Below are 72,089 nucleotides of genomic sequence, written 5' to 3' on the forward strand. Positions count from 1 at the left end.
AGACTAATAGGGAGTGGATTGCAACCTTGCAAGGCCTTACTAGGGATTGTGCTTTTGAGTGTCAATGTGGACTCCCTTATTCAGATACTATATTACGTGATGCAATTGCACAGAACGTTTCTGGTGTTCGTATAAGGGAACAGATTTTGAAACTAGTCAATCCCTCCCTTCAACAAGTGATGGACATATTGGATCGGCAGGACACACTTGACTTTGCTCAGGAATCATCTGAAACTTTGCCACCCGTGTGTCAGATTAACCGGCCCGCCAGGCGAGCTGCACGGAACAGTAAACAGTCCTCACGTCCGGCCGCGCCGCTGCCGCCAGGCTCTCAGCCACGTGTACTGCGCCGGCAAGCAAATGCAGTGCTAAAATCATGCCCGCGGTGTGCTACTCGACATTCGCGTGAGAATTGCCCGTAAAGCCAAGCTATTTGCTTTTACTGTAATAAAAAAGGACATGTTCAAAGTGTTTGCCAGGAAAAGCTCAGATCGGAAACTCAAAATCATTCCAGGCCCTTTGCTTCACTCCGGAATCGGAATCGAACCAAGGATACTCAGGCTCGCGAAACTATGCCCATGGAAATTTATATAGTTCATTCCACTCCGCCCAGTGCCACTCTCTCTAACAATGACTGTGTTCGTCCCACAAATAGTGTGCGTCGACATCACAGGAACTCCCGTCAAGTCGCAAGTGATTTTGTACCAGAGTCAGTTCACGTTGCACGAGACAGTCACTCTTGTTGTCACCAGGGCAATAAACTTTTTGTGGACTTGGACATTAATGGGAAAGTGACACCATTCCAGCTCGATACCGGGGCTGCAGTTTCACTGATCAATCAAGACACTTACAAACTGCTGAGCACACCTCCGTTGAGTGCCACAACTGTTAAGTTAACTACCTATTCAGCTCACAAGATCCCTGTGTTAGGACAGTGCAGCCTTCTTGCAACATACAAGGGACAAACAAAACTTATGTCATTTTACGTCCTTCGTTCTTCTTCTGTAGTGAACTTGTTTGGTTTCGATTTATTTCAGTTGTTTAACTTGTCTATAGTAAATCAGGTCCTGTCAGTGAACCAGACTGTGCCTTCAGACAGTGTTCCTTGTCTATGTGAAGAATTTGCAGACATTTTTGCACCAGGCCTCAGTTGCGCTAAGAACTACAAAGCACATTTGGAACTGAAAGTAAACGTGCAACCGAAATTTTTCAGAGCACGCAATGTTCCCCACACATTGCGTGATGAGGTCGTAAAAACATTACACGATTTGGAATCACAAGGTGTAATTGAACATGTGCAGGCTTCTCTCTGGGCATCACCCTTTGTAATTTTGCCAAAACCTTCTGGAAAATTGAGACTTTCTGTGGACTTCAAGGCAACAGTGAATCCTCAACTAGTGACTGCAACTTTTCCTTAACCCCGCCCGGAAGATATTTTTGACAAACTGTGCCCGGGTAAACATTTTTCGAAGTTGGACCTAGCAGATGCGTACTTGCAAATACCGGTGGACGAAGAATCCCAGCGCGTTTTGGTGGTTAACATGCATCTTGGTTTGTATCGATTCAAACAACTGCCATTCGGGTGTGCATCCGCCCCTGCACTGTTTCAGCAATATCTACAAACTGTTTGTGCGTCCGTCCCTAATGCAGCCAACTATCTGGACGATATTGTGATCTCCGGAAAGACGGAAGAAGAACATTTAGCCAATCTCAGAACACTATTTCAGGTCTTGCGACAAAATGGTCTTCGCTTGCGGAAGGACAAATGTGTGTTTTTTGCTCATGACTTACCCTACCTGGGACATGTACTCAGTGCCCAAGGCTTACATCCCAGTCCCGAGCACCTCCGTGCCATACAAGACTTGCCTTCGCCGCAGAATTTGAAGCAGCTCCAGAGTGTGTGCTGGGAAAAATTAACTATTATCATCGCTATGTTCCACAGGCCTCTTCCATTTCAGCTCCGCTTCATCGCTTACGCCGTAAAGGTGTTCCGTTCGTCTGGACACGCCTTTCGCCAGTTGAAATCGGCGTTGCTTTCCAATACTTGCCTTACGCCATTCGATCCCCAGAAGCCCCTTTTGTTGATGGTGGATGCATCGGATTTCGGGATCGGTGCTGTGGTTTGCGCACAAAGATGGTTCGCACGATCGCCCTATTGCCCTATTGCCTTTGCGTCCAAATTGCTCTCGTCTGTGCAAAGAAATTATTCACAGATCGAGAAAGAAGCATTGGCTCTCGTATTTGGTGTTACTAAGTTTCATGATTTCTTGTATGGTTGTCACTTTACCATCATCACAGACCACAAACCTTTGACATCGCTTTTTCATCCGACCAAGCCTGTACCTCCACGTACAGAGCAGAAATTCATTCGCTGATCTATTTTCCTCCTGCAGTACCGCTACGATATCTTGTATCGGTCCACTGCTAAGCACGGAAACGCCAATGCGTTGTCCCGTTTGCCTGTTGCTGAGGATAGAGCATTCGATTCCTCCGAACTTGCTTGCATGTTCATTGATTCGGAAACCGATGACGTGGTCGAATCGTTTCCGATTGATTTTCGTCGTGTAGCTACAGCCACAGCTGCCGACCCTGTCCTTACTACCGTTCTGCGTTTTGTTGCTACGCAATGGCTCTTGTGAAAGTCACGGATCGGGGATCAGTTGGTTCGCCGATTTTTTGCTCACAAGGAGAGACTTTTTGTACGATGTGGTGTTTTGCTGTTGCGTTCTGGTAATGATCAGTCCAGGGTTGTGGTCCCACGTTCGTTACAGTCCTCTGTATTACAGCTTCTCCACCAAGGACATTGGGTTATAGTGCGAACGAAACAACTTGCTCGTCAGCACTGTACTTGGTTCGGAATCGATGCCGCGATTACGAATATGTGCTCTTCTTGCATGGTGTATGCCGAACAACAATCAGCACCCCCGCGGAAATTCTTTGCATGGCCAAAAGCCACTTCCCCTTGGCAACGCTTACACATCGATTTTGCTGGTCCATTCTGGAATGCTCGATGGTTGGTTGTGGTAGAATCGTTCAGTAATTTTCCTTTTGTTGTCCGGATGTCTTCCACGACGTCATCTGCCACTATCCAAGTGTTATCTTCTATCTTTTGCATTGAAGGTCTTCCACAGACTATTGTTTCCGACAATGGCCCACAATTCATGTCCGCAGAATTTCAGTCATTCTGCAAGGCCAATGGTATTCAACATCTGACGTCCGCGCCGTTTTCGCCACAGTCAAACGGTGCCGCTGAACGTTTGGTCAGGACTTTCAAGTCACAGATGTTGAAGTTGAAACAGTCGCATTCTCGGGAGGACGCGTTATTGCTCTTTTTGTCCTCGTATTGCTCTCAGCCCCGAGATGGTCGCTCGCCGGCTGAGTTACTCCACGGTCGCCCTCATCGAACCTTGATGTCTTTGCTACATCCGCCGCATCAGGTTCCTGTGCAGCGGCATACACCTGATTTTGCCCCAGGCGACGTTGTCTACTACCGTCACTATCGAGGTTCACAGCGTTGGCTCGAAGGGCGCATTCTTCGCTGCCTCGGCCGCGCTATGTATCTGGTTTTGGGGGCCTCTGGTGAGGTGCGTCGGCATCTCAATCAGCTGCGCCTCTGTCGTCGCACGGGATCTGCCGCTCCCCGTCTGCTTTCAGCGACAGTCAGTCCGGTCAGCGCCCTGGGGACCCATCTACTGGCTCGCCTCAGCCCCAGGTGTTACCGACGCTGCCTTCCATTTTGAACCATGGCGACGCGCCGCCGCCGCCGCCGCCGCCGCCGCCTGTTCTCCCGCCGGCGACGCCCGCAGTGGACGCGTCGCTGCAACCGCCGGGCGCCTCCCAGGGTCACGCGCCGCCGATCGCTTCCCGTGACCAGTTGTTCTCCAACATGGAACTCTTGCCCGCTCCGGACCATATAACGTCTTCGCCCGTCGGGTGCCCCAGCCCGATGGAGGTCGATTCTTCGGCCCCTCCTGTCTCTCTGCGGGCGCATACACCGCATGTTGGCGTGCACCCTGGAGCAGGTTTTCAGGCGTTTCCTAGCTCCCCGCGGTCCGAATGGCAGGGTGCGGGTGACACAGCCTCGCCTGTTGTTAGGCTCCCCACCTCGTCGCATACGTCAACATGGGGTCCTCCCCACGGCGGGCGGAAGCCTTATGCCACAACCGTGCGCCGATTTGCGGGGGAGGAATGTGGTGTCACCGCCAGACACCACACTTGCTAGGTGGTAGTCTTTAAATCGGCCGCGGTCCGTTAGTATACGTCGGACCCGCGTGTCGCCACTATCAGTGATTGCAGACCGAGCGCCGCCACACGGCAGGTCTAGAGAGACTTTCTAGCACTTGCCCAGTTGTACAACCGACTTTGCTAGCGATGGTTCACTGACAAAATACGCTCTCATTTGCCGAGACGATAGTTAGCATAGCCTTCAGCTACGTCATTTGCTACGACCTAGCAAGGCGCCATGTTCAGTTACTATTGATATTGCGAATATTGTACAGTCAAGAGCGACGTTCACCATTTATGGATTAAAGTTAAGTATTCCACCAGCTACGTCCGTTTTTTCTAAAGTCTAATTTCCTTGTCCTGTTCCAGACTTCACGCCAGCCAGCGTGAGCTAAAACGCGTGCCTTTCGGCTTCCTCTAGTAACCCGGTGTTGGCTCTCCTGTCAACCCACAACACATGGTGTAGTACATAGTGCATTGTGGGTTGAGCAACCATCATGTTGATACCAAAGGTTCCTCGTAGTTTGCAGAAGAAAGTCTTTTAGCATCTATGGAAGATGGTCTGTGAGGAGGTTGTGATACTTGTGCGCCTTCAGTGATCAGTCTACGAAAAACGGGCCTATGAGCTAATGGTTCATTATCCTACACCACACGTTTACACTCCATGGACGCTGACATTTCACCTGATGAAGTCAACCGAGATTGTCAACAGACAAACAGCGCATGTTTCGGTGGTTTACCTGGCCATGATTGGTAAACAAGATACATGATACATCTGGATTATTCTGTCTTCATGGTCATGTACAGAAGTTAACACGATTTTCATAATCGTTTCCATACTGCTCTTGATGGTGAGAGATGTGGTAGGGATGGAACCTATGTCGATGGAGAATGGGTAGGCCACTTGCCTCACTCAACCACTTTATTGTGCAACTGCGCGGCACCTAACGTACAGATCAACTGCAACAGCATAAGTACGTTAATTTCCCCCTCTTTTGTTGTCACTTTTTTCTTCTGTTACACTACCACTTTCATGTAACTGGTTGAAGAGATTGATAAATAACAGCCATACGCCATACAAGAACAAACTGCATTCTCCCTACACTCTCCATACACCATGAGCCTGTTGGCATTTGCTGCACTGGTAAACCCCATCGTTCACTCACGACGTACAGCTTGGACTGTCACACACTAACTGACTAGCAAGTTGCAATGCATTCAAGGAATACACAAACACACTAAGAAAACATCACAACATCGTACCTAGCAACGATGCATATTGAATGTCTCAAACAAGTGTCAGTTTGAAAACATTTCAGAATACGATATCTCGTAAATGACTTGCAATAGAATCATGCAATAAATACCAATGACATTCCGATTTACCCCACGTATAGTTTGTTAATGTCAATAGGAATTGTTCAATTTAAAAAAGTGTATGTTTGGACAAAAATACACTTTCTAATTATTATTACAATCTCTTTATTGGCTAACAATACGAGCCCCTGATTCCAAATCCGTTTTGTGAAAATCGTACATTGCAAGTTTTAGGTGATTCACCCTGTATACGTGCTGCTCGCCCAGGCCGTGAAGGCCCAAGCAGTGTCTACTGGCGGCTGTGTCATCGTCTGCCTTGCGGCGACATGTGGATGCAGTATGAAGGGGCATGTAGTCAGCACACCGCTCTCCTAGCAGTTTTGCAGACTTTCCAGACCGTGGAGCCGCTAGGTTAAGCTAGGTTAAGTAGCTCTTCAGTTGTCATCTCAAGGTTGAGTGCACACCATACCAGTCGTCCCACCAAGGAAAAATTCTTGACAATACCGAGAATCATACCCGACTCCTCCACATGTAAACCACCTACGGCGACCACCCAGTTACAGGGGCAGACACCACGTGAAATGCTTCTAGAAATATGGAATCTGTCTGCTGCCCTTCATCCATGGTTCGCAGTATGTCATGAGATAAAAGAGAATGCTGCGTTTCGCATGAACGTTGATTTCTAAAACCATGCTGATTTGCGAACATAAGCTTCTCTGCCTCAAGAAAATTTATTATATTCAAACTGAGAATACGTTCAAGGATTCTGCAGCAGACCGATGTTATTGATATTAGTCTGTAATTTTGTGGGTCTGTTCTTTTACGCTTCTTATATACATGAATTACCTTTGCAGTTTTCCATTCACTTGGGACTTTGCACTGGGCGAGAGATTCGTGATAAATGCAAGCTAGGTAAAACGCCAATAACTAGAGTACTCTTAATAAAACCGAAATGGGATGCCATCTGGACCTAGTGACTTATACGTTTTCAATACTCTCAGTTGATTCTCTATGCCAATTATGCTTATACTCTAGTGTTCGATGGTCACAAGATGGTATGTTTGTACGATACTCCAGTAGTACGGCAAACTGTGTTGTAGCACATTTTGTTAGTACAGGCTAGTTGCCTACATCACAGGCAGGTATGTGCTCAGGGGCAAACCTATCGTTCTCCTTTGACTGCCAAATCATAAACATATTGTTCTGTTAAAAGGCTCCTTCCTTTGACTGACAGGTCCTTAAGCTATCGCTACCCCACTGTCTCCCCCTCCCCCCAATCTCAGGAAACCTCCAACCCACCCCCACCCCATCGCTGATACAGGTACACTTTCAGGTGTGAGTTATTCTAATAGCCCCCCTCACTCTTATCAGTTTGATTGACTACTTAATTAAATTGATCAAGTAATTAACCCCTCCACTTTTGTACCCCCACCTCACCCTCTCCTTCATGCGGAGTGGCCGATGACATGTCACAAATCAGGTGGCCACTCCCACCGGAGGTTCAAGTCTGCCCTAGGGCATGGGCGTGTGTGTTGTCCTTAGTGTAAATTAGTTAAGTTAGTTTAAGTTGTGTGTAAGTCTAGGGACCGATGACCTCAGCAGTTTGGTCCCATAGGAATTCACACACATTTGAACATTTTTTCACCCTCTCCCCCCCCCCCCCCCCTCTCCCCTTCCTCTCCACCACCTGGTAACTGACGGCTCTTTGGTGGGAGGAAGCATCTCATGGCAGGAAATTCAAGGGTACATTGCTTATTTATAAAAAATTCAGTTTGCACCTGTTGGATTTCTGTTGTTCATTGTTCTCTGGTGTTTGGGAAAATGCAGGTCTTGTAAGAAGTAACTACATCAATGGCTTTTGTTTTTTTATTGCAATTGCGCAAGGAATACTGTCATGAAACACCTATCACACGTAATTACACTGGTAAAAAGCTTTCGATCTCTAAGCATGTGCCATCCACTGGACCACACAGAACGCCACCACACACGCTGCCAGCTGTTGGCATGCTCTGGCAGCCCCAAAAAACCACTACGCTGCTGTCAGCTGCTGAGCCAAGTGCAGGTGTCCGTTTGGGTCCTGCAAGTGCGAGGTGGCAGCATCCCTTTCATACTTGACACCCGAGAATTTCCTGTTGAAACACGTGTTTACCTAGGCACCGTTGCTGATGCGATAATGCGTAGCTTTTGTACCAGCACATCCAGCGAGATGTTTACCTAGCAACTGACCCTCGCAAGTGCAGCTGAAAGGTTGTCATTGTCATACTAACATCTTATGTCTATGTAAATAACAGCCAAGTCTCCCCCTGTATGCGCTATAGAAATCTTTTGCATTGCTTCTCAGAATAACTCAGTATGCATTCTTCCTAGCGATCCTAACAGAACAGCTCATCCATTACATATCAATTCTTGCTGGAATTCTTAAAGTGTTGCAGAAAAGTTAACAGTCACTTTTGTTGTTGTAGGAGCTTTCGTGATGACTCAGGTCATCTGCATGGAAGTTATTGACCTAACAAGACCTGTTTACAAAAATAGCCCAGAATAACACACATTGCATTCTCCCTGATGGTCCTAATGATGCACCCCATCCATTACTTGTTACCCTTCCTGGAAATCGTAAAGTCCTTGTTTCAACATACATCTCAGAAATGGAAAACGTTCACACAGCGAAAAGCCTTCATGACATGTTTGCATGCTTGCAAAAAACTGTTAATCATAAAAGCGTTCTTGTCATTTGGGAAGAGAGCACTGTCTAACCGCAGACGGGAAAATCAGGACAATTACGCAAACAGAATTCGAAGCACTGTCCTATTAAGAACGCCTTGTGAATGAATGGAGCGTTCTGATTAGCTCTTACTGAATTTACCCATCAAACTGCTGCTGCTGCCAGTGTGGGAGCACTATCCGCCATTTTTTTCTGCAGATGAGACTTTCAGTGGCAAAACTATTTTGTACAGATCGACATATTGCACTGTAAGTTATGCCCCGCAAAGGTGGTCTACAGATCGACAAATACATCTCACTGACTCACCGTGCCACAGTGCAGAGCTGACAGAGGAAACTGACCCCGTAAAAAAGGGCCATGACCGCAGCCGTGGAAGCGCTTGTCAGCCAGAGAGAGACCAGCCGGCCATGAACGACACTCCACCCCAGGAGGACCTGAGTGGCAGGAGTTCGGATGCTATCAATACCCCCCAGTGCAAACACTCGCCATTTTGAATCTTCTCAAATTTCCGCAGAGTACACATGCGACAAACGGTCCTGAATGTGACTCAACGCAATCTGCGTATCAGGTCACTTATCACCCACCCAGGGGAGCCACGAGCCAAATTGTCATAAGCCAGAAGCTTTCTCAGACTCTCTGAACCTGTGTACCATGGATGAGCAAGCTACAGCAAACAAAAAAAGGGTTCGCTGAGATGCTGTTTGCGGCCCTGACCTGCTTGGTTGCTGCTACATTTTCTACTCATTTTCTACTCACAATAATAATGGAACCAGGCACATATTTATCAGTGTAACTACAATTAAATAGGATTGCTGCTGCAGTCTGACACCGAGTGACATAACCGAATTGTGTCCTCTTGACGTCCTTGGTTCTGGAACGAATCTCAGTGTCTAGAGCGTACATAATTTTTCATGTAAAATCTCTTTGTTACACTTACGGCTACCGATGAGCTGAATCTATACCTCTCTCATGATAGGACACACAGTTATTTTCTCTGGACATAATGAAACATAAGCCACAGTAACTTTACACTGCAACATATACACATTTCAGACAAGCTATGCAGTTATCGTTTGTATGTGTGCATCACCCTGAAAAGAAATATGGTATGTCCACACTCACACCAGCTACGTGTCACGGTTCTTTTCACTTGCAGGAAATTATTTGCCGTTTAAGTTTTCCAGTCAGCGCTTCCAGAAGGTGCTGCATCCTGCCAAGTCTCTCTCAAACAAGTGTTATAAAGCACAGGCGTACGGCACTATGTGATAATCAACAACGCTCCCGCGGACGAAAGGCTTCAAAGACATCGCCGATATGGGTTGGTGTACTACAATCTAAGTCGGAGTCGATAGTGCAACAATAAAAAAGCGAGGATATGCTTAGTGCTGTTGATGAGGGGACGTTTTGTTACAGCCGTATTGCCTATCCTGTTTGTATGCTATAGCAAGTCCAGTTGAGCCCTTGCATTGCTATATTGTGCAGTTGTTTACGAAATGAATTTATCATCCCTTACGTCACCACGTCAAATTTATCCTTCGCTTACGACTAGACATACCTAACTTTTTTAACGTGATTAGTAGTTTGATTAGCTCACACAAACGTCTGGTGATATGTCGGAACATGAACCACAGTAACTTTACGTCCAAGCAGCAGCTTAGAATTTCTGACTATCAGTTATAGGTGTATAAAAAAATTATGATACCTATACACTCGCACGAACTGTGTGTCGTTTTCACACTGCAGAAAATCCTCCCGCCATCACATACTTGTCGATGAATAAAGGATGTCATTGCAATTTAATAAAGTCCTAACGTCTTTTCGGTTTATCGATTTTACCACTTCCAGGTAACTTTTCGTATATTCGATACATGTAAATCCAGCCCAGTCTTTTATGTATTCAGACCGCCAAGTCGAGATTTGTGTCAGTACGTTCCACGCATAGCGACCACCACCCAAATCGCACAAATTTCCCCTGACTAAGAAATCATTGTGAGTGCGACACATACTATAGTTCAATTCTTTTATCTTGGCGGCTCGCGCATGCCCGCCCAGACGCGGGAGATTGCTGCGTTGCCAGTTGCACACGACGCACACGCCAATAGATGCAGCGCCATAGTATAGCATAGTTCGCAAGCTTACGTGTAGGGGGGAGCGCGCAGTTCATGAAGTAAAGCCACCACGGCCGCATTAACTTTTTCGCTGCTACAAAGACATGCTCCCTGCATTCCGCGCTGTGCGCGATTTTGTCACTGCACTGCTCGCCTGTGCAGACACATCGTGTTCCGACTGCTTTGACACTCTTATCAATCGATTCCACAAAAACTATTTGGCCCAAAAATTAGATTTTTACACATCTTCTTGACTGATACCTTCCCCCCATAAATGACTTAATTTTGTTTCGATGTTCAACGCAGTTATTATGCAGCATTAAATATAGTAAAACCATTGCACGAGATTTTGAAGAGTTTGCAGAGGTAAAAGTCCATAGAGTATACTTTCCGTATGGTCGATTTTAGTTGCCACAATGTTGAGAATGAAATGTGGACAAGATACCTAAATTTCATATAAAATTTACTGTATAACAATATCTCATTTAATTTAAGTACGACATAGGTGTCGTATGTAATATTGAGAAATATTCCGTCTTTCGCAACTGTAACAAAAGTTTTATTTACACTGAGCACGTTTGGCTTTATTTTAAAGCACACATACATTTAGAGTATGTTCACTCGGATTTATTTTTCACGGGCCGAGCAGATAGGTGAAGAAACCGCAAAACGGTTGCAGTGTAAGCACATTTTTAAGTTCCGGTTGCCTGTTGCCTGTTTAACACTTTGTAGTAGGAAGAGGATCACCGCGAGACAGATCTGTTGTTACAGCTGGCAAAATTGAGTTTGTTACGAAAAAACCAAAGAGCTTGTTAGAGCGTCATACAAAGATTTTGTTTGTTACATGTGCGAGAAACGGTGGCCTAATGATACAGACCTGTTTATATCCTATAACATGTGTGTGCGGGGCTGAATTTTCAGAAAGAAGTACCATGTTATATAGAAACCTCCTATAGGCCTGAATGCAAAGAATGCTTCATTCCAAGTGCACAATAGACTTCTGTTTGACCCCTTCAGCGCACCAGCGGTATGTAACTGAATAGTCACTATAAATCCATCGTCATTAAGTTATTCAACTTCAAGTGTGTGCAGGATGTTTGTGAATAAGGTATGGACGTAGTTCTGAGGAGCGATAGTGTGTGTGTTGTGAAAAGTATGGTCATGCTTTAGTTTTCGCTTTTAAAGGGGGATAGTGACTGCGCAGCTCAGCTTGTTCAGCAACGGAGCTGTCACCACACATTAGCAAAAATATTCTAGAGCTCTTATTTCCTCAATATGTTACGACAATTAACCTTGAGGACTACGGATTCGCTGGAAAAAGAGAATGTTACTGCTTAAGCGTGTTTGAGCGGCTGAAATCAAGAAATGTGTAATGTGCTCTCGGATATTTATATGAAACCGATTAAGAGTTGTCGGCACGTGAATGCTTTTGATTAGTACATGTTCCCTACACAACCTGTATCTTTACTATGTTTTATTTTCCACCTGACGTATTCAAAGTATGAGCCCCGCTTTAAGCACCATGACTCAAATGCGCGATGCCACACAGATAGACCGCCATCGGTTAAGATGTATTGCATTCGATGTATAGCTGAAACGATCAATAATAGTGATAATGTCTGTCTGTAGCCAAGTAAGATGCTATTACTTTTTTTTAAATAAACTATTCCTCTTACTTCATGGTTTTTATGATGATGAACGTAGACAGATAATATTTAAAGATATGGCGTGCACAGAAGATGCAGGAACGACAGAGACATTCTCAGCAAGCATTGCACTACTAAGGTCTTTCAAGTATGTGACGTGTGCTAAGACACGGAAGAGTGCAAAGTGGTTAACACATTTCTGCCATGGAATTCATTGGAATTATCCTGGCGTACCCTATGAAGGTATAGTGACGTTGTTTCGATTATTCGACCATCATCTACATGAAGGGGAAGGAGAAGATCTCATGGATGCGTCGAATCTTTAAGTTTGCTACTATTCAAGACCTGGAACTCGATGGGTGTCGCCGGCCGTTGTGGCCTAGCAGTTCTAGGCGCTTCAGTCTGCAACCGTGCGACCAGTACGGTCGCAGGTTCGAATCTTGCCTCGGGCATGGTTGTGTGTGATGTCCTTAGGTTAGTTTGGTTTAAGTAGTTCTAATTTCTAGGGGACTGATGATCTCAAATGTTAAGTCCCGCCGGCCGCGGTGGTCTAGCGGTTCAGGCGCTGTCCGGAACTGCGCGATTACTACGGTCGCAGGTTCGAATCCTGCCTCGGTCATGGATGTGTGTGATGTCCTTAGGTTAGTTAGGTTTAAGTAGTTCTAAGTTCTAGGGGACTGATGACCACAGATGTTAAGTCCTGTAGTGCTCAGAGCCATTTGAACCATTTTGTTAAGTCCCACAGTGCTCAGAACCATTTGAACCATTTGAATCTATGGGTGTCCTACTCTCGATCGACTCAAGAAGAAGAAGAAGAAGAAAATGTGTGAAAAAAGTGTCGCTGGGTCTACTTATGAAAATGTAAAATTACTTCAAGAAAGAAATAAATGAATTTTTACCTCATAATCTCTGTGTTCTTTCTTTCAACCATGTTCCCGCTTTAATAGTGTACAGTTTTAACCAGATGCTATGTCTGTGGCTTTCTTCAAGCACAGGAGATATAATTTTAGACATGTCTGCTATATATCTTTGGACGCGGACGCAGTCACGTGCCTCCTGCTCCCGTAACCCAGTTCGTGCTGCACGATAGATGTAATTCCATGCAACCATTCTGTATACAGAGTGGTTATAATTAAAGTTAAACTCTAAAAACGATGTACTAATAATACCACTGATCAGAATGACGTCAAATGTCAATGGAATATAATCGGAGAAGGGGGAAACGTATGGCAGAAGAAAAAAAAGACAGTGTGAAAATTTATCAATAGATGGCTCTTTGTGTGTCACAATACGTAAATGTAAACACATGTCATGCGCACGACCCATTGAAGTTGGTATAAACACGCTGGGTACACAGCTTTTCCTCTTTTCGCGTCTGCAACGTTCGCCATGAGTTGACTATCTCAGTGCAGGATCGCTCTCTGCTTGTAAAGTTGTACTACTAGAACGATGACTCCACAAGTCGCTCTGCAGGAAGTTCCGGACACTGGAGGGTTTTAAAAAAGACGTGGGTCCAATGACTGCTGTGGGTCTGGATAAAATGATTCGGAAGTTCGAAAAGCCGGTTTCTTTCGTTGTGCAAACTGGTAGAGGGAGGAAACGAATTGATACAACGTCAGTGGAAGTAGTGGTCACAGCAATGCAGGAAGAGACGAGTGGTGGTGTGCAAACGTGTAGTGCATGGAGAAATGACCGAACATTGGACATACCCGTGAGCACGGTGCGTAAAATCCTACAAAACATCCTTCCTTGCTATCCATTCAAAATTACTCATGTGCACGAGTGGCTTCGTGTTGACCTGCCTGCAAGAGAGACCTTTACTTTAGAATTTCTTGCTCGCATGGAAGTGGACAATGATTGGCCGTGGAAGATTTTGTGGACAGAAGAAGCCCACTTCCATCTGACAGGACATGTCAACACACAGAATTGTCGAATATGGAAACGGAAAATCCACACGCAAATCAGCCCGTACCACTTCATCCTGAAAAGGTAACTGTGTGGTGCAGGTTTACGGCATCATTTATCATAGGGCCATATTTTTTCGAAGAGGCAGGTGCTTCCCGTACTGTTACCTGTACCGTCATTGGTAAACGCTATGAGTGTCTTTTACGCAACCACGTCATTATAGCTCTCCAAGAGCATGGATGTGTGGATGGAATCATTTTTATGCAAGATGGCGCACCTACGCACGTTGCAAATCCAGTTAAACAGCTGCTGAAAGGCGATTTCGGAAATGCTAGAATTATCAGCCGCCATTTCCCTACAGCGTGGTGGTCCTGATCACCTGATATTAATCCGTGTGACTTCTGGCTGTGGGGCTACCTGAACGATGTTATGTTCAGTGTTCCGATTTCAAACTTAGCTGCATTAGAGACATGCATTGCACAACAGATTCTGAACATGACCCAAGAAACACTTCGATAAGTTGTTGAACGTGCTGTTTCTCGATTTAAACTTGTTGCAGAAAACGGTGGACAGTATATTGAACATGTTTTGCGCCAATCACGCGTGAACTTATAATCCGATTTGATTTTGATTGATGCTGTTTATGCGGTTTTTGGCCTGAGGACAATTAAAAACTGATGTGAGTGATGATTTTTATGCTTTTTTTGACCTCAAGACAATTGAAAACCGATTTTTCCCATCCGATATGATATGACCTTGCCATGATGGATGGGCATACGTAACTAACAGTGTCACACCTGTACACCCATCTGCACTGAATAGTACAGTTTGTTTATAGTCAAACGTACACCTTAGATATTGTTGTATAATTCATTTCTCATTTTTAATCGACAACTATTAAATTCTGATGCTTACAGTGCCATCTATTGCTACATTTAGTAACTATTTTTCTTCTGCCATACTTTTTCCTCCTTCTCCGATAATATTCCGTTGCAATTTGACGTCATTCGGACCAGTGGTGTTATTTCTATAGCGGTCTGAAAGTCTAACTTTAGTTATAGTCACCCTGTGTTTTGTTATCTTCGATCTTAAACTTCACCTCCTCAATAGCACTCATCTTCAGCAAAACCATTGTCATTTTTGACTTGCACAGCCTATATATAATGCAATAGGGGATGGTTCTTTTGTAAATACCAGCAACAAATACGTATGGTGTCGAATTTCTTTTTCTTTGTTTATTCAGTTCATTCAAATACATTGTAGTTCTTGATATACAATATAGTATTCTTGAGGTACAAATTGACACTGCTATTCCAGTGCAGAGATACTTTCCACTTCCACGCTACAACAGTAACACTGATTGGAAATTTCTTTGTATAATTCTACGCTAAAAACTAGTGCAGAGATACTTTCTTTTACAATAATTCTGATGGACTGTGCACACTTAGAATCTAATTTAAACAGCGTAATAGTAAAGGTTTCTACAATAACAATTAGGATGGACTGTGCGCTATATAGATACATATATACTTAAAATTATTCTGACTTGGATGGCAAGTGGCAGGTGAAAAACTTAAAAAACTATTGAATTTACAAGATGTACATAGTGCTCAGATATATATATTTACAGGCTATACATAAGTTGCATATGGACAAATAAATAAATATATCAATATTTTTTCTGTTTATGCTTTTTAATACATTTTTGTTTATGGTTTTTTAACTTTTTTCTTTCTCACTCCATTTCCTTACTCCATAACGCGTATCCCATTCGGTTCTAATAAACATTTCACGTCGTTCCCTCAAATTCTCCATTGCTTTACCAAAAATGGAATTATTCATTAATTTGCAAAAACTTTCTGAAAATCACATGTCACAGAAGCTATGTCTCGTATTCAGATCAATATACTCCATCAACTAGGGGGACTGCTTGGAGGCGATAGCCCGGGTGATTCTAACCACCTCCATACCCAAGCTGAAACACTATTGGAGATTACGATAATGAATAATGTATCTTCGCTTATTCCCCAGCGTTGTCATCAGTTTTCGTGTGGAGCCTCCTCGCAGAACTAGTTGCCCTGGACACAGTGGCAAATCGGTGTGTGCATCATGCAAACTAATAGGCTATGTGAGTTTTGCCTCCATCACATGCACTACATCAGAATCAGCTGTCATACCCCCCACGAATTTTCCACCTAGTGCCTTGCATTCCTCTTCGGGTACCCTTCGAAACTCACCATTCGGCAGTTATTACTGCATGGCGAGCCCATATAATTTATTTAAATCCAGGTACATTACGTAACTCGAATCAAGGGATGCATTGAAACTGTCACTCATCCGCAGGTGATTTGCCTTCGCGTGCCTATGGACACATTGGCAAAGTCCCCCACGGATCCCTCGCTCAAATAAAAGAAGCATCTCGTCATCGGCCAATTATTCAGTGCTGCACTTCGTTTTCTTGAGCACTGCGTCCCAAGACAACACAGGAGCCGTGTACTAAAATTTGGGATCCAGAGAATATGTGGCCATGCATAGACTCCAGAATTTCTCGAAAACGTCCGCAAGCAAGCACATGTCTGTGTCCATATAAAGCCGTGCATACTCTTCTAAAGTGGAGATGTTGAATTCCCACCAGACATTCACGGCATGCTCATACTCTGCATCTGTTATGGCATCGCCTGTAAGGTTGCTGGCAAGAGCTGTTATGTCGGGTAGCCTGGTTTCGTTGAGTTTGTCATACTATCAAATGGTTCAAATCGCTCTGAGCACTATGGGACTTAACTTCTGAGGTCATCAGTCCCCTAGAACTTAGAACTACTTAAACCTAACTAACCTAAGGACATCACACACGTCCATGCCCGAGGCAGGATTCGAACCTGCGTCCGTAGCGGTCGCGCGGTTCCAGACTGTAGCGCCTAGAACCGCTCGGCCACCCCAGCCAGCAGTCATACTATCCACAGACTCCTATGGGAAAACCCCCTTTCTAGACACAATCTGAATCTGTTCCTCATCGGGAAATACAGCTTGAGTGATATGAAATCCTCCAGAGGTAGAGTTTCAACGAGTTTCTGGAGTGACACCGGCATAAAACGTAGCGTATCAAGGAAGCAGAGGGTAATTCCTGGCGTCATTCATTTGCAGAGTGAAATGTATTTCTCGATGCTCTCAGGTAGAACACTGACCTGATTTTTCTCCCAATTAGCCAAGTGCTCTCACCCGCTTAAATTATGGAAGAAAATCGTTATGAGCTTGGTATCTGGCATTTTAAATTGCATGCAGTGCGAGCTGCGCCACGGAACTTTCCTGTAAGATGAGAGTGGTCCCTACGAGCAGTTTCCGCTTTTCTCTCTAACGGCAACTCCTAAATATGACAATCAACTGCGTTATTGCCGGCCGCGGTGGTCGTGCGGTTCTAGGCGCTCCAGTCCGGAGCCGCGCTGCTGCTACGGTCGCAAGTTCGAATCCTGCCTCGGGCATGGATGTGTGTGATGTCCTTAGTTAGGTTAGTTAGGTTTAATTAGTTCTAAGTTCTAGGGGACTGATGACCACAGCAGTTGAGTCCCATAGTGCTCAGAGCCATTTGAACTGCGTTATTATACAAATCTTCATTCTTCTTCGATCTGGTCATCAGAACGTTGTCGCTCTAAAGCTTATCAACCTCCCACGAAAATTTTTCGAGCTCAGAGACCAACCAAACTGCAGGATTATCCCCGACATAAGATTTAAAGCGGCCAAGACTGTAATCATAGGAGGAAACAATTTGGTATGCAGCCTCATATGGTACCTGTTTTTCTGTAAAGATGGTATGTGAGGCTGCAGGGTCACCTTCACAGCGGGTTACAGAAGCAAGGAGGCATTCAAAGCCAGTGTATAGTACAAACAGGCATCCATCCCGGTGGTGAGCATTCTTAAACTTTATGAATTTGTATTCCTCAGTACTGTAGGTGCCCCGGTGGTCCCGGTCGTCTACAGTGGACTGGAAGCCGAGTGATGACCTCTCCAGTTGTCAGGATGCTAGGAAATGACTGTGGACACGTCAGAAACGCCAAAGAAACATTATTAATTCGTGACACCTTTATTCCTGCCGAGTACAATGTGGTCCGCGTAACACAGGCTGGCGGAGCTTGGTGATATCAACGACCTCCCCTGAGTCCTCGGTGACTCGGAGCGATAACATCAGCTCCGGGCCGCACCAGTCTTGCTAGCGCAGCGCCGCGTGCGGTGACGTAGCGGTGGAATTCCTTTACTTCGGCCGCGCGTGGCTGGCGGCGCCTGGCTCGCCGGCCGGCTCTGCGGCGGACAGCAAGTCGCTGCGCGTAGGAGGCTCCGGGTTGGAGTCCTAGCGCTGTCGGCATGAGAGGCGTTCTCGTAGTGCGGAGTGTACTCTATCCCACCGCGTCTTCTTCCCTGCTCCTCCTGGTGGCTCGTCCGCGGTGGACGGGCAGAACGGGCTGCAATCCCCCAGCGTCGTCGGCTCACCCGGTTGTGACGGCGGATGCACAGGGCCTAGGCCCCGCACGATCTCGACAACGGCTCGCTGATGAGGTCAGCATTGGCGGCGAGCGAGTCTGTCGCGATGTATGTTAATCCTGGGTCGATGATTGACAGTGGCAGCAGAGAGGACCAGAGCTGGTACTGTCCCCTCACGTCTGCTGCTGGATGGGCCGCCCTTACTGCAACATCTCCTTAATAAAGATTAACATGTCGATCACCGAGCTGAGCGCTACGCAGCGACCCAGTACACATCTAACTGCAAGTCTAACTGCGAGTGCGAGTGCCTTGTTGCTATCAAAGCTGGCGTATTTAAAGGAAGCACGAGCGATGTCCTGACGTCATGCTCGTTTGTAATGAACCCATTCGTTCCACTAATGCTGCTGATTTATCTGTCGTACTCGCCCCTTAGGTGTTCTTGTAACAGAGTTACGTGTTGTTACGACAGACGTACGCGAAGTTATGAAATGCAGTACAGCTGACGCTATACCTGTGTCTTACACTCTACTATTCTGTGACAATACACATCCCCCTCCTTTAAGAAAATTCGTCCCGAATGTTACAATTCTGGACTTACTGGTTGTGCATGCCATACTTCCTTATGCTCTACAGGTATCTTACAACTACTCCTTCAACACTGTCAACCTTTTCTTATCTGCTAATAATCTATTTACACTTTTTACATTTAATACTGATTCCAATCTTATCAATGGTTATCTATTTATATTACGTTCCACTATTCCTAATCCAATCCATCCCATAGGTTTTTGATGTACGGTTGCTATTTCAGAATGAGACACCTTTTTCCGTATTTAACATTAAGTTTCACAAATAAACACTAGAACTAAGATTATGCTAGTCGTTGGCACACCAAATATAATTGTGTTTTGCATACGTTTCCCCCGGTATTGCTGCACGTGCTTTTTCTGAGATAATCAGGATATCTAATGATTGTAGCAATGTGGGATCCAAGGACTCGTTAATAAACGTTAGGTTCTGGCGAGGCAATATGTGTGGTGGTTCCTTTGGATAATACAAGATAGGCTGTGTCACGTTAATCATTGTTGTACCCGTGAAAGTAGTTGGTAGGTGAAAATGCTTTCCCACTATTTCACATTCAGTGCCATTAATCAATAACCCGCTGCCCTGCAATTCAAGCTTTGATATGTCTGTCAATCTACCATTTCTGTAACAAGTGGCAACTACGGTCTCTAGTTCGAACACAGAGTAAATCCAATGTTCCCCAACTTTCTGAAATTTCGGTCTCGGAAGTAACACCTTCTTTTCGCATTCTAAGGTTCCCCTATTCCCCAAGAACAACTGCATCTCACACGAGTGGTTGTGGGTTGCCCCCTCCTTTGCTGGACAAATAAAAACACTTCCCCTGAAACAGTCTGTCAAATCTTCCGTAGACATTACCACATGAGCACTTCTCCGTCTTGACACTAACACTTCCCGAGTTTGCACTTGCACCCACTTCCCAAGTGCACTCCATATAATTGGATACAGGTGTACTGTATAACACTGGTACCGCTAATTGATACCCGTCACTGGTATTTGCACTTCTACGTGTATACTCGTCTGATCCGTAATTACTCTCACTTTAGACATGCAATAGAATAACGGTAAATTCCGCTTCGCTGGAGGCACGACATAACGCACTCCTTCCGAGAATTCTTTCTGCGCTTTCAGCAACGCCTTGAGCATCTGATCTGGACCTAACAAAGTGGCACTCAATTGCCCATGCACTGCGTGATGCATAGCTTCATATAACGCTTCCAATTCGACACGCGCATCATCCACCCTGTCTGCTAATGGCCTCAATAAAGCTACTACTTGTATTTTCCCGTCTATTCGGCTCAATCTCGCCTGTATAGCCTCTATATCCCCATTCAACACTTTCCTGGTATTTGCTGCATACCGTACCAGGTCTGATGTGAACTCCCGCACTGTTCTAGTGACATTCAATATCCCCTGCTTCATGTTACCTATACATGTCGTGTGTCAATCCACTTTCGACTTTGTCTCCTCCGCCAACTCCTGCAGCTCCCTCAACATACTATTTAAGCGCCTTATATCTTCCTCGTCCGCGGTTCCAAACACTGTTTTCAGCAATTTTCCCCCTGCATCCAACCACCCTCGTTTCCTGCGAACGAGCGTTTGCGGGACCACTTCAAATGGTTCAAATGGCTCTGAGCACTATGGGACTCAACTGCTGTGGTCATCAGTCCCCTAGAACTTAGAACTACTTAAACCTAACTAACTTAAGGACATCACACACATCCATGCCCGAGGCAGGATTCGAACCTGCGACCGTAGCAGTCGCACGGTTCCGGACTGCGCGCCTAGAACCGCGAGACCACCGCGGCCGGCGGACCACTTCCGTTACTTGTTGCAGCTGCCTTCTCAGCTTTTCGTATCTTCAATTCCTGATACTCGTTCCGTATGTCTTGAAACAACCCCTCCTTCTTCGTGGCCGCCTGTAGCGCCGTAAACGTATCCTGCAGTGTCCGTACATCATTCCTCACTCCCCGTATATTATACATGAACTTAATTGTCCACCTGCGGCTTGACAGTACCGCATCTAATTGTCTTGCAAACAAAATTCCCTTATCTAGTGGTTGCACCTGCACCACCTCTGCCGGCCGGAGTGGCCGTGCGGTTCTAGGCGCTACAGTCTGGAGCCGAACGACCGCTACGGTCGCAGGTTCGAATCCTGCCTCGGGCTTGGATGTGTGTGATGTCCTTAGGTTAGTTAGGTTTAAGTAGTTCTAAGTTCTAGGGGACTGATGACCTCAGATGTTAAGTCCCATAGTGCTCAGAGCCATTTTTTTTTTGCACCACCTCTCCTCTGCAATAGTGTAGCAGTACCAGACTGACGAAAAGTTTCCGGGCCACATCCTGGCATGGCACCTGAAGGAAAAGGAAGCCATGTCAATCGCTCCCTTCCCTACCACGTCTAAAACACACAAATGACAAGTAAAAACTACACATACTCTGTTACCTAATAATAATAAATACGACATGTTCTTCCCTGAGGACATTTAATCTACTTATCCCTCGACCTAAGTGTGTAAGGAACGTTCCTCTGCTGTTCTTTTAGCTTCGGTACCCTCACACCCTTTGTTACTGCTGAAGGAATCGGCGATAACGCATCCACTGCGCCTTTAAACGGCTTAATCCTACACACATGAACTACTGACGACTTTGTTGGTAACTGCAACTTTACGTTCACTGGAGACACTATTTCATTTACCTGATATGGTCCAGAATATTTCGTCAAAAACTTCTTCGTTTTACCCTTCGGAACATAAGGATTAGCCACCAACACCCATTGACCAATTCTGTATTGCCGCAGTTTACCTGTTCTTTGCCCAATACTCTCTTGTTTCTCCAAAGCTTTAGTATTAGCACGCCGTACCCTTTGCCAAATCTCTCTCAATTTCTTGGCGAAATTCTTCACTGACTCATCCTGTGAACCTACCTGAGGTTTGAGCACATCAAATGGTGATGGCATTTTCCGAGCATAAATTACCTCATACAGTGAGAGCCCCGTTCCTGTATGAACTTTCGCGTTATATGCGCTTGTCAACAGATTTAAATACACGTCCCAATCCGTGTGTTCTGAATTTACGTAATGACTAATCATCTTAACTAACGTCCTATGAACCCGTTCTGTTCGTCCATTCGACTGAGGATGAAAGGGGCTTGTCCGGAATTTCTTAACTTTCAATAAACGGCATAACTGCTTCATCAGCTCCGACATAAAGTTACTATCCTGATCTGTAATTATAGTATCAGGCACACCATACTTCAGCAACCAGTTATTTACTAAGGCCTGCGCAACAGTGCTTGCCTTCTGCTCTCGAATAGCTACCATTACCAGGTATCGGGAAAAATGATCTAATATTGTTAATATGTATCGATTACCCGATTGGGTCTTGTTAAATGCTCCGATTACGTCTAATCCGATGAATGAGAACGGACGATCCGCTTCAGGTAGTCTCTGTAACTGAATTTTCTGATGACTTAAATCTGCTCTCTGCGCACATGGTATACAATTTTGCACATACTGCTCCACATCATTGCGACGTGTCTTCCACCAAAACCTTTCAGCTACCCGTCTATCAGTCGTTCTTTTACCACCATGACCCGACAATACATGGTCGTGAGCTTGTTTCAACACTTCTTCCCTCAGCGACTCCGGTACTACGACGCGTAGTCCGCACTTCGTCTTCCTGCAAAGCAACCCATCCTGCATTTCAAACTGCGATTGCGTTCAGAACAATTGACACTCTCTGTCAGTGGCTTGCGCCTTTATCCACTCCTTCTCACTTGTGCCCAAAACTTGTACAGCTGCTATTTTTCTACTAAGTTCATCTGCGTTCGTGTGTTTTACCCCTGATTTGTGAATTACCTCGTAGTCAAATTCACATAGTTTCAGCGCCCATCTCGTTAAACGACTCAAAGGATCTTTCAACCCCAACAACCACTTCAATGCTGCGTGATCTGTAATCACCTTGAACTTGCGCCCATATAAATAACAGCGAAAATACGAGATGCCGTAAATCACTGCTAACATTTCTTTCTCTGTAGTTGAATATTTCTTCTTTGCCTTATTTAGTTGCCTGGAAGCATAAGCCACTGGAGGAGGAGGAGATTAGAGTTTAACGTCCCGTCGACAACGAGGTCATTAGAGACGGAGCGCAAGCTCTGGTGAGGGAAGGATGGGGAAGGAAATCGGCCGTGCCCTTTCAAAGGAACCATCCCGGCATTTGCCTGAAGCGATTTAGGGAAATCACGGAAAACCTAAATCAGGATGGCCGGAGACGGGATTGAACCGTCGTCCTCCCGAATGCGAGTCCAGTGTGATAACCACTGCGCCATCTCACTCGGTCATAAGCCACTGGATGTTCCCGTTCATTAACCCTCTGAGAAAGAATACAATCTACAGCAATATTACTAGCATCTCAAGATAGTATGAACTCTTGTTCGAAATCAGGCAGTATAAACACTAGGTCTGATGTTAGTATCTGTTTGAGTTTCTCGAATGCCTCCTCACACTGTGCTGTCCATTCAAACTTAACACCTTTCTTTAACAATCTCGTTAATGGATGTGTAATTTCCGCAAACCCCTTTACATATCGTCTGTAGTAATTACATAAACCGACATATTGCTGAACTTGTTTAGTGGTCTGTGGAACTGGAAAACCACGCACAGCCGACGTTAGACGAGCATCCGTTCTTACCCCGTCCTGACTGATAATATGCCCAAGATAAGTCACTTGCATCAGAGCAAACTGAAATTTCTCGACATTAAGCGTACGATTTGCCGCTCTTAGCCTACTAAATACTTCGTTCAGTCGTTCCACATGCTCTTCTATATTACGCGAAAAAGTAACAATATCATCGAGGTATACCATAGCAATCTTCGGTTTCAGTCCCCGAAGCACACCACCTAACAGACGCTGGAAAGTAGCAGGAGCGTTTTTCAACCCAAATGGCATTCTGAAAGTGACCAAGGCTTGTTGTAAAGGCCGTCTTCGGTCTATCCTCTGGACTTACTTCTATCTGGTGGTACCCACTCTTTAGATCTAGTGTCGAAAAATATTTACACCGACCTGGGTTGTCCAATGTTTCTGTGATGTTCGGTATTGGATACGCATCTGTTACAGTTCGTGCGTTCAAAAAACGATAGTCACAACAAAACCTATACTTTTTAGTACTGTCCAATTACTTTTTAGGAACTACCACTATGTTGGCAGACCACGGGCTTTCACTGTTCGCTATAATACCGTCCCTTAGCTGTTGATTAATAAATTCTTCCACTAATAGGTGTTTCGCTATCCTGTATGGTTTTCTATAGACCGGCGGACTATCGCCAGTTGGTATACGGTGCTGTGTAATAGGAGTTGCTGGTAATGGACCTTCTGAATTAATCAAATCTAAATACTCTAATAACAAAGCTTCCATAGCTTTCCGATCACCATTCTCCAAATGACGAATCTTATCACGTAGTACAGATGCCCTGACGGTTTGCTTGACGTTATAATCACCTTGGGATTCATCTATATCCTTATCGTCGAGTATTTCCAAACTTGCTACCACTAAACCCTTTGGAAGATCCACTTCATCTGCCCCAAAATTATATACACTGACCGGAATCATCAGTCCCCATCTATATCCATTACGCGTGCAACGCTCCTCCTAATAAAACAATGCATTTCATCCAATGCTTCATTGGTCTGCAGTGGCTCCATCACACATAGTCTCTGCTGTGGTACATCGGTACCTACTGACAACCAAACTAACTTCCCTGTACCCGAAGGCACTTTGGCATGCGTAATCATCTTTAATGCCCTTGTACGCGGTTCAATTGGTGACATCTTAGCAACGGATGCACCTCGCGACGTAGAAACATTTAAAGCTGTTGGACCCATTGAAAACAAGTTTCCCTTAAGTTCAACTGTACGCCGTGAAGGACTAGCTTTGGCATGGTGTTTATCGAGGAAGTCCAGTCCGAGAATCACAGAATACCCTTGTCCCACAGTTGGCAACACTTCCACTTGCTCTCCGAACTCTACAGTTCCAATCTTAAAAACGAGCGGAATTGTACCCAATGATTGCAACTCATTATTCCCTACTCCACGTAATCTATACCTAGGAGTACCTAGTCTTCTCCTACTCACGAGGTCTAGACTAGCAACAGATACATGTGCCCCTGTATCAAACAAAAACATACATCTGTTATTCCTTACAACACCCATCAAGCAACAATCCGTCTCTGTACAAGCTTTCACCTTACTTCTGCTTACCGGAAATGTCTTCCGACGGTCGAAACACTCCCGTTCCCGTTTAACGCTTTTTCCTGTTTATTCCCGTTACCATTCTGCTTACTATGACACTCATTCGCCTTGTGACCGTACCGTTTACAAGCACAGCACTGCGGCTGTCTGCATTGAGCCTTCACGTGACCTTTCCTCCCACAACAGTAACAATTCCTCTCCGACGCAAAGATGCGTCCATATTTATTAACAAAAATCGCCTCGTGCACTTACCACAAGGCTGAATAGAGTCGACAGTTCTTACCGCAACTCTGTGGTGTCAGTCCTGCAGTGGCGGTGTCGACGACTCCAGATACCAGATCTGCAGGCCAGTGCTGTAGTGGGCGGTTTGAACTCTTCTGATACCAAATCCGTAGGCGGTGGGCGCGACGACTTCTGACACCAAATCTGTAGGTCCCGGTCGTCTACAGTGGACTGGAAGCCGAGCGGTGAGCTCTCCAGTTGTCAGGATGCTAGGAAATGACTGTGGACACGTCAGAAACGCCAAAGAAACATTATTAATTCATGACAACTTCATTCCTGCCGAGTACAATGTGGTCCGCGTAACACAGGCTGGCGGAGCTTGGTGATATCAACGACCTCCCCCGAGTCCTCGGTGACTCGGAGCGATGACATCAGCTCCGGGCCGCACCAGTCTTGCTAGCGCAGCGCCGCGTGCTGTGACGTAGTAGTGGAATGCCTTTACTTCGGCCGCGCATGGCTGGCGGCGCCTGGCTGGCCGGCCAACTCGGCGGCGGACAGCAGGCGGCTGCGCGTAGGAGGCTCCGGGTTGGAGTCCCGGCGCTGTCGGCATGAGAAGCGTTCGCGTAGTGCGGAGTGTACTCTACCCCACCCCATCTTCTTCCCTGCTCCTCCTGGTGGCTCGTCCGCGGTGGACGGGCAGAACGGGCTGCAATCCCCCAGCGTCGTCGGCTCACCCGGTTGTGACGGCGGATGCACAGGGCCTAGGCCCCGCATGATCTCGACGACGGCTAACTGATGAGGTCAGCATTGGCGGCGAGTGAGTCTGTCGCGATGTCTGCTAACCCTGGGTCGATGATTGACAGTGGCAGCAGAGAGGACCAGAGCTGGTACTGTCGCCTCACGTCTGCTGCTGGATGGGCCGCCCTTACTGCAACATCTCCTTAATAAAGATTAACATGTCGATCACCGAGCTGAGCGCTACGCAGCGACCCAGTACACATCTAACTGTAAGTCTAACTGCGAGTGCCTTGTTGCTATCGAAGCTGGCGTATTTAAAGGAAGCACGAGCGATGTCCTGACGTCATGCTCGTTTGTAATGAACGCATTCGTTCCACTTATACTGCTGATTTATCTGTCGTACTCGCCCCTTAGGTGTTCTTGTGACAGAGTTACGTGTTGTTATGGCAGACTTACGTGAAGTTATGAAATGCAGTACAGTTGACGCTATACCTCTGTCTTACACTCAACGGAAGTCTCTGTCTAACACAAACCCACATGCTAAGCAATTCTCTCTCGCCTGTTGTGTGTGACCAGGCAACTGCGCCTGCATGACGACACATTCCGATACATGTGCAATCCTCTTAGCTCTTGGCTAACCTACTGCCTCTGGCTCTCGGCATAGGCAACGAACTTTGACAGTATTCCACGTTTCCAACACTTTACTATTCCGCGGCACTACAGTAGGTTTAATAACACCTACTGGGTCCTTGGGAGCGCAATCTACTTGATGTGTCGCTAATAGCTTGTCACGACAGTCGGTTGATATTTGGGAGGCAATGAGTTGGGATATGTCTTTGATCCGAACACAATTCATGCTCACCGGCAAGTTTTGAGAAATGGGGTGGGGGGGGGGGGGGACAATGACAACACGCTTGTCGTGCAAATCTGACTTGCATTTCCTCTCCAGGCCATAAACATGAACCAATATTCTGGTATTCTGCACCTCAAATTGTGGTATGTCCTGGATCTTGACGGGAAACTCGATACCATCAAAGTTATAACACTTATTAATGTCAAGGTATCTACCATACTGAGTTGTGCGCAGAGGTTCTTTTTTATAATTTGTCTCAGAAACCTGGATTGACCATGCAAAGCAATCCTGATACGTTTTCGACATAAATATATGCATTCTTATTAGCTATATTTTTAGGTAGTTTGATATAGCTAGACCCTTCATTTACTGGATCACAGACATGTGTGTGGATATACAGGTGTAGTATTCAGCTGAGTGCTTTAGCTGACCCCCTGACTTCAATCTCGGAAAACCGAGCTAGTATAGAACTCAAGGTCGATGTACGAAACCATTCGGCGATTGATGTGCTCCACGTTATCACGCCATCCCCCCCCCCCCCCCCCCCCCCCAAAGGTAACGAAGCGTTGTCTCTTCAACACTAGAATCAGAGGGGGGCAACAGTTTGATGCAAAACACCGCATTGCATTTAATGGCGGGATACCGCGGATCACTGACAATCTTGAGGAGCTCCGTTTCCACGAATGGAAGGCACGCCCTTAGAAAACGAACAGGGCCACGGTACCCTCCTGCCAGGTTCTCGATCCTCGTGAATGGGATTTGCTCCTCAAAGGTGTCTGCAGTGACCGAGTATTCGAACAGCGGTATATCGTCACTGACCTGATGTCCTTCACTAAAAGGACTGGAGAGGGAACTGTGCGTATGTGTGCGTGTGTGTGTGTGTACTACTTACGATGATATTGCTGCTGCTGTTGGAGTCATGCCACTGCTGCTGCTGGTGCAGCTGGTGCAGCTGATGCCACTGTTGTTGCTGTTGCTGCTGCTGGTGCAGCTGAAATTGCTGTTGTTGTTGCCATTGCTGTTGCTGTTGCCTCTCAGCTTCTTCAGTTACCGGCTGGATATATGCTGAAACAATAGGACCTGTATTCAATACGAAATTTCTGGTGAAAGAAAAGTTACAATTATCGATTTTTATCTCTCGAAATCATCTACAGACTTGCTTGTCACACCAGTATTACAAAGATAGAGTATATACTTACAATGCTGCCGATGCAGTTGCTGTTGTTGCAGAAGCTGCTGCCACTATCTCTGCTATTGCAACACAGGGATCATTTCATCCACTATTTGGTGTTGGTGGATATGCGCTGAAACGATAAGAAGCCGAAATTCTTAGTTGAAGAGAAAAGTTGCAGTTACCGATTTGAATCTGTACTTACCATGCGAATTCCCCATTCTGCTCTAACGGTCTCTGTCGTTCGCCGCCACTGGCACTACCGTCGATGCTTGATGCTGCTGCGGAACGTTTCATTTTTTTCTCCTAAACCGGTAACACGCACGGAAAAAAGAAGCAAACTGACACGCACGAACGAGTGCAAGACGATCGACCTCACACTACGTTGGCTGACGACGGAATCAGGGCGACTGGGGTTGGAGTGATATTTATATACCTTCTGTCCCCTCCACCCATCACTTCCGTCAGGGAGCTAATAGGTACGCAGCATTCCACCCCACCAGCAGGTGAATGCTGGTCTGACCGTCCTGGACGGGTCGGTGCCGGCCTGCGAGCACTGCCTGTGTTCTGCTGGTTGTAGGATTTTTGCTGTTCGACAAAAGCGAACGTAAGATTAAACGTAGGTAACGCTCGCCCCCATTTAACGAAAACTTTACTTTCACCTTTCTATGCATCTATGGATGCCATATTTTCTGTCTGACAAACCGGAACATTTCTCTCTGATTGACTAAAAATGGACGTAACTTGAGGAGGAGAAATCGGCAAAAAGGGCTACTTCTCTTAACGTTAAAAAAGTGAAATATTTAAGGACATTTCACTTTTACTTGCAAACAGCTGCAGCTATATATATATATAAAAAGGAACTTTGAAAGATCACTGCGTATTTGTTTGACAGTGTCGGGCACTAACAATTATTTCACAGTTGCTGTACATTTTGTTATGTCCAACGTCACTCTTTTTTTTTTTTGCGGCTTCGCAAACATTAAACAGTTTGGAGCTTAGCGTGAAAGTATAGGTCACCGATTTCAGGGACACGACGATGTTTAACGGTATGACAGCACATTGCTAACTTCGCTGCTGTTATTAACTGCCTATGTTTGAATGAATTCGAAACAAAGTAACTGTCGATTTGTTTAAGTGCCTTGAGATTGTGCTTTACGTCAGATAAATGATCCTTAATATCTGCTCGTTCCCCATCCGCAAAAAAATATAGCACTCACAAATTACACATTCTGCTTCATACTCACGCCTCCCTCGTTTTATGAAGAATCATTCGTCAGAAGATTTTTCTTGGAATGAACACTTCGTCTTCGAACTTCGAATTCACTTGAAGCAAACACCTTATTAACAAATTAATCACGATACGACTCAGAGAAACAGAGACTCACGTTGCTGTAAAGCTTGAACTAAAGTGACATAAGAGACATTGATGGTGATGTATCAATCCGGGACCGCGCATTCGAGTCATAGTGCTTAAAGCGGGGCTCATGCTTTGAAATATGTCAGGTGGAAGTAAAAGATATATCACACAGTAATGGTACAGGTTGTGTAGGGAACATGTAGTAATCAAAAGCGTTCAAGTAGCGACAACTCTTAATCAGTTTCATATAAATATCCGAGAGCACATTACACATTTCTTGATTTCAGCCGCTCAAACACGCTTAAACAGTAACATTCTCTTCTCCCGGCGAATCGGTAGTCCTCAAGGTTAATTGTCGTAATATAGTGAGGAAATAAGAGCTCGAGAATATTTTTGCTAATGTGTGGTGACAGCTCCGTTGCCGAACAAGCAGAGTTGCGCAGTCGCTATTCCCCTTTATTGCGCTAACTAAAGCATGATCATAATTTACACATTACACTCTCTATCGCTCCTCAGAACTACGGCAATACTTCATTCGCAAACATCCTGCAGACACATGAAGTTGAATAACTTAATGACGATGTATTAATATTGACTATTCAGTTTCATACAGCTGGTGCACTGAAGGGGACAAACAGAAGTCTATTGTGCACTTGGCATAATGCATTCTTTGCATTCATCCCTATTGGAGGTTTCTATATAGCATGGTACTCCTTTTTGAAAATTAAGCTTCCGCACACACATGTTATAGAATATAAACAGGTCTGTATCATTAAGTCACCGTTTCTCGCACATGTAACAAACAAAATCTTTGTATGACGCTCTAGCAAGCTCTTTGGCTTTTTCGTAACAAACTCAATTTTGCCAGCTGCAACAACAGATCTGTCTCGCGGTGATCTTCTTCCTACTACAAAGTATTAAACAGGTACGATACTTAGCAACCGTAACTTGAAAATGTGCTTACACTACAACAATTTTGCGGTTTCTTCACCTATCTGCTCGGCCCGTGAAAAATAAATCCGAGTGAACGTACTCTAGTATGTATCGCACTCACAATGATTTCTTAGTCAGGGGTGGTCGCTATGCATGGAACGTACTGACACAAATGCCGACTTGGTGGTCTGAATATATAAATGACTAGGCTGGATTTACATATATCGAATATACGAAAAGTTACGTGGAAGTGGTAAAATCGATAAACCGAAAAGACGTTAGGACTTTGTTAAACTGCAATTACATCCTTTATCCCCGACAAGTATGTGATGGCGGGAAGATTTTCTGCAGTGTGAAAACGACACACAGTTGGCGCGAGTGTAGAGGTATCATAATTTTTTTGTACCCCTATAGCTGATAGTCAGAAATTCTAAGCTGCTGCTTGGACGTAAAGTTACTGTGGTTCATGTTCCGACATATCACCAGACGTTTGTGGGAGCTAATCAAACTACTAAACACGTTAAAAGAACTAGGTATGTCTAGTCGTAAGCGAAGGATAGATTTGACGTGGTGACGTAAGGGATGATAAATTCATTTCGTAAACAACTGCACAATATAGCAATGCAAGGGCTAAACTGGACTTGCTATAGCATACAAACAGGATGGGCAATACGGCTGTAACAAAACGTCCCCTCATCAGCAGCCCTAAGCATATCCTCGCGTTTTCCTTGTTGCACTGTCGACTCCGACTTAGATTGTAGTACACCAACCCGTATCGGCGATGTCTTTGAAGCCTTTCGTCCGCGGGAGCGTTGTTGATTATCACATAGTGCCGTACGCCTGTGCTTTATAACACTTGTTTGAGAGAGACTTGGCAGGATGCAGCACCTTCTGGAAGCGCTGACTGGAAAACTTAAACGGCAAATAATTTCCTGCAAGTGAAAAGAACCGTGACACGTAGCTGGTGTGAGTGTGGACATACCATATTTCTTTTCAGGGTGATGCACACATACAAACGATAACTGCATAGCTTGTCTGAAATGTGTATATGTTGCAGTGTAAAGTTACTGTGGCTTATGTTTCATTATGTCCAGAGAAAATAACTGTGTGTCCTATCATGAGAGAGGTATAGATTCAGCTCATCGGTAGCCGTAAGTGTAACAGAGAGATTTTACATGGAAAATTATGTCCGCTATAGACACTGAGATTCCTTGCAGAATTAGGGGCGTCAAGAGGAGACATTTCCATTCTGTCGCTCGGTGTCAGACTGCAGCAGCAATCCAATTTAATTGTAGTTAACTGATAAATATGTGCCTTTGTTCGAATATTCTTGTGAATCTGGAAATGGCCGTAGAAAGTGTAGCAGCAACCAAGTAGGTCGGTGCCGGAAACAGCATCTCAGCAAACGCCTTTGTTCCGGGCTGGGGCTTGCGCATCCTTTGTACATGGGTTCACAGGGTGCGAGAAAGCTTCTGGCTTATGACGATTTGGCTCGTGGCTTCCCCTGGACAGGTGAATAGTAACCCAATACCCAGTTTGCGATTTCTAGACCACTTTTGCGGGTTTTAACTGTTAGTGCAATATGCAGATCTTTACAAGATAGTTAGCCGGCCGGTGTGGTCGAGTGGTTCTAGGCGCTTCAGTCTGGAACCGCGCGACCGCTACAGTCGCAGGTTCGAATCCTGCCTCGGGCATGGATGTGTGTGATGTCCTTAGGTTATTTAGGTTTAAGTAGTTCTGAGTACTAGGGGACTGATGACCTCAGATGTTAAGTCCCATAGTGCTCAAAGTCATTTGAACAAGATAGTTTTGCAGCTGAAAGTCTCGTCTGCAGAAAAAAATGGCGGACAGTGCTCCCTGACTTGCAGCATCAGTAACTTGGCTGATAAATTCAGTAAGAGCCAATCAGAATTCTTCATTCATTCTCAAGACTTCCTTTGTTCTGGGACATAGGGGTCTCCACAGACTGATTCAACCAAGATGGGAGCAAGGTATCTACGGAAAATTCTGAGAGTAACGATATGTCTTCTTTGCTCAAGTGTTCAAAGACAAGTTGAAGCAGACCATCCATCTGTAGTGGGATACATTTCCTCATCCGCCATTGTGGCATTAGGTCGTCTCCCCTGTAGGACAGTGCTTAGAATTCTGTTTGTGTAATTGTTCTGATTTAACTTTTTGTACTTGACAGTGCTCTCTTTCCAAACAACAAGAATCCTATTATGATTAACAGTGTTTTCGGAAGCATGCACAGACACGATGAAGGCTTTTAGGGGTGAGAATCTTTACCATGTCTGAGGTGTATGTTGAAAGCAGGAAATCACGATTTCAGACATGATCGATGGGCTGTCCCATTAGGATCGCTAGGAAGAGATCATTCTTGTTATTCTGGTGTATTTTCGTTAACAGTTTCTTAAAGCAGTGCAAAAGATTTCTATAGCGCGTCCAGAAGGAGACGTGCCTGTTATTTATATAGACATGAGAGATCAGTGTAACTTAGCTACACTTGCAGAGGTGAGTCACTAGGCAAACATCCTTCGCTCGGCAATTATGCCTGCTCTGGACACACAGGAAGAAAGGCTATGCATCAGCCACGGTGGCCAGGTAAACACGTGTTTCGACAGCAATTTCTCATGTATCATGTATGAAAGGAATGCCGCCACCTCATGCTTGTAGGACCCAAACCGACACCTGCGCGTGGCTCGGCAGTTGATGGCTGCGTCGTCACTTCATGGGGGCTGCCGGTGCACCCGGACTACTAGCAGCATGTGCGGTGGCATTCTGTGTGGTCCAGTGGACAGGGGACTGTGGGTGGTGCGTTCTTCGTGACTGAAAGATTTGTAGCAGGTTATTATGTGTGATAGGTGTTTCAAGTCAGTATTCCTTGGGCAATCGGAATAAAAATAGAAAAGCGATCGATTTGATTACTTCTAACAAGATCTACATCTTCCCAAACGGCAGGGAATGATGAGCAGGATAAATCCATCCCCTGCAAACTGAATCTTTTATAAATGAACAATATTCCCTTGAATTTCCATTTGTGAGATCCTTCCTCTCCACTGCAGAGTCACCAATTTCCAGGCAGGGGAGGGTGAGCTGTTAATTAACTGATCAATTTAATTAAGTAGTCAATCAAATTGAGTAGAGTGAGTGGGGGCTATTCGAATAACTCAGAGCTGATAGCGTACCTGTATCAGTGAGGAGGAGGGGTGCGCGTTGGAGGTTTTCTGAGGGTTTGGGAGAAGAAGGGGGAGGGGTGGAGGGATAATAGTTTAAGGACCTGTCAATCAAAAGGAAGGACCTTAGCAGAACAATAGGCTAATGACCTGTCAATCAAAAGAGAAAAATAGGTTTGCCCCTGAATGCATACTTGTCCCTGATGTAGGCAACTCACACTTACAAAATGCGCCACAACATAGTTTGCCCTACTACTTACTCCCATGAAAATGATTTTTTAAATGTTAAATTTAAAACTTCAGCATTCGTTTTGCTATCTTCAACTGCCACACCAGACTGGTCAATGAGTAACTGGACGGAAAGTTGGTTCAAATGGCTCTGACCACTATGGGACTTAACTTCTAAGGTCATCAGTACCCTAGAACTTAGAATTACTTAAACCTAACTAACCTAAGAACATCATACACATCCATTCCCGAGGCAGGATTCGAACCTGCGACCGTAGCGGTCCCGCGGTTCCAGACTTTAGCGCCTAGAACCGATCGCCCACCCCGGCCGGCTGGATGGAAAGCTTAGACCTGCTTAGTGATTTTACACAAATACGACCAGAATGCTCGGATTCCCTGTTAGATCTTTTGCTAAGGTGAAATGGTTGTAGTATGCTTCACTAATAGATCTTTTCACAGACGCATGAATCTCTAATAATCTTTGTCTGTCGTCATTTGCACGTTCACTTTTGAATGAGAGTGCAACAGCCTGTGTTTCCTCAGCATTTTCCGAATTTCGTTGTCAAATCATGGTGGGTCTTTTGCATCCTCAATCAATTTAATAGGCACAAACTCTCCAGACCACGGTTTAAAATCTGCTTAAACTTCGCCAATAATTCCTCCACATCCACTGGAACTAAGTGATGTCAGTTCATTCTCTAAGTGAGGTGCCAACAACTTCTTATCTGCTGTTCCTAGCAGAAACACTCTCCTAGCCTTTTTGATTGAGCTATTAACATTTTCAACAATAGTTGTGATAGTGATAGCGTGATCACTGATCCCCATCTCTATACTAACGCTGTCTATAAGGTCTGGTCTGTTTGTAACTACAACGACTAAGATATTTCCTCTGCGTGTGGGCAGCTGCTCAAGACAGTTTTAAGAACATGTGTTCAAAAGTACTTCGCGTGACTGTCAGGCTGTACCCCCCGCCCCCTCCCCTCCCACATACACAATGAATCCTTAGACATCCCAGTCTGTATTCAGTAGGTTAAAGTCGCCTCCAACTACACTCCTGGAAATGGAAAAAAGAACACATTGACACCGGTGTGTCAGACCCACCATACTTGCTCCGGACACTGCGAGAGGGCTGTACAAGCAATGATCACACGCACGGCACAGCGGACACACCAGGAACCGCGGTGTTGGCCGTCGAATGGCGCTAGCTGCGCAGCATTTGTGCACCGCCGCCGTCAGTGTCAGCCAGTTTGCCGTGGCATACGGAGCTCCATCGCAGTCTTTAACACTGGTAGCATGCCGCGACAGCGTGGACGTGAACCGTATGTGCAGTTGACGGACTTTGAGCGAGGGCGTATAGTGGGCATGCGGGAGGCCGGGTGGACGTACCGCCGAATTGCTCAACACGTGGGGCGTGAGGTCTCCACAGTACATCGATGTTGTCGCCAGTGGTCGGCGGAAGGTGCACGTGCCCGTCGACCTGGGACCGGACCGCAGCGACGCACGGATGCACGCCAAGACCGTAGGATCTTACGCAGTGCCGTAGGGGACCGCACCGCCACTTCCCAGCAAATTAGGGACACTGTTGCTCCTGGGGTATCGGCGAGGACCATTCGCAATCGTCTCCATGAAGCTGGGCTACGGTCCCGCACACCGTTAGGCCGTCTTCCGCTCACGCCCCAACATCGTGCAGCCCGCCTCCAGTGGTGTCGCGACAGGCGTGAATGGAGGGACGAATGGAGACGTGTCGTCTTCAGCGATGAGAGTCGCTTCTGCCTTGGTGCCAATGATGGTCGTATGCGTGTTTGGCGCCGTGCAGGTGAGCGCCACAATCAGGACTGCATACGACCGAGGCACACAGGGCCGACACCCGGCATCATGGTGTGGGGAGCGATCTCCTACACTGGCCGTACACCACTGGTGATCGTCGAGGGGACACTGAATAGTGCACGGTACATCCAAACCGTCATCGAACCCATCGTTCTACCATTCCTAGACCGGCAAGGGAACTTGCTGTTCCAACAGGACAATGCACGTCCGCATGTATCCCGTGCCACCCAACGTACTCTAGAAGGTGTAAGTCAACTACCTTGGCCAGCAAGATCTCCGGATCTGTCCCCCATTGAGCATGTTTGGGACTGGATGAAGCGTCGTCTCACGCGGTCTGCACGTCCAGCTCGAACGCTGGTCCAACTGAGGCGCCAGGTGGAAATGGCATGGCAAGCCGTTCCACAGGACTACATCCAGCATCTCTACGATCGTCTCCATGGGAGAATAGCAGCCTGCATTGCTGCGAAAGGTGGATATACACTGTACTAGTGCCGACATTGTGCGTGCTCTGTTGCCTGTGTCTATGTGCCTGTGGTTCTGTCAGTGTGATCATGTGATGTATCTGACCCCAGGAATGTGTCAATAAAGTTTCCCCTTCCTGGGACAATGAATTCATGGTGTTCTTATTTCAATTTCCAGGAGTGTATTCTTGCATGATCTTGGTATTTACGCGCTGTTGACAGTAGACTTTCTTTCAATGACTCTAGAACTGTCACAACGAAGTCACGCGGCTTTTAAAAAGTCCAACAATTAACTTGATTTCATCTACACCTGTTGTACGCGACCACATAACAACGCTGTCATACTCAGCTTTGACCTCATCATCATCATCAGTGTTCTGCCAAAAGGCAGGTTTTCACATGGTTGTCCTCCAGGCTGTCTGGTCTTCTGCCATCCTCTTCAGGTCTGCATAATTTCCTCGTGTATCATCTTGTATCTCCTTTGTGGTATCGATAGCTACGATGCCATAAAGTAGATGCGCTCTGCTAGGTTGGCACTACGACAGACACCGACGACAGCGCCCTTTAGCCGGCGAGGGAAAGCTCTATGAGCTCGGCTCCAGATTCTGCCCCTTTCATCAAGAGCAGATGGCCTGGAAACATCGCTTCAACCTCAGCTTGCTGTTGAAACCACGTACTACTTAAGACGGGTCTAAGGCTTTGCACCTACGTACAAAGTTATGTATGCCTCTGTATATATTCACGTTATTATGTATTCAGTTACTATTGTGATATAGTAAAACCATTTCTAAGAGCAGTACCGAGAGATTTTTTCACCTTTTCCTGCTCCTACTCACTTCCTACATTCGGCCTACCCTTCAGTTTACAGGGGCAGAACCACGGGATACAAAATCCTTCTTCCTCTCAGTCTTCTCCCGCAAACCAATCCTTCCAAAGCATCTGCTAGCAAGCACTCCCTTCTCAATGAATGTACCAATCAGTTCTTTTTTCTTTCTCTTGCAACCTTCAGCAGACATCTTCTCTCACCAACCCTTTCCAATATTTTTTCATTACTCACTCTCTCCATCCAGCTTATTCTCTCCATTTTCCTCCACATCCACATCTCAAATGCTTCTAACCTTTTTTCATCCTCTCGTCTCAGCGTCCATGTTTCTGCCCCATATAGTGCCACACTTCAGACAAAACATTTGCCAACCCCTTTCCTTAGACCTTTATCTAATTTTTTACATAAGAGTCTTCTCTTTCTGTTGAATGCCTCTTTCGCTATGGCAATTCGAGTTTTCACCTCCTGGTGACATATCAAGTCTTCAGTTATTGTGCTTCCAAGATGCAGTTACTTGGCTAGTGGTAGATTGTCCTATTTTAATATTGGACAGTCTGCGTCTTGTACTCTTTGTTTTTGCTGTGTTTATTTGCATCCCATATTCCACACAAGCTTCATTCAGATCTTCCAGCATGTTATTCACTGTCCGCTCACTTTCTGCCACCAATACCATGTCATCAGCAAATCTTATACATTCTATCCTCCTTCCACCAATTCATATTCCTCTTTTCCCATCTAAGCCTTTCGCAATAATCTCTTCAAGGTATGCATTAAACAACAGTGGGGAAAGGCAACAACCTTGTCTAACACCTCGTCCAATGCTGCCTCCTTCTGACCTTTCATTTCCAATCCTTATCCTTACTTTCTGGTGTAAATGTAGATTCTGTATCAGTCGTCTCTCTTCCCAATCTACTCCTTTCCTCTTCAAAATGTCCATCAGCTTGTTCTACTGAACTCTGTCAAAAGCCTTTTCTAAATCTATAAAAACAGCAAAGATTTCTCTACCTTTTTCCATATATCTTTCCCCTATCGTTCTTAACAGGCCAATAGCATCTTTTGTTCCTTTTCCTCTTCTAAATCCGAACTACTCCTCTGCAATCCCTCTATCCAGCTTGCCATATAGCCTTCGATTCAACACTCTCAGCAAGACTTTAGCTGCATGAGAAATTAGACTGATGGTCCAATGCTCTTCACATTTTTTAGTGTTTCTCTTTTTCTCTATTGGTATCATAACTGTTGAAAGAAAGTACTCAGGCCACTCCCCTTTGTCATAGCTTTGACTTCAACAGAGATAATACGTATTTTTGTCAACTACGATAAACACTTTTCCTCCTATGGTGTCTAGTCTGTCTTTCCGATATACGTTCCATGAGTCGCTAAATATCTCAGAGCTTTCAAACTCATGTTTCAGCTATCTCTCCATCCTAAGAATAATTTGAGCGCGAGAGCCTTCCTGGAGGGCAATAAATTTTGGTACTTTGTTACGAACACATCGACAATCTAGTGATAAAATGTTGACACTCGTAATGTCTTTACTCCGAACGCAGTCTGACTTTCCTTTCTGCTTATCGACTGTCGAGTGTTCTTCAGTGCACCTCAACATACCGCCTAGCCTAAAAAAAAAACACCCATGTGCTCACCACAAATACTCTGCTACCCGAGTAGCTACTTCTGTGTGTAGGGCACCCTCGACCTATCAAGGGGAGTCATACAAATCCCCACCTGATAACACAGGTCTACAGATCTGCAGCTAAGACTATCACTGAGTCGACCAAGCCTTTGTTTGAGATCCTCCACTCGACTCCAAACGAAAGGACTCAGCTCAACTCTGGGAACAATGCTGCAAATTGCGAGCTCTGCTTGCACCCCACAGGCAAGGCCAGCAGCCTTCACCACCTCCGCCAGCCATCTGTATGAACTGAGGATGACCTCAGAACCTATGTGAGAGGCGTCGTTGGAGCCGACGTGAGCCATAACTTGCAAACGACTGCACTCTGCACGCTCAAGCAAGGTCACCTCCATGTTCTGGATGAGGCCCTGCAGTAGACATACTGAGTGCTCATTGGCTTCCCTTCCAGGTCTGAACGCTATCTTCCATAGGAGGTCTATAATACATACAACATTGGAGCTCCTGATAACTAGCAAACTCCTACCCGCGTGTTCTTGTTCGGACACTGCTGACGGAATGGCCATCTGTTCACTCACAGAGTGAAAGGCAAGGCCAGACGACCAGCCTCCTCATTGGCCGTCCATCGTGAGCGACGCCAATGTGTTCCCACTCTCCACTTACCCTGCTGCGAGGGGGGATCCACTGCGTCGGCTACACTAGGAAGTGACTCGGCAGCAGAGAAGATGTGTGGAACAAGCAACACTTGAGATGCCCTGGGCAACGCGCCAGATTCTCAGCCACTGCTACATTCCGAGGCAGCATTATGAAGGTGATTGACCATAGCCACAAGAACATTCAGCTGTTCGCAAACTACGACTAGCTCCTGCATCTGCACACAGCATGCTACCCATGCTAGAAAGATTAACTGAAGTAAACTTTAAAAGCAGATAGAAACATAGGTATGCCATTTGCTACCCTCCTGATGAGTCACCAACGGCCATTGGTGCCTTAATGAGCTATGTGTCTGGCTGTTCAGGAGAAATGAAAACTGTGCTAGAGACTGCCTGAATTTACACTTACAGTTAAAAACACGAGAGGTAACATCTTAAATAGAAAAACGCGCTCAAAATTTAAGACATATGCTACTAGGAAAACACATGAAAAACTTAATACATAACTGGCAACGGTGGATATGTGTATCCGGAGACAGCTGGGGCCTGACAGAAGGTGCCAAGATGCAATGGATGGACAGTTTGGCGCAGTTTCCACTACTGCACTGTGGTCTCGTATCGTATGATGCACTTAACACAAGTGTGCCATGTCCGTGACCTGCTGTCGACATTCGGGACTTTGTAATAGCACAAGTTGAGTTTCAAGAGTCCCACACTGCGGCATGTACATTGTCTACAACGGTTGATAATACAGATGTGGATATCATGTTCCGAAAAGGCAGGCACCCAACATCCCAACATTCCACATCGAGAGGATTGGCTATTAGAGCATCGCCGATATATATTACTAAGTCGGCAGGCGAAGGGGCTTGTGATGCGTGTATGCCCCGGACGGTCACCATGTACTGCTCTCCAAGCGTCGATTAAAAGTGAAGTTCCCAGCGTGCGGTGAAATGCGGGTACTGATCTGTACACTTGAGAACACAGATACCGAGAAATAAAGGTGCGATATCTTCTGCATAGAACGGGGATTGATCCCTCCGTTTATCCGTGTCCAATGAGGCGTACAGATTTATGATTATGGTTCCTTCAACTGCCAGGGCCACCTGTCGTGCTGTTCGCAGATATGCGACTTCGGAAACTCCAATCTCTTCTCGGAGGAGAATGGCGGCGTCGATGTGTTCCAAATCCATTGGGGCAGCATACGTCTCATATCCATGAGACGCAGACTAAGCCGCTGTCCTCAGTTCTTGTAGCAGGGCTACGTCGATGTCCATTGTTCATAGTTTGTCACAGAGTAGTTGAAGTTTAAAACGAGAGCCGATGTTTTTGGTATTGTTAGTAGCTATTCAGTATGCCTGGTGGGGGATCCATACTGCCAGGACGCTCGTAGCTGCCGAAGGTTGTCGTGGAGGATTGTGGAAGTCCTTAGCGGTCGCAGGGATCGTAGTGGAAAGACGCCCCATTTTAGCGTTTGCCTAGCAGAGAAACAGACCTTACTTCTGTGTCACGCGGAGGCGTCCTAACTCCATTATCCACTTATGAAAACAATCTGGCAGTATCAACATCAGCGAATTGTCTCAGCCGCTTCGGCGACGTCGGGCGTGCTGTTATCCATGGTTTCCGGGCGTATGGACGACTCACAGTCATGTGGAAAAATGCCTCCGTGGCAGCGAAAAGTGATTCATCGTGTCAGATTTCAAATTGAAATGGCTCCAAGCACTGTGGAACTTAACATCTGAGGTCACCAGTGCCCTAGACTTAGAACTACTTAAACCTAACTAACCTAAGGACATCACACACATCCATGCCCGAGGCAGGATTCTAACCTGCGACCGTAGCAGCAGCGTGGTTTCGGACTGAAGCGCCTAGAACCGCTCGGTCACAACGACCGGCGTGTCAGATTAGTGCGGCACCTCTTCGTCCTGCGAAAGTGGGTCAGTGACCTATTCTGACGTCCTGCAGCATATTTTGTGGCATTTGGGCGGCTTTTGATTCCGGTAATGTGTATCGGTGTCTGAGGAAAGAATAGACTCGCGTTATTCCGGTACAAAATACGAGACTGGCATAATGTGTTCATCAGTCTCCATAAGACTCTCGCTGGTATCTTTTGAACTTCGAACGTCGGTGTGTCCTGTTAGAAACCAGGTTCATCGGCGGCACTGCCGATGGCGAGGCGCTGTGATACTTCCGATTGTGTCGGTCCTGCAGAGGATTAAGCAGCGCGTCTTATGAGGGCTTGACGTGCAGTGCTGCCACGTGTACTGTATGCGGGACTAATGATATCACAGGAATCACGACAAAAAGCGGTTTTCACTTTTCAAGGAGGTTCGTTCCGATGTGAGTGACTATTCACATTCAGGAAGACCTATGTGCTTAATGAAAAACGTTTAGATTGTTTAATCCACGCAGATTCGCGTCATTATAACTCACAATTGGCAGATCAAACGAATTGCGATCATTTAACCATCGTGTGAGAATTGCAAACAGTCCCTTTTATATTTACCTGTTATGTTCAGTAAACTAAGGAAAAACGCTATGAAACTTACACTGTATTAATAGGGACTGATGACCTTCGCTGTTTAGTCCCCCTTAAACATCCAACAACCACCACCACCACTGTATTAATATGAACAAATTAATAATAACTTATCATCATAGCCTTTAGATGGAAATTAATATAAAGAAGCAAAATGTACCCTTAAAATGAGCCTGCCCGTACTTTTCGAAACAGTAAGATATTGCGCACTCTTGATCTCGAAACGGTCTGTCTACGTGCAACCCTGTGTCATACTGAAATATTATTTCACATTGCAAGATTTACATACTTTCGTGGTAGTCTTAAAATGATACTTGAGTAAGGCACAGGATTGCACTAATTCGTGAAATTTGGGTAGGCACCTGGTACGAATAATTTTTGTTTATTAAAGTATACTTTTGTTGTAAGGTTTTTCATGATAATTTACTTTGTACAACTACACTGCTTATTTTTCGTCGTTTTTCTTTACTTAGGTGAATGCAAGAGGGAAAATAATCACAAACAAAATATTCTCTTACTTTATCAACAAAAGTTTGACGATAATTTGGTATTTTTAGATCTACTGGCTTGGAGTTAGAGATTCTGTCAAGCCAGGTTTGAAGAGCATTTTCGTCAGAAAAGCAAATTTCTTGTTAGACGTTCGATAAGGAGTGGAAAAGGTAAACACTCGGGAGCGCAAGATCAGGAGAAGAAGTGCGGTTAGGGATAACTCCTCAAAAAACCTCTTGGATAGCTATTTCTATCAGACCAGCAGAGTGCAGTGCCTGAAGCAGTCTTCCTGGTTGTTTTCCTTGTACTGCGACTGATAGTTGTCTTAGTTATCGCCAAAGGCCGGCTGCGATTTACACACTCGTGGGAAGTAGCTCGTAGTACACAACACACTGCTGTTACCAACAGATGCATAAAATTATCTTTTTTGGGCGGAATTTAGCCTTTTCTTGAAATATTTTGTGTTGAGACTCGGCTATTAATTTCCTTCTATGAACGATTTCTTGAAGTAAGTCATCTTCCTGCATAGGCCGTTGTTTTATTTTGATATAAACATTCTATTTCATAATTTAATAATTAGCTAATTTTCCACTTGAGCATTTTCAAGTTACATTACAGTAAAACTTACGTTTACAACGTGATATATTCCACATGCCCATGTTGGAGAGGCACCATTTCTTCTTTATTGTTATTTTATAGACCTCTTCCCAAATGTGCGGGACGTAGGCTGTCCGCGGCAAACATTCCGCTCTTCAGCCAAAAACCTTAAAGATGTAAACAAAGACGAAACAAAATTATTACAAGGTGAAAATTTTACATATAGTTTTCAAATCTGTAAAAGGATGACTTTTGTTGGTGTTTACATAATCCTAAAGATGTTACTTTTTTGTTTAAATTGAAATGGAAGGACAAAACGATTAAGATAAAAACAAAATAATATATTTAAAATGTCTAACATAATCGGTAACGTTCTTTAAAAAAAGAGCACAGCACTTTCACTAAAACGAAAAGAAAGAGTTTTGGAACGGGAATATGTGCTCTATAGGCTTGAAGCGTGTAGGTATAAATACACCGGTTGGTGTTGGGATAAATAGTGGGAAGGCAGAAAGTATCGAGGAGTGTGGTATGTGGGCAAGGCAGTGATGTCAATAAGAGAAGGGATGGGGAAATATGGAGAGGAAAAAGGACGGAGCAGCCCTGATGTGGAGTGGAATAGATGGGAAAAGAACTGTAGTTCGCAGGACGGATAAATATCGAGGCGGATTTCCTTGCTTGAGAGAGGAAGTCTGTTGAAGGCGAAACATCTTTTATATTTACTTTTAAATCATGCCCCTCGCTCCATATGAGGGGGACAATAGGCTATCAGCAGTACAATCAATTCGCTCTTCAGATAAAGGACATGTACGCACACAAAGGCGGAAAAACAATAAATTAAAAGGTGAGGTATTAACTAGTGTTTTTTAAAATTCTGTAAAGATGAATTTATAGAATGTTTTATATAAAAGAAACTTAACATTCTTCGTTTTTAATTACAAATTGGAATTCGAACCGGTAAAACAAAAACAAGAAGAATGTCTTTAAGACATTTAAAAGAAGGTGAAAACATTGCTCTCAAAAATGAAGTACTGCAGTGTCACAAGAAGCTGAAGAATCTCTCCTGGGAAAAATCCTCTGTTACTGGAGGGAGAAAAGTTAGGCATTTAGTAGGATAGGAGGATGTGAGCGTAAGGACAGAACACTGATCGGTTTATCGATGAAGAAGGAGTGAATATTGACAGACAGGGAGGAAGGAGTAGTTATTGGTGTCAGTAAGCCTACAACAAGGCGAAAATAATGGTAACGAAAGATGGGGAGGGAGAGGTAAGGAAGTATGAGCCTTGATGAGATAGGATGGGTGCGGTGGAACTATAGTTGGTATTAAAGGTAAATATGGGAACGGATTTCATGGTCTGAGAAGGGGACACGGTTGAAAGTTCGTTTGAAGAGGACGTGGAGTGTGTAGAGGCGTAGGTTCGGTAGACTGTGCGTATAGGCGCGGCAGTGAACTACGATTGGAAATTAGAGGCGAGACAATAGAATTACTAGAGTAGAGATTGCGGACGGTGTTGGTTATGCGAAAGTGTTCATTATGATGAGATGCGGAAGTTGATGAAATGCTAAAGAATCCATGTGGTGAAGGTAAACGGATGCGGAAAAGCAAGAAAGAGTGCATGAAATTCAAGGATTTGGAGGGAGTGATAGAACTTAAGTGGAGAGGAAATCCATACAATATTTGCGTATGAGAGGGTGGGTCGAATCAAGATTTTGTTGGTGTGGAGGACAGTGGAGGTAGAGTTCGGCCAGTTAACAGTTTTATTCTATTTTGGGATTTCCTTTGGATTGTTAGTAGGTGAGGTTTTCATGTTATCTGCTGGTCGAGTGTTAGTCCAAGGTGTTGTAGTGTTAAAATACAGCTTACTGGGACGAATCGAGAGTTAGAAGTAATTGTGTGGGAAGCTGCTGGTGGTTCCTCCTATAATTATTGCCACGGTTTTGGAGGGTGGATCTTGAGGAGTTAAGCTGAATAAGATGAATCTGAATGGATCTTCGGAATTTCTGGAGTGTAGGTAGAGGACGAGGAAAGCAGTATCATCAGCATACCGAAAAGGAGGTGGAGTAATTTAGGTGATTTCAGCATACAGACGATATAAAGGAGATAAAGGGGAGAAGAGAGGATGGTGCCTTGGGGCACATCTGCAGTGCAGTGGACAGTACATAAATTGGTAATAATACAAGGGTTGGAACTTTAATAGTGGCAACTATTTATTTACGGCTCGTACAAAATAAATACGAGTTTCAAAGTTTTACTGACCTTCAGAGTAGTCACCAGCATTGTGTATAACCCGTTGCCAGCGATGTGGAAGTCGTAGGATACTCTTAGCAGTGCCAGTTGTTGGCAGTTCGAGCGGCGCGGTTTATTGCCCGACGAATTTGTAGCAGTTCTGAAGCGAATGAGGTGAAGTGTTTCCTTCAGTTTAGAAATCGAGCTGAACTCACGAGGGCTTAAGTCAGGGGAGCGCAGTAGGTAGTATAGCGCTTAGCAGCCCTATCAGTCAAAGAAATCAGTAACAGCTTGCACTGTACGTGTTTGAGCATTGTCCTGCAAAATGATGGCCAGATCCTGCAGAAAGTGTCATCAGTTCTGTCTCTATGCTGGTAGTAGGTTGTGTTCCAAAAATGAACAGGTTTTTCAGTTGGTGATCCATGCGCGAACAGCCCAATCGAGGTGGTCCCACAGATTCAAGACTGCGTTTAAATCTGTAGCGTATGGTGACGAGGGGAGTAAACTTATCCTGATGTTCTTCGAACCTCATATGTATACTGCGATCCGTGAGATACGTTGCTTTGTCCTGCTGGTAGATGCCATTGTGCCAAGGAAAAAAACTGCATGTAGGGGTTGATATGGTCTCCAAAGATACAAGCATGCGTGAATTGATCAACTGTATCTTCCAGAATGATGAGATCACGCAGGAATGCCACTAAAGTATTCCTCAGGCCGTAACACTCCCTCCTCCAGACTGGACCGTTCCGATGATTGTTGCAGAGTGTGGGCTTGCAGATGTTTCACACTGTACATGCCAACGGCTATCTGTCCGATGGAGCATAAAATGTGACTGATCTGAAAAAGCCACCTGTCGCTTCTAGTGGAAGAGCAGTTGCGGAATTATCGTGCAGATTCCAGTCTTCGACAGTCAGCATGGGTGCATAAACCAAGAGCCTGCTGCAGAGGCCCAAATGCAGCAACGTTCGCTGAACGGTCGTTGAGGAGACCCTGTTGGTAATACTTTGGTACATCTGGGTGGTCGGTTGCGCAACAATTGCACGTCTTTTCGCCCATGTACGTCTATGCAGCCGTCGTTCAGCCTGTCGTCTATGACCCACTGTTCACCACAGATCTGGATAGTGTCATTTTGCCATGCACAGTGTACTCTAACCACGATGGCACGTCAACAGTTTACAAATTTAGCCGTTTCGGAAATGATTCCAGCCTTTGCCAAAAGCCAATATCGTACCCATTTGGACGTCAGATAAATCGCTGCGTTTCCGCATTACGACAACGACTGCACTGTTTTCCACGTCCCCCAAACCGCTTTATATACCCTCCACTGCAAGTATTGCCACCTGCCGTCTGTGAGAGGTTATAGCACATTGGCATAGAACATAGGAGGTGGTCACTGGAGTCCTACATGACCCAGTACGTGAACACAAAATCCAATATGTGGCGAGCAGTGCCTAACTGGATAAGCTGCCTGCACAGAAGCCACCACAGAAACCTAGGTAACGTTTTAGACCAAAAAAAATTGAACTTTTCTTTATCTGTACATGACTACAACCAGCACAGACTTATCATTCGTGGTCTGTTCATAGTCGCACAGCGTGAGGAAACCAGCACAATAAGAAGTAATATTACAACCATTGTGTGCACATGGAAGAAACGGTAGGATATAAAAAGTGGTGTCTTGAATAAAAAGTGTTGTTGGCTGTAGACGAAAACAGAATGTCTTCTGGATGCCTATAGTGGATAAACTGCTCTGAATTATTGTGTTTCCGGTCGAGATCGAGTCATTTAAAGGAAAATAGATGTAAAAAATCCCACATTATCACAGCTCCTTCAGGGGTACTAGTAGCAATAAAAACTGTATAACAGCAAGGTGTAAATAATAGATTTCAGCTAACAGTCGTCCTTTGGAATTTTTATTTGCAGATCTAGATTTTAGGTAGAAACTAGCCATTCTCAATGCTAAGAATACAACAGGTACATAGTTAGATGATGTCATGAAAAAGTTGCAATTACTGGTTTAACTCATATGGTTTATATATTACATATCACTATCATTTTTGGTCAATGCATGTAATGCCTGTTGGCCGGGCTTTGTCCACAGTTCATTGAATACTAATGTTTGTGGAAGGTTGGCTGTGTGGAGAACACATCGGCTGGTTAAATGGCGCCATCTATGTGAACTACATATAAACCTCAATTACTTGACGATAAACCTCAATTACTTGATGATAAATATGAAATAAGTCGTAGGACAATGTAAGAATTTTACTTATGTTCCATTATATGTAATTAAATTTGAAGTGGTTTACTTCCATTGAGGTAGATGGCACCATGTAACCAGCCGATGTGTTCTCCACACAGCTCCCTTTCCGCAAACATTAGTATTCAATGAATTGTGGACAAAGCCCGACCAACAGGCATTACATGCATTGACCAAAAATGATAGTGGTATGTAATATATAAAGCATATGAGCTAAGCCATTAATTGCAATTTTTGTATGACATCATGTAGCTATGTACCTGTTGTATTCTTAGCATTGAGAATGTCTAGTTTCTAGCTGAAATCTAGATCTGCCAATAAAAATTCCAAAGGACGACTGATAGTTGAAATCTATTATTTACAAGTCAAAATAACAAAAAAAAAAATGGCTCTGAGCACTATGGGACTTAATTGCTGTGGTCATCAGTCGCCTAGAACTTAGAACTACTTAAACCTAACTAACCTAAGGACATCACACACATCCATGCCCGAGGCAGGATTCGAACCTGCGACCGTAGCGGTCGCGCGGTTCCAGACAGTAGCGCCTAGAACCGCTCGGCCACTCCGGTCAAAATAACAGTCGCTGTGTGCAACAGCCTCTGAATGGAGGGTAACCTGACAGCAAGGTGTATTGCAATGTGTGCTACACATAAGAGATCTTACGATGACCTTTCCGGTGAAGCTTTCACAGAACCAGACCAACAATTAATAGATACGCTGATCAGTCAGAACATTATGACCACTGAGCTAATGTCGATATAAACCCGTCCAGGCGATACCAGCATCACCTGGCGAGGAATGACTGCTAGTATACACATGCACGATGCATGTAGTATCAGTTAGCATGCTGTCCGTGGGTAGAACAGGGAAGGCGCGCGATCTAACTGAGTTTGAGCGAGGCCAGATTGTAATTACTCAGAGACTGAGCACGAGCATTCCGGAAACTGCTCAACTTGTAGAGTGTTGGAGGCGTGTTGTGGTGAGTGTGTTCAACAGGTGGCGAAACCAAGGTGAAACCACGTCCTGACGTTGTGGGATTGGGTGGCCACCCCTCACTACAGTTGTCGTACGTTGTAGGCTGGAAGGACCGGTATAACAGGACAGGCAGGAAACTGTGCTGGAACTAACATCAGACTTTAATGCTGGGCAGAGTGCAAGTCTGAACACGCAGTGCACCGAACATGCCTAACGATAGCCCTCCAGAGCCGAAAACCCATTGATGTGGTATTGTTAACACTACGACATCGGCAACTATGACTGAAGTGAGCACGTGACCATCGGCACTGGACGTTGGCGTATTGGCAGAGCGTTTCATAGTGTGATGACTTCCGATACCTTCTTCATCATGCCGATGGAAAGGCGCGAATCCTTCGTATTCCTTGACACCTGTTCTGTGGGAGGGAGAGAAGCTGGCAGCGGCTTTATTATGATCTTGAGCACATTCACGTGGGCATCCATGGGTACATTGGAACTCATGCAAGACACCATGACGGTTCAAGGAGTGTCGTACCCCTTCACGACGATCATGTTTCCCAACGACAGCAGCATTTTTCAAACAATATAATGCGTCATGTCACAATGCCAGGAGTGTGATGGAGTGGTTCGAGGAAGACTGTGAAGAGTTCCAAGTGATGTGCTGGCCCCACAACTCGTCCGATCTGAACCTGATCGAACACATCTAGGGACGTACCAAGGCGTCGTTGCTTCCATGCCACGACGCGTCGCCACTGTCGTCCGTGCCAAAGGTGGATATACCGGCTATTAGACAGGTGGTCATAATGTTCTGGCTGATCAGTGTACAGGTGTATATAGTACGAACAAAGCAGCATTTCAGATAACACGCCAGATCGCTATGAAGACATGTGAAAGAAAAAGGTGATGCGATTCGAAACAGCGTAATGTCTTCCTTTATTACAGAAATCATTAATAAAACATGCTGCGACAATTGATGTGTAGACCGACTCATACAACAACGTGCTTTATTTGACGCTTACAGCACATTAGTCCCCTACATATGCAGGTGAGTAATATTTTATTTGCAACTAAATTCCTGGAAGTTAAGAAGACGGCAGTAAATATTATGAAATAAATAGAAAAGAGAAAGACTGACTGGGACATTTCACTGGACATATTGGATGATTTTGCTTTTGTCTCCGACCAAGGTACCAACATAATAAAAGCTGTGGGAAGTCATGAAAGGTTTCTTTTTGCAGCTAATTGTATTCACACGGTACTTAGTCACACTTTCGATGAAGATAGCTTCTTGTTAAATCATGTCCCGAACATCACAGCAACAATAAATACTGCGGTATACATTGTACGGTACATGGAGAAAGGTAGCCACTTCTTATCTTCGAAACAAGAGGTCACTATACGCTGGAACAGCTTGTGCGATGTGCTAGAGTCCTTATACAGTATAACGAAGTAGCTGTTTTATGACGGAAAAGTATTCTACTTACAGTTTGCAGGTAGCTTGCTACCAATGACAAGCAGAAATAAGTCTTATCTTTTTTATGTGATTCTACTAAAATATGAACTTATTTTTAGCGGGCTGAATGAAGTTAACTATGCCACGAAAACTGTCTTGGCAACGTTACTTTTATATCGAAAAAAGAGATAGGGGAAAGAAAAAAGCATATATAGAAAGCGAGAAAGAGGAAGAAAGAGAAAGGGGGAGAGAGGCGTTGGATTTGTGCACTGCGGCTAGGCGAGGGAAGGCGAGAAGTCAGTGAAGATCGATCATGCTTCCTCTTCACATATCCAGAGATCGGACAACAGACTTGGAGCAAATACGTGACAAAGCAATCCCATGGCGCCGACCACTAGCGACTCGTCCATTAATGTAAATGGACCGTTTACTAATGCTTAACACAGTGAACCACTAAACACTCGCCCCATGAAATCACTGCCGTCAGTTCAGGATGCGCTAGGTAGCTGTCGTGTACATTGTTTGACGAGTTATAACTTTCAAGACATTGCGGAATAAATAGTAAAATATAGATATAAGGTCCACCTGTTATGCAAAAACTGTTTTTCTGTAGAAAATTCAAACGTGTTTCAGCACCTTTGTGTCATAGTCATGGGCATTATTTATTCAGTTTGAAGTAGGCTGTTTAGACTTTTGTGTTGGTAACGCCATGTAGCGCTCTGTATGAAAATCACTGACTGTGCTGTGTGAAGGCTGTGGTTGGTTTTTCATTGTTGGAGTAATATTCGCCATTGTAGTGTTGGGCAGTTGGCTGTTAACAGCGCGTAGCGTTGCGCAGTTGGAGGTGAGCCGCCAGCAGTGGTGGATGTGGGGAAGTGAAATGGCGGATTTTTGAGAGCGGATGATCTGGACGTGTGTCCATCAGAAACAGTACAGTTGCAAGAATGGATGTCATGAACTGCTATATATTATGACCTTTGAACATTATTAAGGTAAATACATTGTTTGTTCTCTATCAAAATCTTTCATTTGCTAACTATGCCTATCAGTAGTTAGTGCCTTCAGTAGTTTGAATCTTTTATTTAGCTGGCAGTAGTGGCGCTCGCTGTATTGCAGTAGTTCGAGTAACGAAGTTTTTTGTGAGGTAAGTGATTTGTGAAAGGTATAGGTTAATGTTAGTCAGGGCCATTTTTTTGTAGGGCTGGCTGGTTCAAATGGCTTTGAGCACTATGCGACTTAACTTCTGAGGTCATCAGTCGCCTAGAACTTAGAACTAATTAGACCTAACTAACCTAAGGACATCACACACATCCACGCCCGAGGCAGGATTCGAACCTGCGACCGTAGCGGTCACGCGGTTCCAGACTGAAGCGCCCAGCACCGCACGGCCACAACGGCCGGCTCTCTTTTGTAGGGGTTATTGAAAGTCAGATTGCGTTGCACTAAAAGATATTGTGTGTCAGTTTAGTGCTGATCAGAATAGATAAAGAGCGAAATGTCTGAGTACGTTCAGTTCTGCACGGCTGTTTGAAAATTAAATAATGTAAGAGGTTTATCAGCACAGTAATTCATTAATTTTTCTAAGGGGACGTTTCATATGTCGACCCTTAGCCGAGGATACCTCACTAGAATCTTCTGATTTCTTTTCTTGTAGTTTGTGTAATTAGTGCAGCTATTGTTCATTGCTAGCGCGTAATCATAGAGAGAATTTCCTTTGTAGTTGTAGTTTTTCATTGTTGTACAGTAAAACAGTTGTGGCATGCATGTATATTTGCACCCAGTATTTCGAAGCTGCGCTTGCAATTAACTAGATATTATTTTCAGTGCTATGTTAATGTGTTGCTTATTTTGCTCTTCAAATTGTGCTTTTCTGTGTTATCGTGTGAAATATTGTGACAATAATGGCGTGTGAAAAACGTAACACTAGGCTCCAAAGTAAACTGAGAAATAATAGTGACGACGAGCGTAGCTTATCAGCACCACTGTGTAATGAATTAACAGACATTCAAAGTGGTAATTTGGTAATTGTGCATAGGGAAATGGAGCAGGCGGCAAATAATGGCGTAGACAGTGAAACAATTAGTGAACAGGGAAGCATTATCGATCGATCGGTCGGCAACAGCTCGCCTCAGGAATCCGAAATGACAGGACACAATCTCGCAAATACTGTAGATTCAGGTTTTGGGTCCTCACCGGTTTCTCAAATAAGTCAAGACACATTTTCTGCTTGTCAAAATGTGAATGTTGCGGGTGCAAATTCACTGCCGAAAAGCACTGAGGAACATGTTTCAGACACCAGTGCATTGTTATTACAATTAATACAACAAATGGAACAAACAGCAAAATCATCGAAAGTTAGACACAATGGAAGAAAAACTTCGAAAGTTAGACACAATGGAACAAAATCTTCAAAGGTTAGACACCACGCTTGAACAAACACGTGAAGATTTAACTACCGAGTTACATAAAATCGAATCGAAATGTTAAAAAGTCTGTAATGACATAAAAACACAAATTTGTGAGCATTTCCAACCTATTTTTTCGCGGCATAAAAATACATTACAGAATCACGAAGCAGCCCTAAAAAAACTGCAAACTATTGATCATGAAAATCATGAGACCTTGCAAGCTAAGATTGACTCAGTTGCATCTACCGATTCGGTTACGCAACTTGCAAAAACTCAGGAAAACTTAAAGGACACAGTAAATGCGATTTCAACACAAATGGACACTCTGAAACTTGGTTCAGAAAAACACACTGAGGAAATAAGTTCACCATCAGAGAAAGTAGCCAAACTTTCGGATCAGTTCACTAACTTATCTACAAAGGTGGATGATGATCTGAATGACACAGGACCTGTGCCTTCACTGTCATGGAAGAGTACGAACAAATTAGGAAATTCAAACAAAATTAGAATAAAATTAATACGCAACACCAAAGAGAAATCCGGGAAGTACAAGATCAGTTGACACAGGTAATACAAGAATTACATATTTCAGATGACACTCGCACTCCAATACGGGAAGAGGGACATAGAAATACGGAACAGCCACAAAATAATAACACAGGGCACTTCGGAAATTATGAAAGAAATTGGCAAGGTACACCGAATTTTGAGATGGAACCGCCGAAACGACGTAACAATGGCCGACATGCGACTCGCCGACATGATGATTTTGACTATAAGCTGTTTATTACTACACGTAAATTCAAAACATTTAAGAATTCCGGCAACGACATTCATCCTCAAGCGTGGATTCATCAATTCTCTCAATGTTTTCCTCCCAGCTGGTCATTAGAGCCATTAGAGCACAGATTAGAATTTATGTGTGGCTATTTAGAGAATGAACCAGCTGTAAGAATGCGATCTGTCATTCACGATTGCCACAGTGAAGGAGAATTTTATCATGCCTTCCTCTCAGCATATTGGTCTCAAGCCACACAAGACCGAGTAAAACATAGCATCATAATGATGAAACATTTCGAACAATCTGAATTTTCCAGTCTTGTGAAATATTTTGAAGACATGTTTCACAAGAATCAGTACCTGTCAAACCCATACAGCTGCTCAAAACTCATCCGCATTTGCTTAATCAAATTGCCTGAACATTTACGACATATTATTTTGGCAGGACGTTGCAAAGACGACATTGAAGGTTTTCAGGGACTGTTACAAGAACTGGAAATTGACACTGACAATCGCGGGACGCAAAAACAGGAACACAACAATTACAGGTCACATCCATCATAATTCCGCGATGAAAGAAATAATAACTGGACACGACAAGGCTATTCTTACAACGCAAATCGTGAACAAAACAGACACCACCCATATGACAACCGTTGGCAGAGTAATAATTACAGAGAAAGATCGCTTTTCCATAGTAATGAATGTGACAGAGACAACCATAGAAACAGACAATATGGGAACCAAAATAATTATTATCAAGGAAGACAGAATAACTTCAGACGCAACGGTCACCACGCAGTTACGATTCCGGGAGAAATTCTCCACCACATGACCGACAAACAAGAAACTATGGAAACTACCGACAAAACGACAGACCTGAATTCCATCAGAACTGGCGAGCTTCAAACAGGGCAGGGCCTTCTCGTCAAGGTGAATTTGTAGAAGTTAGGTCTCCTAATCGCAATAAGGACGCGCGCCAACAAAGAGACAGACAATGACTCGCACCGCAGGCAGCCATGTGCGCCGGCTGGGTCAGAGAAGAATAACATAGACGCTAACCTTGAGAAAAATGTTAGCATTCCTTACCGAAGTATACCACATGATAACTGCGTTGAAGTTGAAACTCTGTGTACTAGGAAGAGTAAAGGATTGCACCACATTTCACATGTAAAACCGTTTATTGAAAGATAATCTGCTTTTTAACTTAGTCTCTGCTATAAAATTTTTCAGTTTACATTACTAATATGCTTTGTCAGACTTAGAATCTGTTAACATGCAACAATGTTTGAAGTTAAGTATCCAGTCGAGAACCAAGAGAACTTATTTAAACAGAAATTACGAATGTATTGTTATAGTGAACAGACGACACAGTGTTGTTATTTGTACATTCTTGCTTGTTAGTTGCATGATCACGTAACGACTATAAGGCTCACATACTTAGAACATATCCCGGCACTGTTAATGAGATTTTAATGCAACATTTTGGTTTACTTGAAAAGACATTCCTTATTTGAAGTAGTTTCTGTGAGATTAAAGATGACTCAGTTTTTGGTTTCTTTGACAGCTACACGATTATACCACGACGCTACTAATATGTGACACAATTTACATTGTTGCTTTTGTGCTGTATCTGCACAGTTTCTCTGAATTCTTCTGGAAAGTAAAACATGTTTTAGTAGTTACTTTTGTGATGTAGCTACAACGAGACAGCTTTTTTTGTAGCACAACAATACGTTACTTTCTTGATCACGGTAATGTACGTAATAACTGCAATATCTATATGCAAAACATTTCACTTTTGTTTATGATGAGGTGAGTGCATTGACTTCAGGAGAACTTTGCTTACAGAGGACGATAACTACGACACTTTCACAGAATTAACTTACAGCAAGATGCACATTTACCACTAAAGGACACGTATTTGAGTGATTAATTTTGTACTTAAAACATTTATTTTTAAAGGTTTTTGAATTACAATGATACAGAGGTTTTCCGTGAGACATTTCATTTGAGTGCTGTAATCTGTAACACCTGAGGGTATAATTACATTAATCCTCAGGGGGATACACGCTTACTTTGTGTACCATGTGTTTGGCAAGCACAAGGAGCCATAGCTAATATGGTATATGCTTATACAACTTTACACATCGGTACCATATTTCTCTAACACAGAATTACACAGCTATCTGATTATTTAACAGAGAAACAAACATTTTTTTTATTACGTCAGTGTCACATGTTTACGCAATTACACTCCTGGAAATGGAAAAAAGAACACATTGACACCGGTGTGTCGGACCCACCATACTTGCTCCGGACACTGCGAGAGGGCTGTACAAGCAATGATCACACGCACGGCACAGCGGACACACCAGGAACCGCGGTGTTGGCCGTCGAATGGCGCTAGCTGCGCAGCATTTGTGCACCGCCGCCGTCAGTGTCAGCCAGTTTGCCGTGGCATACGGAGCTCCATCGCAGTCTTTAACACTGGTAGCATGCCGCGACAGCGTGGACGTGAACCGTATGTGCAGTTGACGGACTTTGAACGAGGGCGTATAGTGGGCATGCGGGAGGCCGGGTGGACGTACCGCCGAATTGCTCAACACATCGGGCGTGGGGTCTCCACAGTACATTGATGTTGTCGCCAGTGGTCGGCGGAAGGTGCACGTGCCCGTCGACCTGGGACCGGACCGCAGCGACGCACGGATGCACGCCAAGACCGTAGGATCCTACACAGTGCCGTAGGGGACCGCACCGCCACTTCCCAGCAAATTAGGGACACTGTTGCTCCTGGGGTATCGGCGAGGACCATTCGCAACCGTCTCCATGAAGCTGGGCTACGGTCCCGCACACCGTTAGGCCGTCTTCCGCTCACGCCCCAACATCGTGCAGCCCGCCTCCAGTGGTGTCGCGACAGGCGTGAATGGAGGGACGAATGGAGACGTGTCGTCTTCAGCGATGAGGGTCCCTTCTGCCTTGGTGCCAATGATGGTCGTATGCGTGTTTGGCGCCGTGCAGGTGAGCGCCACAATCAGGACTGCATACGACCGAGGCACACAGGGCCAACACCCGGCATCATGGTGTGGGGAGCCATCTCCTACACTGGCCGTACACCACTGGTGATCGTCGAGGGGACACTGAATAGTGCACGGTACATCCAAACCGTCATCGATCCCATCGTTCTACCATTCCTAGACCGGCAAGGGAACTTGCTGTTCCAACAGGACAATGCACGTCCGCATGTATCCCGTGCCGCCCAACGTGCTCTAGAAGGTGTAAGTCAACTACCCTGGCCAGCAAGATCTCCGGATCTGTCCCCCATTGAGCATGTTTGGGACTGGATGAAGCGTCGTCTCACGCGGTCTGCACGTCCAGCACGAACGCTGGTCCAACTGAGGCGCCAGGTGGAAATGGCATGGCAAGCCGTTCCACAGGACTACATCCAGCATCTCTACGATCGTCTCCATGGGAGAATAGCAGCCTGCATTGCTGCGAAAGGTGGATATACACTGTACTAGTGCCGACATTGTGCATGCTCTGTTGCCTGTGTCTATGTGCCTGTGGTTCTGTCAGTGTGTTCATGTGATGTATCTGACCCCAGGAATGTGTCAATAAAGTTTCCCCTTCCTGGGACAATGAATTCACGGTGTTTTTATTTCAATTTCCAGGAGTGTACACAGCTGGATAACTTCACACTTATGAAATTGTATTTTGTCTGCACTTTGTGAACTGTCCTTTTTTTTTCGGAACCATTGTGATACTATGAGAGCTTTGAATGATGTATTTGGTATGGGATCATGATTTTTAAAGTACGTTTGAGGTAGATGACACTATTGAAATGAGCAGAGAATCAGAGAATTTTCTTTAGGTTTTGAAATTATTGCAGAAAGCTACGACGTTTTTGAGATTTGGCTGAGTTTTTATGATATTATTATGATGACATTGTGTATTATGCTGTTGAGGTATGTTTATGATCAATAAGCTGATGCTATACGAGGAATTTGATTATGCTCTGAATTTATTATGCTGAAAAATTTAGGAAGTGTTGACGAATATGTATATGTGTGATAAGGTAAGGAATAATGAGTAGTGGTTAGGGACTCTGACTTGTGAAAACCGATGTTGGAAACCAAGACTCATACTTTAAGAGTTATGAAATGTGTGTAAATGCGTGAATGTATCACAATGCCGGCAAAAATTTTTTGGACACTGTTATGTTTATAAGATTTTGTTTCTACAGATTTGTAACACAAATATTTCGATCTGTGAAATCTTATTTGTGTCAAACTGTCATTGTAGCGGAAACTGATGTAAATATTTCGTAAGGAAGGTAGGTCACCTTGACGTAATGCACTGTAAGCACCCAGCTGCGTGACAGTCGCCTGGAAGAGAGCCATTAGTGTGTGTCTTTCAGAGGCACAGGTGGAGAAAAAAAAGAGGCCATTATCCTCGCTATTGACATTCCTTTGTAGAAAGCATCGCAAATACGACACGCTCAAACTTGAAAACATATGATTACACTGTGGAGCTCTTAATTTATGATATTTACTAAAATGCCTAATGAAATGATGAGAAACATTTTACGTCTGTTGTCTTTCTAGTTGAGAGATATTTTTTGCCTTTGGAGACGCCATTTGCCTAGTGAATGATATTTCATATGTTGCTTTATATATATATATATATTTGCTCATTTCGTTTAATATCTAGTTTCTAGCTCCACTGCAGCATTGGTTAAAATAAAATTTAATAGATGTACTAATATAAATATTTTCTTTCTACAGATCCAGTAAATAATAATTTTATGATGTACTTCCAAAAAAATGGGGGAGCACAAAAAGACATTTCCCTTGACAGGAACTGCATACATAATTTTTTTTTCAAGTACATGGTAATTTATTTTGTAGAATAAGTTGTGGCGCATCATTTAATGACATAGACATTAAAGTGGTTCAAATGGCTCTGAGCACTATGGGACTTAACTTCTAAGGTCATCAGTCCCCTAGAACTTAGAACTATTTAAACCTAACTAACCTAAGGACATCACACACATCCATGCCCGAGGCAGGATTTGAACCTGCGACCGTAGCGGTCATGCGGTTCCAGACTGTAGCGCCTTTAACCGCTTGGCCACCATGGCCAGCAGACATTAAAATGTGAATAGACATTTTCCTTATCTGCATTGTTGACTTTAGTGTACTATTTTGCCCGGGTTCCCGGGTTTGATTCCCGGCGGGGTCAGGTATTTTCTCTGCCTCGTGATGACTGGGTGTTGTGTGATGTCCTTAGGTTAGTTAGGTTTAAGTAGTTCTAGGGGACTGATGACCATAGATGTTAAGTCCCATAGTGCTCAGAGCCATTTGAACCATTTTTGTACTATTTCTCTGCTTGAGCTTTGTCATGTTTAGATATAAGTTATTACATTTGTTGCTGCTGTTTGCCAGGCATAGTGCTACTGAATTTCACTTTGTATTACTCTGTTAAGCCAGTTTTACTACTGATTTATTTTTCTTGTTTGCTGCACAGTGCCTTATATTAGTTGTAATATTGCAATTGCTTTGCCAATTTAGATTTACTGCTGCTAGGTTTGCCAATTTGTATGTTTTGTCATTGCTGTTTGTGTTAATTGTTTTGTGCTGCTGCGTTGCCTCATTTCCTTAGTTTAGCATTTGAGCTCAGTAGATTTATGTTAGCTTAAGATGGGGTGGGCTATATAAGAGAACGAGTTGTGATGAATTGGAAGAAATGCATTGAGACGCTATATGAAAATGGTTTGGCTAAAAAAGTATTTTGAAAGATGATATGAACAAAAATAGTAGGGTTTAGGGACAACAGGTTTAGGTAGGATTTTCTGGGAAATAAGTGATGAGGTAAGATAATGGAAAATAAATAATGAGGTAAGAAAAATTTGAACATATAAATACAGAAAGCATGCTTGTATAGGATTTTTTTCGTGGAAACAAATGTTGAAATACCGTAAAATGGGGTGACTTTGTGACAAGTTTTGCATGTTTTCACTCGTACACTGATCAATTTTTAACATAAACTGAAACGGATGGCATCATAAGATAGCTGCAACCTTCCTTTACTAGATTATGTCTTCAAAAAATTTGTATCTTTTTTATGAACGACTATATAAAGGGAAAACTCTGTCACAAAGTCACCCGACCCTGTGGGGTGACTTTGTGACAACATTGTTTTTGGGTTGCAAAGTATGGGAAAAAAATAATGTCACAATTTTGACCAATCAAAAAGTATATTTAATCAATGTACATGTGTTTGATGCTTTGGTAGAGCTACATCATTTTTACAATTGATGAAAAAGGAGCTCCCTAATCTAGATTTTTTACCTCAAAGAACCCTTGCTTTCCTACCAGTCTTGGGGGGTCGATAGTGTGCAAAACTTCTTCTTTGGAGTACAGAATAGCATCTTCTTTAGTAGGCCACTTCCAGAACATCTTGGTCCTCTCCATAACGCTGACAATGTAGCCCTCTTGTTTTTCTTCAGTCACCCTTCCTGGAAAAAGTTTCCCTTCAAAGTTCACCACTACAAAATCATCCACTTTGAAAACGTTTTTTTCAGGAGCCATGCTGTTGATTCCCAAGACGTCTTTATCATTTGGGGAGACATTTCAGGTTCTGAATCCTCCAAACAGCTGAAAGATTCATCCAGCACGTTGGGGTCACTGGGATCTTCATCCGTCCAGTTCCTCTCTCTGCTGTTGTCTTCATCTGAAGAGCTTTCTTCAGACATCTCACCTGCCAGTACAGCCTTTTCCTTGGATCCGCTGGGTCTGGAGGAAGTGCTGGCTTTTGTGTTCTTCCCTTTCGGCTGTTTCGCCCTACTGGCTTCGATTTCGGCACTGGAGATACTTCTGCCTGCTGGAACAGTGAGCCTCCTCCTTCTCTTGGGGGCCCGGCATCCTGTAACCTCTTCTCTCTTCTTCTGCAGTTCTTCTATGGAGATCTCACCAACCACTCCTGATAACGACTGTAGGCTCTCTTCCAAGATGGCCTTCGGGAGTCTTTGGAGGACTTCCATTTTGTTAAGCGGAAAAATCCCAGTCTTCCTAAATTCTGACTGGAGATTTTTTATGATGTTCTCCTGCAGCTTGTCCATCATTTTCTTTAACAGACCAGGCAGTTCATCTTTTGGAACTGATGTGCACCGGCTACCAGATGTCGATTGCTTCCAATCTGACAAAATTTCACGCCAAATCAGTTTTAGAACTCTGAATATGGCAACATCTAGCGGTTGCAGTAGATGCGTCGCATTTGGTGGGAGTGCGATAAATTTTATCCCATACTTTTCGCAGAGTCGAATAACCTCTAGGTTAATATGCGAACTCAAATTATCGCCAATAAGAACTTTTTGGCCATCTTGTTGTTACAGTATGGGGAGCATAAGATTGATGAACCAGTCCTCAAACACTTGGTGATCAAACCATCCAGATTTAGTACGATTGTAGTGGGCTCCTTCAGGTCCATTTTCGGTCCAGGTCGACCACATGTTCTCGGCCTTGTAATTTACGTATAGTGGAGCCAACTGTCCTGCGGCGTTCCCACAGACCATAATCGAAGTACACGCTTTGGAACAATTTTGTATCCGCTCTGGATATTTTGCTCCTCTTCTGACCAACACTTTTTTGCTTCCCGGATCGTCCTGGACGTTCGTTTCGTCATAATTCCAAATTTTTTCTGGCGGAATACCCTCTAACTCCTTCTCTAAATGCTCAAAATATGAGTCAATCACTTCAGTATCAGTCCCAGCTCTTGCATATGTGATATTTTTGGCGACACGTTCGGAGAGAACATACTTATGCCGCTTCATAAATGACATGGCCCACTCTCTCCCAGGAAAGTTTCCATTTCCAAACACGGGAACTTTTCTTCCGGTTCGATTTAGATATGATTTGACGACACAGCGCAAATAAAGTAATGTCATTGGGAAACCATAAGATGCCATTGCAATGGAATGAGCAACGAATGTATCCTCTTCTTCTTTTGTAAAAATAGGTTGACCCCCATGCTGTCTTTTAGGTTTGACTGTCTCTGAGTTTGAGGTGGTCGAACGTTTTATCTCTTTGGTTTTGTTCCACAATGTGTTTCGATGAATATTGAACCTAAAAGCAGAGAAAAAGAACGTATAAAACATATATACCAGTATGGTATAATTCAGAAAAAAATACCATACCTTTTAAAAGATGTTTAATAGAAAAAATGCCAAAAATATCAGAATTTTACGAAGGTAGGTTTAAAATTTGCATAAATGCTTCCTTTACTAATGCCAGAAGTTGCAAATTGGTGTAAAAATCCGTTTTATGACAGTAAAGTTTGTAACAAAATAAAGGAATGTAGGTAACTTCCTGGTGTACATAGCTGTATTTTGCTCCCTATTCAAGCAGAAGAATTTGCTTAAAAACGCCAAACAGATGGTCATCTAAACGTCTATTTTAGCCTTACAGTATCCAATAAAACGTTTACTTCCTGTGTGACAGTGTATGAAAAATTAAAGAACTGCCACTAACCATTCAGATGCTGCTCGCAGGGTCATTTTCTTTGTTAAAACCAATTTAACGGCTTTATCTAACGTCTCTGGAGAGTAATTTCTATAGGCTCTTGCACCCAACTTCCTTTTATAAGACCTCATCTTCTTTTCAGTGCTTGAAAGACAAAAAAACGTGATAAAATATAACCTAAAACCATGGTGGGGTGACTTTGTGACAAGTTGGGGTGTCACAAAGTCGCCACACAAAGTGCGTGCATTTCAGTTTTTGTCTCATATGTTCAACAAACATGGCTTGATTTAATCGATATTCTACAATAATTTGCCCAACATATTAACAAACAAATGTGCATACCTGTTTTAGTTGCGTCCTTAACATAAACGTTTTCACAATATGAAGTTTCCCTCGTTTTACGAAAACGTAAATAACAGCGTTTCTAAGCAACGGCGTCGGAAGGAACTATGCGTGTGCAGAAGCTTCACCCTGCCGCCGCTACGTGGCGTGGCACGTCTGACAAACGAAATGCGTGGTTCAGCTCTTTCCTGAGACGAGCGGTCGCGGCGCGAGATTTAAAATACGAAAACTCGATCCCTTGTCACAAAGTCACCCCACCAGTCACAAAGTCGCCCCATTTTACGGTAAGAGGAAAGATCTATGGAATGAAGTTTTGGGTTGGACTGCAGTACCAAATGTCACACTGAAAACAAACCCTGTCCTGTACTTTTGTATCATTCCGCTATATGTTTGTGTACCCTTGTGTATTTGTGTTCTTCCTGCCTTTATGTGTTCATCTGATAAGAGATATGTTGTAGAATTTTTCTAATAATATGTTATTTACTTTGTAAAGACTTTTAGACATTATTAATTCTGTTCTGTTTCAATGCTCAAGTGTGAAATTAATGTTTCGAAAACTATTCTCATTATTTCATATATTTACATATATCATAATTCCTGTAACACTGATGTATATGTCTATTTCTATTCTTTTGTAAAGTCTGTATTACTACAAATGTTATCTGTACTATTATGTTCTTTAATGATGTATTTTGTACCTTTGTAATTGTATTCTTATGTTGTAAGTTTATAATTGTATAGACACCAGTTCTTCAAATTAAGTTACATTTCACTGCACACGTTTCTGTTGGTCATAGTAATGCACAATATGTGAGAAGTTGGGACTGTTAGTGTTTGCACATGTGTTAATAATTCAGCAAGGGACTGGATAACAGCATTGCTGGTTCTAAGGACAATTCCAAAAACTTTGTGAGTGCACAAGCGGTAGTTTATGGACTTGCTATATTGTCCGCAAGACTCTTCGATGGTGATTGTGCACCTGCACAGTCGCAACAGATGGCTGCTGGCCGTCTCTACAAGGACTGCAGTGGTTCTGCACCTCTGGTGGCCCACCAATACCGTAATCTCCATCAGGACTACAGTGGGTCTGCTCTGTGATGACCTACCTACCAATATTCTTCAAAACTTCGACTGACTCTGCTGTGGGTTTGCTCTGTTGTGGCCCATTACCTGTCTGCATGTTAAGAGTCAGCATTGTCTTTCAGTTGGAAGGAGAACACTACTTCTTCAAGACTGCTTGGAAATCCACTACTTCCGTGTGCATTTTCTTTTACTCCTCAGACTTTGAGAAAAAAAAAACCACAGCAATTTTACTGTGATGAATGATCAGCACTGTCTTTGTGGACTGTGAGAAAATTTTAGCTTTTGACCAACATTGTATCAATAAGTGTGTGTGTATTTGATATTTTTGTTATTGTAGTTATGAAAAATTTTAACAAATATGTATTGGCCAGTGCCCAAAACAATTTGTAAAACTTTTTGTGGGGAGCATGGGGGCTACGTAAGTAGGCTGTTTAGGTTTTATGTTGGTAACGCCATGTAGCGCTCTATTTGAAAATCTCTGACTGTGCTGTGTGAAGGCTGTGGTTGGTTTGGATTGTTGGAGTAATATTCGCCATTGTAGTGTTGGGCAGTTGGCTGTTAACATCGCGTAGCGTTGCGCAGTTGGAGGTGAGCCGCCAGCAGTGGTGGATGTGGGGAAGTGAAATGGCGGATTTTTGAGAGCGGATGATCTGGACGTGTGTCCATCAGAAACAGTACAGTTGCAAGAATGGATGTCATGAACTGCTATATATTATGACCTTTGAACATTATTAAGGTAAATACATTGTTTGTTCTCTATCAAAATCTTTCATTTGCTAACTATGCCTATCAGTAGTTAGTGCCTTCAGTAGTTTGAATCTTTTATTTAGCTGGCAGTAGTGGCGCTCGCTGTATTGCAGTAGTTCGAGTAACGAAGTTTTTTGTGAGGTAAGTGATTTGTGAAAGGTATAGGTTAATATTAGTCACGGCCATTCTTTTGTAGGGATTATTGAAAGTCAGAATAGGTAAAGTGCGGATTGTCTGAGTACGTTCAGTTCTGCTCAGCTGTTTGAAAATCAAATAATGTAAGAGGTTTATCAGCACAGTAATTCAATAATTTATCTAAGGGGACGTTCCAAGTTCTCAATTTTTACGTTATTGTGTTATGTAGGATCCTCTGTACGTTATTGGATACTAGTAGTTTGTTGTGGTTAGCATTCGAAAACCCTTTCTCATCTGCATTCCAATCTGTTGCTGATAGGCGGACACAAAAATTATACACATATTTTGCTGAACTACACTCCCAAATAGCACTTTTCCACTTTGCAGAACGCGTTGTTAATGTTGCTGCTATGTGTGCAGTCCCTGTTGATAGGTGACTAAAGAGACAATATGTGTACCACAGTTACTATTTATTAAAGTCATATTTTTACTCATCCTACTCCAAAAACAAACAATTGTAACGCTTTGAAGACTCGCCTCTCCAGTCTATCTCAAACTGCCAAGACTAGCATCACAGATGCATTTCAAACATTTATTTCTCAGGAATAGTAAAAACAAATAATTGATTTATTTGTAAAATAAATTCCTAGACATCTGATTATAGGATTATATTTAAGATTTTTTGTATCCTATCAAATGAAAGCAGATAGTGAGAGTTCATAAATACAGTGTTTATGTCGTTTATGGAAACTCATTCACCCAACGTTAACGTAATGGACTGGGGCAAGTTGACGTCGTTATCTATTGAGCACTGTTTATTTCAAAGCAGCTACAGCCGGTACTGCAATTGATGGTTTCAAGGAAGGTGAGCCTGAACCATTGTGTCTTGTGTGCATCGTTTTTCTGAGGCAAATATTGTAGATCGTGTTCTTGTTACGGACCACACCGTAACACAAGACACCTGCTCAGGTCGCAGTGCCTAAAGGCCAACCCACAGGAACTTTTGATTAACCTTTCTTATTTTCCTTGATGATTTTGTCTCTGATAAGCATTTTATTTGTATATACGATGGTATGCTGAAAAGTAATGCCTACAAATTTTTTATTCTGTTCTCAATATCGGTTGAGATATTACGTGTCATTCATATTACATCAGTCGACTTTTCTGCTTCGCTGACGCAAGTTGCAACCGACTTCCACTAGAGGGCTATGAACTGTAGCGTCTAACATGGCGGTGTGTAAAGTAACTATGTCGGTGCATGAGAAACAGTGTACTGTAATTATGTTTCTAACTGCAGAAACTGTGCCTCAAAATTTAAATCTGTAGAAGAATAAAGCCTGTAATGGTGATGATTGGGACAGATGATGAAAACCTAGTTCCCCTATTTGAACTAGAAAAGAAGAGAGCATCAATGGAATGAAACTTTAACTCTGCAGTGGGTTGTGCGCTGATATGAAACTTCCTGGCAGTTTAAAACTGTGTGCCAGACCGAGAGTCGAACTCGGGATCTTTGCCTTTCGCGGAAAAGTTCTATTCCATTGAGCTGTCCAAACACGACTCACGAGTCTCAGAGCACTTGCCTGCGAAAGGCAAAGGTCCCGAATTTGAGTCTCGGTCCGGTTCAGTTTTAATCTGCCAGGAAATTTCATATCAGCGCCCACTCCACTGTAGAGTGAAAATTTTATTCAAGAAAAATCCCCTAGACTGTGGAAAAGCCATGTCTCAGCAACATGCTTTCCTCCAGGAATGCCAGTTCTGCAAGTTTCGCAAGAGAGCTTCTGTAAAGTTAGGAAGGCAGGAGACGAGGTACTGGTGGAATTATAGCTATGAGGACGGATCATGTGTCTTGCTTGGTTAGCTCAAATGATAGAACACTTGCTCGTGAAAGGCAAAGGTCCTGAGTTCAAATCTCGGTAGGGCACACAGCTTTAATCTGCCAGGAAGTTTCAGTATCAATGGATTTCCACCACAAAGGACCACGATTCCAAAAAAAGTTCAAGACCCTGAAATCAGCGGGCGAAGTCATGCTCACAGCGTTCTGAGATGTTCAAGGTGTGCTACATCTGGAATTGATGCCTAACGGCACCACCATGAACTCTGCAAGATACTGTGAGACTTCAGAAAACTGAAAGCACGAATTTGAAGAGTTTGTCCATACATGGAGCACCCGGTCCTTCACGAAGACAATGCCAAACCACACTTCAGCACAGCGACACGTGCAAGTACCCGATGCCTTGGGTTCACTATCATCGATCATCCTCAATCAGCGGATACAGAAAAACCTCAAGGAGTGGGCGCTAATGATATCTTGAGCTACACTACGTGATTAAAAGTATCTGGACACCTGGCTGAAAATGATTTACAAGTTCGTGGCGCCCTCTATCGGTAATGCTGGAATTCAGTATGGTGTTGGCCCACCCTTAGCCTTGATGACAGATTCCACTCTCGCAAGCATACGTTCAATCAGGTGCTGGAAGGTTTCTTGGGGAATGGAGACCATTCTTCATGGAGTGCAGCACTGAGAAGATGTATCAATGTCGGTCAGTGAGGCCTGGCACGAAGTCGACGTTCCAAAACATCTCAGAGGTTTTCTATAGGATTCAGGTCAGGACTCTGTGCAGGCCAGTCCATTACAGGGATGTTATTGCCGTATAACCACTCCGCCACAGGCTGTGCATTATGAACAGGTGCTCGATCGTGTTGAAAGATGCAATCACCATTCCCGAATTGCTCTTCTACAGTGAGAAGCGAGAAAGTGCTTATAAGATCAAAGTAGGCCTGTGCTGTGATAGTGCCACGCAAAGCATCAAAGGGTGCAAGCCCTTTCCATGAAAAACAGGACCACAACATAACACCACCGCCTTTGAATTTTTCTGTTGGCACTACACACACTGGCAGATGACGTTCACAGGTATTCGCCATACCCACACCCTGCCATCGGATCGCTACTTCGTATACCGTTATTCGCAATTCCACATAAGTTTTTCCACTGTTGAATCGTCCAATGTTTACGCTTCTTACACCAAGCGAGGCGTCGTTTGGCATTTACCGGCGTGATGTGTGGCTTATGAGCAGCCGCTCGACCATGAAATCCAAGTTTTATCACCTGCTGCCTAACTGTCATAGTACTTGCAGCGGATCCTGATGCAGTTTGGATTTCCTGTGTGATGGTCTGGATAGATGTCTGCCTATTACACATTACATCTCTCTTCAACTGTCGGCTGTCTGTGTCAGTTAACAGACGAGGTCGGCGTGTACGCTTTGGTGCTGTACGTGTGCCTTCACGTTTCCACCTCATTATAACATCGTAAACAGTGGACCGTGGGGGTGTTTAGGAGTGTGGAGATGTCTCGTACAGATGTATGACACAAGTGACACCCAATCACCTGACCACATCCGAAGTCCGTGAGTTCCGCGGAACGCCCCATTCTGCTCTCTCACGATGTCTAATGACTATTGATGTCGCTGATAGGGAGTAAGTACCTGGCAGTATGTGGCAGGACAATTCACCTAATATGAAAAACGTATGTTTTTGGGGGTGTCCGGATACTTCTGATCACACAGTGTACCTTTACTTTTACCGTAATAAAAAATAATGAAGTCACATCCAAAGTTTAAGAAAGTTGTATTTAACCTGATTATACACATATAGAAGACAATGACATCTTATGATACAAAAAAGTTACAACTGTGTTTCTCTTCCTTAAATTATGAATTCTATGCGCCTATTCTTCCTGACAAATTGGTTAATCACATCGTCAATCGGACGATCAATGTCGGGGAGAGTGTTCAACACAGCTAAGCCATTAAATCGAGCCTCCTTCACTGTCGGCGTCAGCCATGTCTTTATATGCCGTAACGTTGAAAAACTTCGTTCTACTGTAGCAATAGATGCAGGTAGACAAGCAAATATTTTGTAGAGAGTGTGCGAAGTTGGATAGTCAGATCTAGGACAAACAGACAACGCTTGCATAACGCAATCACGATCATTAAGGGCGTTTGTGGTCGTTTGCTTGTATTGAAGAAGCTCTCCCATAAGTCTCTTTTTAAACACAAAGAGTGATTCTTCACCAAAGAAAGGTAGTTCAGTTAAGCACTGATTGAATTATGTGACAGATCATTGCCGTCATGTTTCAGTAGTTACGAGGGCAGAAGTATGTTGAATTTTAAATGATAAATATCAGCATTAGCTCTCATACCGTCGCACACCTTGAGCGTCGAATCTAACTTCGCTTTTGCCATCGCGACGTCCAAGCTAGGGTCTTGTAAGATTTTGCTGACTGGGTATGTTATGCTCATAATGTCACTCAGCGTAAACAGAGTGATAATAAGCTCGCAATTAGAGAGAGGTTGAAGGAGAATATTGGCTTTGGCAGCCGTTGTTCTATCCCTCCAACACTGTATTTCTTTAAGAACTTCGCAAACTGTTCTGAGATCAGCTGCGAATTCAATAACAGCATCATGTCGCTCAACCCATCTCGTTTGACAATGTGACTGCAGCGAATGTTTACGTGACTCTTCAATGTTGCGAACCGCTTGCTAGACACTGTAAAGAACGATACTACTTCTTCAATGGTACCAAGGGAGTTCCTCACACTTTGTAACATTGCAACTGCGAGAGACAGCGAGGTTGAGCTGATGACTTAGACGCGGTGCTGCCTGCGCGTTGATAACTTTCTTTTTTATTGTAGCCACAGCTCCTTTCAATTCTGGCATATTAACTGAGCAATCATCACAGCCTATACCCACACAGTTCTCCAGTGACAGAGAAACGCTTTCTATTCTCCTTAGAATCGTAGTACTTAATACTTCACCAGTAACGTTACGCTCTTCATCGTCAATGTTTCCATTACAATCATTGTCTTTATGGATGTCGACGAAACCCAAAAGGCTTTCGTGTAATTTGCCGTCACCATCAACATATCTTGCAGCTAAAGTCATTTGGGCGATGTGCGCTAAGTGTGTAGTCTCATCGAAGATTATGCTGTAATAACGAGAATCTCTGATTTCCTCCAGTATTCTTGATAATATCACTGTTTCACAGCGTGAAATAAATTCATTACACGTTGTTTTATTTATGTACGTTGCATTCGCTTTAGTGTTCTCAAGGTGATGTTTAGTTGCAAGTATCCAGCGTCAATTCTAAATCTTAGAAGAGCTCTGAAGTTTCTCTCGTTACTCACTATACTTTCACGATCATTTTCGTTTTCTAATAGACTCCCATCATCTCTATGCCACGCAGAGGAATATTTTGCTTTCCATGAAGTATGATTTTTTTTTGTTATAGGTACAAGACGGTCTCAGTTTTCCCTAATACTTTTCGTTCTCTGTCTTGACAATTGATATCAAGTTTACGGTTGTCTCGTGTCGCCAAAAACAATTATGCATCTGTTGACACTTCAAAGTGGTACTTGAGCTGAGAGTGGGTCTCCAGGTCACCATCTTTACCAGTAAGTTTGGCAAAAACATTGTTAGTGGTTCAGTCACAAGTTTCTAGGCGATAATGGATTTCTTTCCTCCAACCATTTCATTATTCACAAAAATTGAACAGTTAATTCAATGAAGTCCCTTTTCAACTTCTGAGAACACCAGGCATGGATACTGTTCAAAGTGATTACCGTGAACTTGTCTGCGTTCAACCCATCCCCTCTTGTGCTCAGAAGTAGGAAAGATATAACTATTTTCAGGTTTCCTTGGAGCTGTGAGAAGCTTGTGTTTTATATCATCACTAATATCTTCTGACGCTAATGTATCCAAATAATTCCCAATATCCGTGGGATTAAAGGGATCAGTAGACGAACTTTGTTGTGAAAGTTTCGACGAAGTGTTGGGCTCTGCCTGTACATCTGATGGTGTTTTGAGGCTGAATGGTGACCGTGATCTTCAGATGTTTCTACTTTTCTATTTCTTATTACATAAAGATCCGTTTTATTATATTGTTACGACGTAGATGAATTAGATGCCAATTATTCTCAAATAAATACTTCTCTCGCACTGAAAAATGCAACACTAGTACACTTAACACTAAAACACACACCGTCACATTCCGCGTACTTCTAACATTACTAAATACACTCATGGAAATGGAAAAAAGAACACATTGACACCGGTGTGTCAGACCCACCATACTTGCTCCGGACACTGCGAGAGGGCTGTACAAGCAATGATCACACGCACGGCACAGCGGACACACCAGGAACCGTGGTGTTGGCCGTCGAATGGCGCTAGCTGCGCAGCATTTGTGCACCGCCGCCGTCAGTATCAGCCAGTTTGCCGTGGCATACGGAGCTCCATCGCAGTCTTTAACACTGGTAGCATGCCGCGACAGCGTGGACGTGAACCGTATGTGCAGTTGACGGACTTTGAGCGAGGGCGTATAGTGGGCATGCGGGAGGCCGGGTGGACGTACCGCCGAATTGCTCAACACGTGGGGCGTGAGGTCTCCACAGTACATCGATGTTGTCGCCAGTGGTCGGCGGAAGGTGCACGTGCCCGCCGACCTGGGACTGGACCGCAGCGACGCACGGATGCACGCCAAGACCGTAGGATCCTACGCAGTGCCGTAGGGGACCGCACCGCCACTTCCCAGCAAATTAGGGACACTGTTGCTCCTGGGGTATCGGCGAGGACCATTCGCAACCGTCTCCATGAAGCTGGGCTACGGTCCCGCACACCGTTAGGCCGTCTTCCGCTCACGCCCCAACATCGTGCAGCCCGCCTCCAGTGGTGTCGCGACAGGCGTGAATGGAGGGACGAATGGAGACGTGTCGTCTTCAGCGATGAGAGTCGCTTCTGCCTTGGTGCCAATGATGGTCGTATGCGTGTTTGGCGCCGTGCAGGTGAGCGCCACAATCAGGACTGCATACGACCGAGGCACACAGGGCCAACACCCGGCATCATGGTGTGGGGAGCCATCTCCTACACTGGCCGTACACCACTGGTGATCGTCGAGGGGACACTCAATAGTGCACGGTACATCCAAACCGTCATCGAACCCATCGTTCTACCATTCCTAGACCGGCAAGGGAACTTGCTGTTCCAACAGGACAATGCACGTCCGCATGTATCCCGTGCCACCCAACGTGCTCTAGAAGGTGTAGGTCAACTACCCTGGCCAGCAAGATCTCCGGATCTGTCCCCCATTGAGCATGTTTGGGACTGGATGAAGCGTCGTCTCACGCGGTCTGCACGTCCAGCACGAACGCTGGTCCAACTGAGGCGCCAGGTGGAAATGGCATGGCAAGCCGTTCCAGAGGACTACATCCAGCATCTCTACGATCGTCTCCATGGGAGAATAGCACCCTGCAGTGCTGCGAAAGGTGGATATACACTGTACTAGTGCCGACATTGTGCATGCTCTGTTGCCTGTGTCTATGTGCCTGTGGTTCTGTCAGTGTGATCATGTGATGTATCTGACCCCAGGAATGTGTCAATAAAGTTTCCCCTTCCTGGGACAATGAATTCACGGTGTTCTTATTTCAATTTCCAGGAGTGTACAACACTGACTGAAGTCTGTGGTAATAGCCAATATCCGCAGTTGTTCACTTTTTAACACTTTCAAGTTATCGAGACGATTATATCTTTCAAACTGACTACCTGGCAGCTACTATACTACCCTTACATATATCGCTCGGTTGTTTCAAAAACATTCGCTGCCAGAACGTTTGCTTCCAGACTTTTATGGAGTGTGAACAAATACCTACTGTGAAAGCGATAATCCGATATGTACCTTACGACGTGTAATACAAGGGCGAGTTTTCAATGATGGCAGCAGTAGCCGGCTGAGCCACAAGCAGCAACAGGGAAATAATCGATATTGTGACTTTTGCGAGTTCCTAGCCAGGAGCGAATTTTATAATATCATCTATGTGCGTTGATAATTTAGTTTCTTGAGTTTCTGCGTATTAATTTAATATCTAATAGACACGGCTCTCGCGTTGTCGTTTGCGTCGGAAAGTAAACCGATTTTGTGACATATTACAAGTTCCTAACCAGGAGTGAATTTTTTACTTTCACCTGCGTGCTTTGGTAGTTGGGTTTATGAATCTTTGCGTATTAATCTAATTTATTAGACACAGTTTCTGCGTTTTCGTCAGGGTCTACAGTACAGTTGCAAAGCACATGCTGATAGTCCGTTTATCTGCATGATTTAGTTTTCCACTGTTCTTGGTACGGACAGGGACTGCGATTGTTGCGTGCGGATGCGAGCCCAGTTGGTGACACTTTGCTCTCAGCTTAGGCTGTGATGAC

Source organism: Schistocerca americana, chromosome X (genome assembly GCF_021461395.2).
Source record: "Schistocerca americana isolate TAMUIC-IGC-003095 chromosome X, iqSchAmer2.1, whole genome shotgun sequence".
In the NCBI taxonomy this organism is placed as follows: Eukaryota; Metazoa; Arthropoda; class Insecta; order Orthoptera; family Acrididae; genus Schistocerca; species Schistocerca americana.